General features: G+C 41.9%; 1 protein-coding gene across 1 annotated transcript; it reads right to left on the reverse strand.

Annotated features, from left to right (window-relative positions):
• Positions 1 to 12,346: 12,346 nt before the first annotated feature.
• Positions 12,347 to 54,910, reverse strand: GSR (glutathione-disulfide reductase). The gene is made up of 13 exons (XM_040242899.1): positions 54,539 to 54,910; positions 41,227 to 41,253; positions 38,948 to 39,036; positions 37,354 to 37,423; positions 34,348 to 34,495; positions 31,064 to 31,118; positions 25,348 to 25,447; positions 23,473 to 23,559; positions 21,465 to 21,623; positions 18,705 to 18,816; positions 16,512 to 16,643; positions 15,567 to 15,700; positions 12,347 to 13,294 (listed from the first exon to the last, which is right to left on the reverse strand). Exons 1-13 carry the CDS (start codon positions 54,833 to 54,835, stop codon positions 13,145 to 13,147), a joined length of 1,560 nt encoding a protein of 519 aa, XP_040098833.1. The 5' UTR covers positions 54,836 to 54,910; the 3' UTR covers positions 12,347 to 13,144.
• Between the last annotated feature and the right edge of the window lie 3,240 nt (positions 54,911 to 58,150).

Below are 58,150 nucleotides of genomic sequence, written 5' to 3' on the forward strand. Positions count from 1 at the left end.
TAGACTGTGTAAAGGCAAACATTTGGAGAAACTAATGCAAAAGGAGGGCTCATTAGTAAAGTCTGTCTCCTACCTCCCTCTGCTGCCATCTCTGCGATGTCAAGGATCCAAAGTTGTCTCCAATGATTAACTTTCAGCCTTCCTGGTAGAGAGAGGAAGGGGCAACCTTCACAAATTTATATCCCTCTTCTAAGCAAATAGAGGGAGGGCAGATAGTTTTTCTTCTCTTTTCCTTTTGTTTTGTTTGCTTTGGGCCATGCAGTGTAGCATGTGGGATAATAGTTCCCTGGCCAGGGGTCAAACCTGTACCCTTTGCACTGGGAGTGTGGAGTCTTAATCACTGGACCACCAGGGAAGTCCCCAGAGAGCTTTTCTTTATCTGCTGCCACTGCTGCTGTGTGCGCTCAGTCGTGTCTGTCTATGTGACCCCATGGACTGTTGCCCGCCAGGCTCCTCTGACCATGGGGATTCTCCAGGCAAGAATACTGGAGTGGGTTGCCATACCCTCCTCCAGGGATCTTCCCAACTCAGGGATCGAACCTGGGTCTCCTGCACTGCGGGTGGATTCTTTACCACTAGCTCCACCTGGGAAGCACCGTCCACCACTTACTAGTAGTCATATGGCCTTGAGGCAATATTTAATCTTTGTAAACCTGTGCTTCCTCACCTATGATGAAAAGGATCTTCTCAGGCAGCGTAGGCTGCTATAACAAATTACCATAGACTGGGTGGCTTAAACAATAAACATTTATATCTCACACTTCCGGAGGCCAGAAAACCCAAGATCAAGGAGTCAACAGAACCAGTGTTTGGTGAGAGCCTGCTTCCTGCATTGTAGATGGCTGCCTTCTTGCTGTGTCCTCACGTGGCAGAGAACAAGGTGACTGAAAGAAAGGAATCAAGCTCTCTCCCCTCTCTTCTTATAAGCACCAATCATATCATGAAGGCTCCACCTACCTAATTACCTCCCAAAGACACTACCCCCTAATACCATCCCACTGGGGGTTTCAAAGTATGAATTGAGGGGGGCACAAACACGCAGCCCATAAGAATTTAGTTCAGTCAGTTCAGTGGCTCAGTCATGTCCAACTTTTTGCGACGCTATGGACTGCAGCACCCCAGGCTTCCCTAGTCCATCACCAATTCCCGGAGCTTGATCAAACTCATGTCCATCGAGTCAGTGATGCCATCCAGCCATCTCATCCTCTGTTGTCCCCTTCTCCTCCTGCCTTTGATATTTCCCAGCATCAGGGTCTTTTCAAATGAGTCAGTTCTTTGCATCAGGTGGCCAAAGTATTGGAGTTTCAGATTCAATATCAGTCCTTCCAATGAATATTCAGGACTGATTTCCTTTAGGATGGACTGGTTGGATCTCCTTGCAGTCCAAGGGACTCTCAAGAGTCTTCTCCAACACCACAGTTCAAAAGCATCAATTCTTCAGCATTCAGCCTTCTTTATAGTCCAACTCTCACATCCATACATGACCACTGGAAAAACCATAGCTTTTGACTAGATGGACCTTTGTTGGCAAAGTAATGTCTCTGCTTTTTAATATGCTGTCTAGGTTGGTCATAGCTTTTCTTCCAAGGAGGAAGCATGTTTTCATGGCTGCAGTCACCATCTGCAGTGATTTTGGAGCCCCAAAAAATAAAGTTTGTCACCGTTTCCATTATTTCCCCATCTATTTGCCATGAAGTGATGGGACCAGATGCCATGATCTTAGTTTTCTGAATGTTGAGTTTTAAGCCAGTTTTTCACTATCCTCTTTCACTTTCATCAGGAGGCTCTTTAGTTCTTCTTCACTTTCTGCCTTAAGAATGGTGTCATCTACATATCTGAGATTATTGATATTCTTCCCAGCAATCTTGATTCCAGCTTGTGCTTCATCCAGCCTGACATTTTGCAGGGTGTACTCTGCATATAAGTTAAATAAGCAGGATGACAATATACAGCCTTGATGTACTCCTTTCCCTATTTGGAACCAATCTATTGTTCTATGTCCAGTTCTGTTGCCTCTTGACCTGCATTCAGATTTTTCAGGAGGCAGGTAAAGTGGTCTGGTATTCCCATCTCTTTCAGAATTTTCCAGAGTTTGTTGTGATCTACACAGTCAAAGTCTTTGGAGTAGTCAATAAAGCAGAAGTAGATGTTTTTCTGGAACTCTCTTGCTTTTTCCATGATCCAACAGATGTTGGCAATTTAATCTCTGGTTCCTCTGCCTTTTCTAACTCCAGCTTGAACATCTGGAAGTTCACAGTTCACGTACTGTTGAAGCCTGACTTGGAGAATTTTTACCATTACTTTGCTAGCGTGTGAGATGAGTGCGATTGTGTGGTAGTTTGAGCATTCTTTGGCATTGCCTTTCCTTGGTATTGGAATGAAAACTGACCTTCCAGTCCTGTGGCCACTGCTGAGTTTTCCAAATTTGCTGGCATACTCAGTGCAGCACTTTCACAGCATCATCTTTCAGGATTCGAAACAGCTCAACTGGAATTCCATCACCTCCACTAGCTTTGTTCATAGTGATGCTTCCTAAGGCCCATTTGACTTCACATTCTAGGATGTCTGGCTCCAGGTGAGTGATCACTTCATCACTTATTTCTCACTCATGCTCCATGTCTATTGTGGATGGGTCATAGCTTTACTCCATGTCATCCTCACTCCAGGATCATCAAACATCGTGGCTATCAAATAAGGATTAAACAAGACCATAAAGGTAAGCCATTCATCAGAGTATGTGGATTACAGCAAGCAATCAGCAAAATATAGCTATTATTAATAGTATCCAAGTCTCCAGTGACTCTATTCAAAGGTCACCAATGATTTCCCAATTGCCAAATCCAGTGGCTTCTATGGTAGTTGTGTAATTGTTCATAATTACTCACCTCTTCTTGAAGGAAGACTACACCGCCCTGTTAAACATAGGAGTGGCATGTGACTTGCTTAGACTAATGAAATGTGACACACGTAATAACTAAGAAGAAGCTTTAAGAGCTAGCTTGTGATTCACTGTCTTGTTTTTTTTCACTTGCCATATTCCAGGTTGGGGCACTGTGTCTACTGGATCCTGGAGTGAGGATGACATGGAGTAGAGCTATGACCCATCCACAATAGACACGGAGCATGAGTGAGAAATAAATGTTATGGTTGAAAGCCACTGGGTTCATCCCTAGCCTGCTAGAGGAGTACACTGAAACCTTAGCTCTTGCGCCCATAGAGCTAAGTACCAACCTACATCCTACTGACGTCCTCAGAGACTCTTCCCGAGGGGTCAACTGGTCTCCCCATGCAATAGCTGTAATTAGTCTCTATACTTTCAGCAGTGGCTTCCCTGCTGGCTCAGTTGGTAAAGTGTCTGCCTGCAGTGCAGGAGACCTGGGTTTGATCGCTGGGTCAGGACAATCCCCTGGAGAAGGAAATGGCAACCCACTCTAGTATTCTTGCCTGGAGAATTCCATGGACAGAGGAGCCTGGTGGGCTACAGTCCATGGGATCACAAAGCGTCAGACACACATGACTGAGTGACTAACTTTCACTACTTTCAACACCATCCTTTTCTCAACTAGGGTCTGTATATGAAAGTCAGCTGTCCCAGTAACCCTTTGCCTGGCAGCAACTTCATTGTAAGTCATCAAAAAAACTTTCGCTTGGGATTTCCCTGGCAGACCAATGGTTAAGACTCCGCCCTTCCAATGAAGGGGATGTGGGATGGATCCCTGTTTGGAAACTAAGATCCCGCATGGCACATCCAAAAGATGAATAAAACAAAAAACCTTTCACTAAAAGAGTGAAGTCAAGGATGACTACAAATCTTTATTTTGCATAACTGAGTGAGTGGTGACCCATGTACTGAGATGGGAAAGGAGCGATTCTGGAGCAGGAAATGAGTTCGTTTGACCACATGAAGCTGACAGTGCCTGTTAGAACCCTAGGTGGAGCTGCTGGGTAGGCAGTTGGCCCCAGGAGTCAGCTTAGAGATGGCATTCAAGGCCACAGAACTGAGGACTTCCCTGGCGGCTCAGTGGTTAGGACCCTGCATTCCAATCCATGGCAGGGAATTACGATCCGGCAAATCATGTGGCATGGCCAAAAAAAGATTGAAAGCCATGAAACTGGCTCAGTTCATCTGGGGAGTAAATGAAAATAGAAAAGAAAGACAAGAAATGAGTTCAGAGTCCCTCGAAGAAAGACCAGAAAGGATGCTGAGAAGGGACTAATGAAGCAGAAAGAGAACCAAGGAAGAGTGGGTTTCCCAGAAGCTAAGTGAAGGAATGTTTCAAGAAGAAAAGGTTGACCACGTAGTCATCAGTGACCTTCACAAGGGCAGTTATCTTAGTGTGGTGAGGATGAATGCCTGAGTATTGACACAACATCCAGACAACTCTTTTAAGGGTTTTGCTAGAAATAGATTTAAGTGATGAAGCAGCAGCGAGAGGGATATAAGGTTAAGAAAGGATTTGGAATCAATGGGAGCTGATTATAGAACTGTGTATGTTGATGGTTCTCATCCAATGAGGAAAGAGAAATTCATGATGCAGAGAGAGAAGGGAGCAAAATCCTCAAATCTCTCTATCCGGACGCCTCCTTGGACCCTGGCTCCGGGTCGTGCTTGTCTATGGTTTGCTCCACAGCTCCTGGAGCTTTCCTATCACAGCTCTCACCACACTTGTGCATTCGCCAGGTTTCCCTCCTGATAGCTAACAATCTGGGGAATGGATAAAGCTACTCTTAGGAGAAAAAAACCCAGGTTTGCCAGAGGACAACAAAGAGGATGAACATTTTAAGAATAACCTTTTAGGGAATTTCCTGGCGGTCCAGCGGTTAGGACTCCGCTTTCGCTGATGAGGGTACAGGTTCAACCCCGGATCAGGGAACTAAGATCTAGCAAGCAGTGCAGCATGCTCAAATAAATTAATTAAATTTAAAAACAAATCAGCAACACTTTAAAGATTGGGTATAACTTAAGTGTCCCACCAGAGAAGGAAATGGCAACCTGCTCCAGTATTCTTGCCTGGGAAATCCCATGGACAAAGGAGCCTGGCGGGCTACAGCCCATGGGGAAATAAATTAATTAAATTTAAAAGCAAAGAATAGTCAAGGGCAATCCAGTTTATTATGCACTAGTTAATATGCTAACTTCTTTACCTGCATTAACTCATTTAATCCTCACAAGAACCCAGTGAAGTAAATACTTTAACTATCCCTATTTTACATATGAAAAAAGGAAGGCAGCAAGATAGTAAGTAACTTGTCCAAGGTCACCCAGCAAATAAACAGAATTCCATAGGCTCAGAGCCAGGTATACCTGGCTCCAGACCCTATAAACCATCAACAATACCACCCCATGGGGGCCCAACCTCAGCCTTCTCTCCCTTTCCCAGTCAGTAATGAAGCCTCCAGCATATGCCACAAAGTTGCTCTAGACACTCAGATTCCATTCTGCTCATCAGGCTTTGCGGCTTTATTTTACTGCAAGTGTTTGACTTGGAGGAGTCGGTCTACCCTCCATCTCCATGCTAAGTATAATTTCTTGAAAGTTCCCTTCTCTAATGTAGTGTTGGCCTAGCAAATTTCTCGTTTCTATATTCACCTCGTTCTTACTTTCCATTCTGATCCTGTTTGACATTTGAAGACCAGGAACCCATCACAACAAAGACGTGAAAATAGATCCATTCTCTTAGAGTCCTAGTAATGCAAAGCATAACCACAATGAGATGTCATTTTTGTTAGTCAAATTGCAAACAAAAACCAACAACACCTATGCTGATGAGTTTGTATCTGAGTTTTCAAAGGAAAGGAAGAAGATACTATTGGGGGGGGGGGGGAAGTATGCCAAGAAAGGGGATAAAGGGTATCCTTAAATTTCTAGAGAGTTAAGCTTTTGAAAATCAAAAATTTTGATTTTCAGAAATCTTTCTGTTCTCTGCCCTGACATATTCCTCCATGAAGACAATAAGTAAAGAGACAACTCAAACAGGAGGGAAAGAAGGAGGAAATTTTTAAGTTGGGCAAAAACAAATAAAGCCGGCTACAATTTAAGAGATATCTAGGCATACCAATAATCTTTAAAGCAGACTGAGCTTTCAAAGTATTTATGAACTATTACAAATTCTATAACCAAATATTCCATTTTTTCAAATTATTAAAACCCTGGGTTATTGATATTGGGTTCATCTGAATAAAAATTCCAACAGAAAGTCTTTATGAAATATTTTATGAATTTTACAGATGTTTTATATATAATATAGGTTACTTTATTCAGTAGCAATCCAATATACTCCAGAGGTTTTATATAAGTAGAATTTTGAGACTTAAATATTTTTAAAACACTAAGGAAAAAGGAACTAACTTTTATTGAGTATTACCTAAATGTCTGATAACTGCTAATACTTTGCATATGCTATCACATATGAAACTTGCTATAGAAAACAATCCTGCTATTTAGTTTCTTTAATGTAAAAGGTATTTCCTACAATTTGGTAAATGCAGTTTTATAAATTAAATTTTTACAAGAAAAAGTTCATTTTTTGCTTATAATATAAGCAAACTCAGAACTATGGAAATGTATTCTATGGTTTAGAATATTTTGACTGCAAGTAACAAAAGATCTATCTAAATATAGCTGAAATAATATGTAATTTCTAATCTCACATAACAAATGCAGAAACAGATATTTCGGGGTCTCATTAATTCAACACCACCACAGTGTAATTATGAACCATCTTCACATCCTCTAACTGTGGCAAAATTTTGCCCTCATGGCCACAAGATGGCTGTAGCAGTTCCAGATATTATTTTCTTCCCTCATAATTAAAAAAAAAATTTAATGAGGTAAAATATAAAGTAAATCTACCATTTTAACACATTTTAGGTCCATAATTCAGTGGGATTAAGTACATTTACTATGTTATGAAGCCATCACCACTCCCCATTTTCAGAACTTGTTCTCATCATCCCAAGCAGCACCTGTTAAATGTGAACTCCCCACACCTTCCTCCCCCCAGTCTGGCAATTTTTATCCTACTTTCTGTCTCTATGAATTTGCCTATTCTGGGCACCTTGTATAAGTAGACGCATACAATACCTGTCCTTCTTTGTCTGGCTTATTTCATGCAGAATAACGTGTTAAAGGCTCATCTACATCACAGAGTGTGTCAGAACTTCATTCTTGTTTTTATAATTCAAGGATAGTTGATGTACAAAATTACATAAGTTAGAGGTGTACAGTATAGTGATACACAATTCTAAAGGCTATACTCCATTTATACTTATTCTGAAATGCTGGTATATTCCCTGGGTTGTACAGTATATCATCATAGCTTATTTTCCACATAACTGCATGTATATCTTAATTCCCTACTCCTATCTTGCCCCTTCCCCTTTCCTCTCATTTGTAACCGCTAGTTTGTTCTCTCATCTATGAGTCTTTCTTTTTTGTTATATTCACTAGTTTGTTATATTTTTTAGATTCCACATACAAATGATATCACACAGTATTTATCTTTCTCTGAATTATCTCACTTAGCATATTAACCTCCAAGTTCATCCATATTGTTCCTATTTCACTCTTCTTTATGGATGGGTATTATTCCACTGTATGTATGTAAAACAGGAAGACATGGCAACCCACTCCAGTATTCTTGCCTGGACAATCCCATGGCCAGAGGAGCCTGGTGGGCTACAGTCCACGGGGTTGCAAAGAGTCAGACACAACAGAGCGACTAAGCACAGCACAGCACATGTATATATACACACATATATATCAAATCTTTATTCATCCCTTGATGGATACTTGCTTTCATATGTGTTGGAAATTGTAAATAATTTCCAAGCGCTGTGAACACTGGGGTGCATGTATCTTTGAGTTCGTGTTTTTGTTCTTTTCAGATACACATCCGGGAGTGGAACTGCTAGATGATATGGTAGTTCTATTTTCAGTTTTTATAGAAGCCTCCATATATTTATTTCCACATTAGCTGCACCAATTTACATTTCCATCAAGAGTATAATAGGATTCCCTTTTCTGCACATCTTCATCAGCATTTGTTATTTCTGTTCTTTTTGACAATACCTATTCTGACAGGTGTGAGGTGCTATCTCACTGTGGGTTTTTGATTTGCATGTCTTCTTCACTCTAGTATTTATTCCTCCCCACATTCAAGCATGGGGTTTTCCTGGTGGCTCAGACAGTAAAGAATCTACCTGCCATGCGGGAGACCTGGGTTCAATCCCTGGGTCAGGAAGATCCCCTGAAGGAGGAATGGCAACCCACTCCAGTATTCTTTCCTGGAAAATCCCATGGACAGAGGAGCCTGGCAGGCTACAGTCCATGGTGTCGCAGAGTAGAACACAACTGAAGCAACTTAGCACGCATGCAAAACTTGTTCAAAGATGGGATGCTCCTTGGCTGAAGAACCCTGACACTCCCGTGAATGTTCCTCTGCCTTCAGGTTCAGTGGCCCAAGACTTGTCTCCCTCTTCCTCGAGCACCTTCCCCATGACTTTATTCCTATCCTGTCTTTTTCCTCCAAGATTTTAGCCCTTTACCCATCCTTTAAATGTGGGCGTAATTGATGCTCTGGCCTCTTCTCTCTTCACGCTCCCGAAGGGTCATGGATAGACTTGTGGCTTTAACTATGATCTCCAGGTGTGTAATTCACAAATCTCTCCCAAGTCCTGACTTTTCTTCTCAACTCCAGCTTATCTCCAGGACCCTACTGGGACCACAAACTCAACATGCCTAAATCCTGGAGCATCTGCTCCCTGTCAGCCAGTTCCTCTGCTTGTTCTTTGTATTTTATTAATGGTCTTTCTATGAATTGTATCATCCTTCTCCCAGTCCCTCCTGCTGGAAACGCCAGGCCTAGTTTTGACTCCTCCCTTCCCCTCAAGCCCTAAATTCAATCAGCTCACAAATTCTGCAGGTTCATTTTAATTCAATTTTTCTTGCGTGTGTTCCTTTCCACTCCCACTGTCGCCACCCTAGTCTGGGCCCTTTATGGACTCACACAAAGACAGTATCGGCCTCATTGCTGATCTCCATCTTACTCTCTACTTTTTTGCTATTTCCACCTTCATCTTCTAACCCCCCCTTTGGTGACATTTCCTCCTCTGACGATCTGCAATGATTCCTTTTTACTCATCTTCTCATCCATTTATCAAGGTTCTCTTTGCACAGCACAACCTTATTTTCTACTGTCATCTTCCACTGCTCCCAGTCACTCAACAGTACTGGACGCTGCAGTGAACAAGAGGAACACACAGCACAAAAATGTGTAGGGTGTGCTCCCTGACTTTGAAAGGAGCAAAGGATGTGGAAAAATATTTAATGGCAGTGCAGCAAGTGCACCTAGATAGACAAGCTCTCTTGAAATTCAAGATGGTTTTAGGAAAATAAGACAAGGTCAGTGTAACTTTCAGACAACCATGGACTAATTTAAGCAAAAGGAATGGTATCCTATGTAGGGTAGCTCCCAGAATCTTGGGAGGACTGGTGATCCATATTCAGAAGTTAGGCAGCCAGAGTCACAGTGGCCAAAACCATGACTCTGAACTGGGCCAGCGAGGTCAGCACTAATGTCATGGTGCTCTAATCACGATAGCTAGAAAGCAACAAGACAGGCACTGGGGCTGCAGCCAGGCTGCCCCTTGATTTTACTGCCAGGACTACTATCACCTACCACTAGGATGGAGCCTCCTATGCCTGTTCCTTTGCATCAGTGATTTCGTGAATGGTCAGGAATGGGTGCGTCTGATTGGCCAAGTCTGTCACGTGCCTCTTCCTTAGCTGCAAGGGTGACAGGAAGCCTTGCACCCAGCATTTCTAGGTTCTGTGTGGGGAGTTGGGCTTCGTCTCCAAGGTTTGTAACGTTTGGATTCCTTAAATATATGGAGTTTAGAGGTTGAACATGCAAAATGGACAAATGTTTCCTTACACAACTTAAGGGGAATTGTTTGCATAAAAACTGTATGTAAAATCTAGATTTAACAGCAGTGCTACCTACCATCTAGCATGTTTTGAAAGTTCTCCTAAGACATTAAATAGCACTTAAAGTACACTATTTAAAACCTAGAAATGACTGTATACAATCATTTTTACCTTTAAAATGTTGACTTTGATCTTTATTGATGAGTCAACATGCTAAATTATTATATCAATGGTAATGGCAAAAAAAAGAGTATTTCTCAGAGTAGAGCACAATGGAAATCATTTTCTGTATCTACCTGTTTCCCTGGAGGTCAGATTCACGCAAAAATTCATGAAAAGTTTGAAGGCCTGAAAATCCTGCCTATTTTTCACAAAAAAAGTTAAGGATTAAAACGTTATGGTTAGGGTTACAGGGCTCTTTTTAAATATAGATCTTAGTCTCAAAAATCGCACAATCACATACCTTTGTCCTTGTGCAGCCAAATTTGCTGTATAATATACCAGGAATATTACAAAACTGAAATAGAGAATACACAAAATGATCGACACCAAGTAGAAAGTGACATATACGAGGTGAACACATGGTGTAGACCGCCTAATGTGACAAGGAATTATGGGAATACATACGCATAAGACTGTGAAAGAAGTCTTCACAAAGGTGGTGTTAGTCAAGCATTGTAAAATGAGTAGATTGCCATTAGTGTCTGATTACAGATGGCCACAAATTTACCACTCTTCCCAATGACAGTTGAAGTCCAATTCACTCCCTCTTAAATCCTCTGTGACTTGCTTAACTGACAACACATAGTATTAGTGACATTCTAGAACTTCCAAGGTTAGGTCATAGGGCTTGCAGTGCCTGTCTGGGGATCCTGAAACAATCTCTGGGAGCCCTGAGCTTCCATCTAAGTCTATCAACTCGGAGACGGCCATGCTAGAGAGGCCACACGTGGGCAGTTTGGTTGACAGCCCCGGCTAAACCCAGTCTTTTAGTCATCCCTGTCCAAGTGTCTGACACACGGAAGATTGTTTTAGACTCACTAAGCCAGCCTATCTGCCATATGAACACCACCAGTTGATTTTTATCAACATCAACAGAAGAGTCATCCTTGCAAGCTCCGTCCTGCTCCAATTCCTGACCCGCAAAATTGTGAAGTATAATAAAATGATTGCTAGGTTAAGCCCTTGTTTTCAAGCAGTTCGTTATGTATCAATATATTACCAGATCATCAGGTTTAACAAGTGGGAAAGAACATTCAGCTAACACATACTCTTCAGCTCCAGTCAAGTTGAACTTTATCATCCCCCGTGTATACATGGCCATCTCTGCCCCACTGTACCTCCCACATCCTCTGACCTCCTCCACAATCCCCAATTCCAAATCCTACATACCTCTTTCTTAAGTTTTCCCAGAAAACTGGTAGTTTCTGCTTCCTCTGAACTTGTATCCTTCCACCTCTCCAAAGCCTCACTAGGATGGCACTGTCCCTTTTTCCCACAAAAGTACAAATTTGTGTCTACGGTCCCAATTAATTAAGAGTGCCCCTCCTATTCCCCAAAGTGTCCCATTTTAGTCAATAAATTATATGGTCACTCTATGCTTAACATGCTGCTATGAATCCCAGTTATTTGTGTAGAATTCTTTCTCTTATGCTAGATTATATGGTTACTTGAAGAAACCAAATACTATAAGCTTTCCTTCCTACTGAGCACCTACACCCCGTTGCCTCATGTATCTGAGCCTTCAGTAGCAACTTGGGTGATCAGCTTGTAGGCTGGACTGAGCTGAGGACTAATGAGAAAGAAGACTAACACTTGGAAAAGGTTATTTCCAGGTTGGTTTACTCTGGAACCAGAAAAAAGGCAGTGTGGAGGGCTCCTGAGCGAGACGGAAACCCACCAGGTCAGCAGAGCCCAGGACTGCAAGCCACGACCTTTTGGCTGGTGGAGGAGAACAGGCAGTGATTATGTCAGTTCACGTCCAAGTTTTTAGACCCTGTTTTCTCGACATGACAGATATATAACCTGGTTACTAGTGACAGTTTTCTTTTGTTGAGACTGGACCTACTTAACCGTCAGTGCAGCGGCAACCTGGCCACGGCTAACCAGAAAGACATTCAGTAAAAGCGTAATGACAGAAGTCAGTAGCACTAAATCGCTACTGAAAGCCAGGGGAAAATGTAACCAGCTTACCTAACCTAGCTGGTAAAGGCGAACGGAAATAAAATGCTGAAAACTTATGATTTCCCAACCATTATATTCACTAAACCTTTCTATTATGCCTCTGGTCTTACAAAAGCAAAATCTCTTTTCTCCCCTATGCGGTCTTAAGCCTACTTAACAGAGCTCACTTTGGCCATCTGACCCTTCAACCTGAAATATTCTTAGAAAATGAACTGTCACCCATTAACTCATAACAAATTTTATAAGAAGAAAAAGACTGTGATTTTATTTTCAGATTTTTGGAAATAGTTTTCAAAAAAATAAAATGACAAGAACACATACAAAAATTGCAACCATTCATTGAACTATGAGCTCTTAGCAGAGGAAAGGCCTTTTGAAGTATTTGAGTCCCTCTCCTTCTGAAAGCCAGTCACTTCTCAAATATCCCTCACGCAACCAGCCTCCTCAAATCTTCCCCAAATTTGATAAACTTCATCTCTTAAAAGTTAACAGGAATCATCTTAAATCATTTAGAACAAAAGAAAGAATAAAATACAGGAGGTATGCCTCTTAAGTTATATGTTTTTAAAGAAAATTCACATCCTTGAAACAGCTTTGCAATATGCAGAGCACAGTACTGGCTTCATAAAAAACAAAATGACTCTGTACTTGCATTCTTTAAATGTGAAGAGCAGCTGTCATCTTCCTCTATAAAAATTAGCAAGCGATATTCATTCAGGTACATTCGTTTAACTGTACTTCATATAGTTTTATACTTGGGATGAGGCTAAAACAACACAAAAACCAGCCAGCCCAGAGCTACTAATAAAACAAATAGTAATTACTGAGAGATGTGACCAAATGAAAAATCAATCCTGAATAACAAAACAAATTTCTGATTACAGAATTAAGCTGACTGAAAATTTCCACACTTGGAAGATTCTGATTATGATAAAGAAATACATAAAGTGGGAATAGTAAGTAAACGTGATGATTTGGTTCCTTCCTGAAGGTCTACTGGTCCAGCTGCCAGCCATACAAGTCTCTAGGTTCTCAACGAAGTGTGACCAGTTCTTCTGAAGAGGTAGGATGAATAGCAACCGTGTTGTCAAAGTCAGATTTTGTTGCTCCCATTTTCACTGCAACTGCAAAGCCCTGCAGCATTTCATCACATCCAATTCCCTGCATATGAATTCCAACCACCTGCAAAAGAAAAGAAAAAAAATTTTTGCCTCCACAATTGCATGAGCCAATTCCTCGTGATAAATTTCCTTCTAGGCATGTGCACACATGCACACACACATTTGTACACTAATGATTTATTAGTCATGAGAGATACCTGGTATTTAAAAACCTCTAAAAAAACTTACATGTCTAATCCTGATATAGCATAAAACAGCCTTTATAGCCCTGCATAATTCTGCCCCAACATCCCTCCACTGCCCACCTCACTCAGCTCTGCCAAAGGCTCTCCGCTTTCCAGCCTCACCAGCTTTCCTCCCAGCCTGAGGATTCACCACACTCTCTCCTGATGGAACACAGGCTGTTCCCTCTGTTCTGGACACTCTTTCCTCCCCTCTCAAGTGTTAAAGTCCCTTCATTCTTCAGATGGCTACACCTGCCTTTCCGACCAAGTTAAACCATCCATCACGTGAGCACTCAGTCTCAGTATTACTCCATCATGGTCCTGTCACAACTGTAAAGTTGTATTACTTGGGGAATGGACAATTACAGTCTGCCTTTCCCAGCAGACATTAATCTCTAGATGGAGGGGACCCTGTCCACTTTTGCTTTCCACTCTATCCATCTGGCCTAGCACAGAGATAGCTCTTAAAGGCACTCAACCCACACGTGCTGGCTGACTGCACAGATGACCATCGAGAGGCATTTGTTTCAAATCACACTTTCCAATGAGGTTTCTAAATATATTTAAAAACTAGTTAGTGTTCATCTAAATATATTCAAAAACTAGTTAATGTTCATCTCCAGCAAATATTTTTAGGGTATGTAGTCTGCTGAAAGACAAAGTTAGAGAATATAAAGTTTCACCACAAAAATATTGTGCTTGAAAACAAATCAGGAATATACTTAATATAACTGAACAGTACACTTAAAGATGGTTAAGGTGCAAATTTTATGTTATATATATAAATATAAATATATATATATATATATTTTTTAACAGTTGAAATCCCAAGTCATACACTGCATATATTCAACATGGCTTAATTTTTAGATACCGTGATCTAAACTGAGTTCACAAACAGCTTCTGGTGATGGCATTAGTCTTATGCTATTTCTGTTCATATCCCAGTTCTTAGCCTTTAGTTGACTGTCAGGTAATGTTTACCAAATGAATGAATGATAAACGGTATAAAGAAATAACGGATATGAAGAGGTAAGTAACAACCTCACTCACTGTTTCAGTAACTGGACATCTCAGGCTACTGAGAACATTCAGGGCAAGAAACAGCAACTTTTATCTTGCTGCCAAACTACTTACTTCTCTTCATACTGATTCTCTGTGTCTGTTAACTTTCAGTGACACTGATTTTTTTATAAGCCAGGGCCTGTCTCACGGCTTTTAGTGTAAAGCCCACTGATTCAGATTAGTGTCCTCTTTAATAAGAAAAGTTGGAAACTACATCTGAACCTTCAAGTATCATTTCTCACAGAGCCATGTTCCCAAGGCATACTGTTAAGTTCCACCTTAATATTTAATTCCATTTATAGAAAAGTCCAATAAGCTGACCTAATATCAAAACAAAACCCATTTTTAAAATTATTTTTTTTAAAAAAGGAAACTGGTCAACTTCAAACCAAAATCACAATGAAATACCACTTCACATCCATTAGGATGGCTACAATTTAAAAAAACACAATAACAAGTGTTGGTGAAGATGAAGAAGACCTGCAACCCTCGTATGTTGCTAAAGGGAACATAAAATGGTGCAGTCATGTTGGAAAACAGTTTGGCAGTTCCTCAAAATGTTAAATCACAAAAGATTTTATCTCAGAACATTTTACTAAATAAACTTCTTTCTCACTGGTTATGTTAAATCTAAACTTCTTACATTAAATTCTTACACTTACCAATATTTCTGAGTTGCCTATCTGTTCTGGCCTATTGGTCAATGACATCCTTTTCCCCTTATGCTTTTTTTTGGGAGGCCCAAACCATGTCACTTGTGGGATCTTAGTTCTGCAACTGGGAACTGACTGCAGGCTTCAACAGTGAAAGCACCAAGTCCTAACTATTGGACTGCTCTCCACCTTACATTTTCAGTGCAGTGGAACCTTCTTTCTATGTGAAATATTATCAATAACTCCAATACAGAGAGACAGATAAAAGAGCGACTGTGCTGGCTGAACCAGAAAAAGCTTTACTAGGTCTCTTCCCTTCCCACCTCATGAAAACACCTCCACCCCTGCCAATCTTGAAGACACTCTTCAGCTTACTGGACTTGGCCCATACCTTTTCCTCTTTGTTGGCACAAACCATTTTCATCACACATTTTGTTTTCCTTTTGGTAACTGCATGATACATTGGGGTAAAGGTGGTAGAATAAGTCTTCACATTTTCTTTTCCATATTTATAAATGGCTTCATCTGTAAGGCGGGGGGGGAAAGCACGTATCAGAAACTGAAACAATTCCACTGAGCAGTCAGAGAGATGGCCAGAAATACATAACCTGAATCTAGCCATGAAGGAAAATTACTCGAAACGACAAGGAAGGACTCTCTACAACATAAATGTCAGTATCATGAAAGACAAAAGACAAGCTAAGGAATTCTGCCTCTTGACTAAAGGAGGCCAAAGAGGTATCAAAACTAAATATACTGTATTATCCTAGAATAAATCCAAGACTTGGGGGAAAATGTTAAATATAAAATTATCTGAGGTAATTGGCAAAATTTGAATAAGGTTTAAAGTTTAGATAATATTGCATGTATTTAAATATTCCCATTTGAAACTGCTTCTGTAAGGCAATGGCCTTGTTCTTAGGAAATAGGTACTGAAGTATGTGTATGCAAACAGCAAGAAAACGATAAAGCAAAAATGTGATCGGCAGACAGGAGTCCTCTGGTGTTTCTGCAACTCTAAATTTGAAATTAGTTCAAACTAAAAAGCTTTAAAAAGTCAGACAGATAAAATAGGAGTGGGGAAAAGGAATCACACTTTCAAACTAGTAACAGGGAAGAAACTGGAGACGTGATAAGAAGCTAACTACTGGGCTGGCCCAAAAGGTGTTTCTGTAACATCTTATGGAAAACCTCAAATGAACTTTTTAGTCACCCCCAATAAAAAGAATTATAATTTGCGGGGCTGAGATAGATTTAGTCAGCTGATAGACACCTAGCTAAAGTTAGCAGAGGAGGGGAAGAAACCAATAAATGACCTTCATTTTTAACTACCTACCTTCTGTGAGTCCCACTGTCCCAATAGGGGGGTGGCTGAAGACCACTGTGGGGATGTTGTCATAGTCTAATTTGGAATCTTCTTTGCACTCAAAAAGTCTATGGGCAAGTTTTCGGCCAGCAGCAATCGCAACTACAAAGATATTTAAAAAATCAGTGTCTAGCTTATTGTTCATTTTAACAAAGCAGAATTGTTCTACTAATCATTTATTCATCTGGCTTAACACACAAGTTTTAAGTTTTTCATCAATGCTCATTACAATATCCATTTCAATATAATAAAGACCTATCAATGCCTTAGTTAACAATCCAAAACAATTTGCTTATACGAATTCTACACATTCCATTATGATCCCCCCACATCCAAGAAACATATTTGCAAGTTTGCAAACATCTGGCAGTTACCTATTTTTTTAATTATACTTTTTATTTCATATTGGAATATAGCTTCTTAAGGGCTTCCCTGGTGGCTCAGATGGTAAAGAATCCGCCTACAATGCAGGGGACCTGAGTTCGATCCCTGGGTTGGAAAGATCCCCTGGAGAAGGGAATGCCTTCAGTATTCTTGCCTGGAGAATTTCATGGACAGGATTCTGGCAGGGGTTGCAAACAGCCAGACACAGCTGGGCAACTAAGCACACACGATAGCTGATTAACAATGTTGTGATAAGTTTCAGGTGGACAGCAAAGGGATTGAGCCAGACATATACATGGATCTATTCTTTTCCAGTGGCAATTACCTCTTAATGAGAATATTAGCTTTTTGATACAATATTTACAGAGCAAACTATCTCAAGCATCTATTTCAAGCATCTTCAGTTCTACTTTAAAATCAGCTACTTTACAGGAATATTTTAAGTTTCTTTTAAAAATTATTTTTATTTATTAATTTGTTAAAAAGTTTACCTTCCTTAGCCTGTTTTTATTCCTAACAGTCTTTTAGAACAAATGCCTGAGTTCAATATAAGCACTGGTTTTTAATTTTATTGACTTCAAATTGACAAAACGTTTTTTTTCCAAAGTAAGGCATCATAGGATATCGAAGAAATTTTCTTCACTTCGACAAAACTTTTGGCTGTCCAATTATGTTATGAAGTCTTTGAAACTTTGCTTGTTTTGCTTTGGTTGAGAGAGCTTCCTAAAGGAGGTGAAAGGCTTTGGGTGTGTGACCAAGGAAGTTTCCATTGTGAGTAAGAACTGGGCGATTATGGAAAGGCCAGGGAGGCCCCAGAGGGGACAGAATGAAGCTGATGGAGGGATGCTGCCAACAGAAGTGGGTAGAGAGCCTGAAACAACATCAGTTAACTCAGGCACTAGGCTGAGGCATGGGATTCAGGGGATGGCGATCAATCTTAGTTTCATCAAGACTAAATAGAGCAGGAAATTGGGAGATTGGGATTAATATATACATGCCACTATATATAAAACAGAAGGCAGAGAAGGGGACGACAGAGGATGAGATGGTTAGATGGCATCATCAACTTGATGAACATGAATTTGAGCAAGCTCCAGGAGCTGGTGATGGACAGGGAAGCCTGGCGTGCTACAGTTGGGGTCACAAAGAGTCGGACATGACTGAGCAACTGAACTGAACTGAATAAGAACTACTGTAAAGCACAGGGAACTGTTCTCAGTCCTCTGTAATGACCTATATGGAAAAAGAATCTGAAAAAGAGTGTATATATGTATAACTGATTCACTTTGCTGTACACCTGAAACTAACACAAAACTGTAAATCAATTATACCCCAATAAAACTTTTTTAAAAGACTAAATAGTATGTAAGAAATATATAAAATTAAAATATATCTTTTCTTATAAAAATATAAGAAAGCCACTCTAAATCACTAGTTCCCAAAGCTACTTCCTTCCACGGTCATGAATACAACTTGGATTCTAATTTCTAGCACTGTTCAGGGGGTGACTGTATTATCTGTACAAAAGTTTCAGTCTTCACTAAGCATTTTAAAAATCTTTGAAAGAAAATTGAATACTACTAAAAGCATTCTCCAAGTAAAAATGGAAATTATTCAGAAAATGTCAGGTACCCAACCAACACCCATTTCAAAACATTTTTATCATAAAGACACTCATCTTTTTAACTTTGCTTGAGCTGATTTGACTGTAGAAAGCTCAACAGTTTATTTATATAACACACAGAGCCTCCCTTATCTCCCCAAAAGAAGAAACATTACCTGGAGTAAGAAGAGCTTTTCCACACACATCCCCAACTGCATAGACACCTTTTACGTTGGTATTCTGGAATTCATCTACTATGATGTGACCTTTGTCATCAGTTTGAATCCCCTAAAATTGTAAAGAACATCAGGTAAGTATTTGGCCCATCTACAAAACCCAGCAACTCACATCTCTGGATCCGCCTCACTTCAGGCACCTCTTCAGCCTGAATCTCTAAGAAGCCACAAGACTCAACCACAGGATGAAAAACATCCTTGCAAGTTGGCAAGTTTGGTGTCTTTTGTTGGACTTAAAAGGTAAATATTTTATCCAGTTTTGAGGAGTTTTAACAGGATTTGACTTTGCATTGTACAATTCAGTGGGCCAGTCAAGCCTTAGAAGGAATCACTCAGCTGTCAGACATGGAAACTGGCATCCTTGTGGAGTCCATCTAAGACGGTGATTTTCCATTTTTCCCTTGGAAGCACTGCTCTTGAAGCATGCTAACTCATACTTCAGACGGGCATAGCCTGAAGCAGTCATCAAAAGCAGATTTCGTTGAAGTTTACAGTTTTATCTTTAAAAACCCAAGCAAAATTTGTATTCTACTCTAAAACATATTACTGTTGCCTTTAACCAAGTTTTTCTGCCTATATGTTGAGTTGAATTTTTGCTCCAAAAAGATGTATGATGCTTATCTTGTGGTTTTGCAGATCCCAGGTGTATATACCCCCAAATGAGAAGTAGAGAGGCAGCAGGCATAGGGAGAAGGTAGTGTAGTGGTGAAAAGTACAGCCTTTGCAGCATGGAGATCTGGGTTCAAGTCCCAGCTCTGTCACTTACTACTGATAGTGATGAGACCTCCCATTTATCGACAAATACTTGCACTTTTAAATGAGGCATTAATGTAGTCACTGTGAATACAGAGGTAAATAATACAGACATCTCTATTCCCTGCAGAGTTTACAAGCCTGGTGGACAATTTCTTATCTCTGCCCCTGGGCTCCTCACCCTTACCCCTAAAACAGTTGTTGGCAAGAATAGAGTAGGCTAGTACAGCACAGTGAACTCTTCTCAATACACTGTAATGACCTATATAAGAAAAGAATCTAAAATAAAGAGTGGATTTATGTATATGTAAAACTGATTCACTTTGTTGTACAGCAGAAACTAATACAAAATTGTAAATCAACTCTATGCCAATAAATTTTTTTTTAAAGATTAAAGTAGGCTAGTACCATGTTGCCAAGACTTATGCAGAGTAATCATTCAATGTGCAGTCTGAAAATATATCAACACTGAACTGAGGGAAAATTTTTGCCTCATTTTTTAAAAATTCAACAAATATAGCTGAAAACTAGACTAGCAATGCTTAGGTCTATACAATGGTATAACAACTCTCAAAAGGTGAAAAGCTGGATGAATAGCTTCATTAATATAAAAATAGATTACTAATTTTACTTTCACTGAATAATAAGATTAAAATCAAGTAAAACATGTCCCTGGATATTTTATTCTTTTTAGTTATGAAAAATGCCTTTTAGTGAAATGAAAAAGGGATGGAACTTAAAACAGATACTAATATTAGAATATAAACCAAACTGTCACACACTACTCAAGAGGCTCTATCAAATATACAGTGAAAAGTCACTCAGTCGTGTCTGACTTTTTGCCACCCCATATAAACCTTCACCAAATATATAAAATATTCTATTATTACTAGAAGAATATGGCATATCAGAACAATTTTCATTATCCTCACCATCAGCAGTAGCTGGTTAACGTTTGCTGAGTTCATACTATAAGCCAGCATCTAGGCAAGCTACTTCGCATGCACTTTCTCATCTACTTTCTGTCTAACCCAATGTGACAAGTACTATTTTTATTTCCATATTTCCATGAAACAGTTGAAACTTAAAAGAGTAGCTAGGTGACTTGCCTAAGGCCATGAAACTGGCATAAGGTTCAAAATTGGGTCAAACACTGGGACCCACACCCCAGGCTACTGAACCAGACTATCCTTTAAAATTTTAAAGGACAAGTAAGAAAGATGGCACTGGTAGGTCAGCTTCATTGTGTCTGGTGCCACAATGTCCCAGACAAGTCACACACCTATCCGTCACGGTAAGAGCTGCAGAGGGTAAGGAATAATTATCGGGCTTTAAAGAGACAGGTATCAGAGTACGAAGGAAATCTGTAACGAGGAGGCTAGTCAGGAAATAGTAAGACAATGACCTGATCGAGAGTGAGGGCACCAGAAATGGAAAAAAAAAAAAAAAAACTTTTAAAAAGGCAGAAGCAATAGGATTTGATGACAAATTAGACAAATGAAAAGAATCGAACAGAACCCACTCAAGTTTTGGGGGGTCTGGGACTGGATCAGGGGAAACCACAGGACTACAACTGATTCAAGAATGTTTTAGGCAAGGAGGGTGGTCAAAAACAAACTTCCGGTTACAATATAAGTAAGTATTAGGGATGCAATGTCTATAGTCACAAGATGACTATAGACAACACTGCTGTGAAGAGTGTATGTAAATCCCGAGTTCTCAACATACAGAGAAAAGTTTTTCCTTTTTTCTTTCCTACTTTCTTTTTATTGTACCTGTATGAGAAGATGGATGTCAGCTGACCCTTCTGTGGTAATGATTTCACAATATACATAAATCAAACCATCATGCTGTATTCTCTAAACTTACACAGTAATATATATCAACCATTTTTAAACAAAATTGGGGTGAGGGGAAGAATATCATAGGCAGACTAGGTCAACTTACCAGTTTGTTTAAATTCAGGCCCCAGGAGTTTGGGTCCCGCCCAATGGCCCAGAGCAGGCAGTCAACATCTGCAATAGTGGTAAAGGTGGGTTCCCTACCAGGAATCGAAGTAACGATGCGGAGTTCCAGGCCTGAAGACGTTTTTTTAACTTCCCTGACCTATTGGCAAATACAAGTCATTAACTAGGGGTGTGGGGAATGGGAAGGAAAGCAAATAAACAGGAAACCAGAATTCATTTAAAAACTCTCCACTGAATCCTGCAAATGATTCAGGATTCAGTGGGTGCGCTCAGTCACGTCCGACTCTTTGAGACCCCATGGACTGTAGCTTGCCAGGCTCCTGTCTGTGGAATTTTCCAGGCAAGAATACTGGAGTGGGTTGCCATTTCCTTCTCTAGGGGATCTTCCTGACCCAGGGATCGAACCCTCATCTTCTGCTTGGCAGGCAGACTCTTTACGACTGAGTCACTTGGAAGCCCACATATGAGTCCTGCTGCTGCTGCTAAGTCGCTTCAGACGTGTCCGACTCTGTGTGACCCCACAGACGGCAGCCCACTGGGCTGTGCCGTCCCCGGGATTCTCCAGGCAAGAACACTGGAGTGGGTTGCCATTTCCTTCTCCAATCATGAGTCCTACATGCTGATAAATTTACTTCTGCCCAAAGGCCACCCACACTAGAACTCTCTGGAGCCCAGACAGTATCCTCAGTGACCCCAAATCAGCCAGTGGCCAGAAATGTCAACTCATGCCAAGACCCTAACACTTCAGCCTAAAAACAAAGTATTTTAAAGTGTACTTCAAAGCTGCAGTAAAATTTTATATCACAAATCTAAGCACAGTGATTTGCAACTGGAGTTGGGGGAGGAGATGGGCTGTAGCAGCTTCATTAAAGAATTTTCTAAACTGCACATGCTGGGAGGGATTGGGGGCAGGAGGAGAAGGGGACAACAGAGGATGAGATGGCTGGATGGCAACACCAACTCGATGGACCTGAGTTTGAGTGAACTCAGGGAGATGGTGATGGAAAGGGAGGCCTGGCGTGCTGCAATTCATGGGGTCGCAAAGAGTCGGACACGACTGAGCAACTCAACTGAACTGAACTGCACAATCCTTGCTTCTCCCAGGACACTCTTAGGATCAGGGAGGAGGGTAAGATTAGGTCAGGTGGGTGAAGGACATACAAAGTTTAGTGAGAGTCCCAAGGGGATTCTGATGTTGACTTTCACCACCAGTCTAGACTTCAGCATTTACAAAGCAACTTCACATTTATTATTTTACTTATGATATGGCCTATGCTGAAAGGACAAAGGTTTTGAGGGGGAAATCATTTTTACAAGGCTCATACTCATGGAAAAAAATCTAACAAGTAGGTGATTCCCTGAGAATAAAAAAAAAAAACTATATATATATATATATATATATATATAGAGAGAGAGAGTCACTTTGTCATTGTTTTCATCTACAAGACTCAATGAAATGCTTTCAAAAGAGATTCCATAATAATATTTCCTGAAAAAAGTATAAAGCTGAAAAATAAGGATGTTCAATGAAGACTGTGATTTTTTAAAAACATTTATTATTTATTTATCACATATTTATCTAGCTGTTCTGGGTCTTACTTCTGCAGGCGGGATCTTTGATCTTTATTGTGGCATGTGGGACTGAGCTCCCTGACCAGGGATCAAACCCAGGCCCTCTCTGCTGGGAGTGCAGTCTTAGCCCCTGGACAATCAGGGAGATGAGAACTCCCTGATGAGGAGGAGTTGGAAAAATTATAGTTTTAGTTCCAACTAAACTAAATTCAACTACCAGATTCCTAATCTTTTATACCTTAGACTTCATTAAAACATCAATGTGAAATACAGCTTCTTAGGATAAAGAAGACTTGGAAGTACTCTAGAAAGGAATAAACCAACTGGGGTACATGTAATTTGTGTTGATAGAACTAGTGGGGCACAGGACAGATGGACGACCAAGGGTGGTAAGCTCGCCCAGGGCTCAGTCGTACCTGGGAGTACTTCAGCACCTCAATGCCAGCGTTCTCCAGCTCTTCGGTACAGTTGGAACTGATTATTGAATCAAAAGTTCTAAGCACCTGTATACAGAGGCAGCCGAGGGATGAGTGGCAGGAAAGAATAAAACCTGATTAAAGACACGCTACAAACCTGGGAGAAAATTTCAGCATCAGTCCCCCTTTCTTCTTCATCCGTGGCCACACTGTGAGTTTTTTTTAACCATTTAAAAAAACTAAAACATAGTTAATTTACAACGTTGTACTAGTTTCAGGTGTACAGGAGAGTGAGTCAGTTACACGTACACATTCTTCTTAAATATTTATCTGGCTCTTCTGCATCTTTCGTTGTGCCGTGTGAACTGAGCTGCAGCATGTGGGATCCAGCTCACTGACCAGGGACTGAACCCGGGCCCCCCACCCCGGGAGCCCATAGTCTCAGCCACTGGACCACCAGGGAAAAGTCCCACTGGCGAAAAACACATAACGTTAAATTTACCCATTTCACCATTTCTAAGGACACAGTTTGATGGTGTTATGTATATTCGCATTGTTGTGCAACCAGAATCTTCCCCCTTGCAAAACTGAGACTCTGGGAGTGGGGGAGGGATAAATTAGGAGGCTGGGATTAACATATGCACACTAGTTTATGCAAAACAGATAACCCACAAAGACCTACTGTGTAACACAGGGAACCACACACAGTATCATGTAATAACCTATAAGGGAAGAAAATTTGAAGAATATATATATGTATGTATAACTGAATCAATGGTGAACACTTGAAACTAACATGATACTGGAAATCAACTAGATTTCAATTAAAAAAACTGAGACTCTGTATCCACTAAACAACTCCCTGTTTCCTTCCCCCAGGGACTGGAATAATAATCCAATACTATCTGACCATATGAAATTGATTTTCGGAATAAGAAATTACCCTGGTAGTCTGCTCAATTTAACTAATATTTATGTTTAAGCCTGTGGCAATGCCACTTTATTTTCTGTTTCTCTGAGCAGAGGTACTCTAAATACTACATATAAGTGGAATCATAATATTTATCTTTTTGAGTGGTGTATTTCATTTACCATAATGTCCTCAAGCTTCATCATGTTGCAGCAGGTGTCAGAATGTCCTTCCTTTTAAAAGCTGAATAATATTCCATTTTGTGTGGATATACCATACCTTTGTTGATCCATTCACGTGTTATCAGACACTTGGGTTGCTTCTACCTCTTAGCTATTGTGAATAATGCTGCGACGAACATAGGTAAGCAGGTATCTTTGATGTTTCCTTTTAATGTAAAGAACGTACTAAATTTTGACTGAATGTTAATAATCCAATACTATCTGACTATATGAAACTGATTTTCAGAATAAGAAATTAACCTGGCAGTCTGCTCAATGTAACTAATATTTATGTTTAAGCCTGTATGCCTTATTAGGGCATCGGATACTACCCACTACTTCATGACAGAAACACCAGCCAGGGTGCCCACTGTTCTCAACTAGCAGCTGGGGGAGGAACATTGGTCCTAATCCTGCCTACTATGCAGCTCCATGAAGAACAGAATACACACTCCACACCTTGTATTTATTGACAGCATGAGAGGAAATGCTCCCTGTATTTCTTATTTTTTTGGCTGCGCTGGGATTCACTGTTGCACATGGGCCTTCTCTAGTTGTGGCAAGTGGGGGCTACTCTCTAGTTGTGAAGCACAGGCTTAGTTGACTCAAGGCATGTGGAATCTTCCCAGACCAGGGATCAAAACCCAGTCCCCTGTACTGGCAGGCAAATTCTTAACCACTGAACTACCAGGGAAGTCCTCCCTGTAAAGTTTTTAAAAGATCAACATCAAGAACAGATTTTACCTTATCATGGCGTATCATTATTGATGTCTTAGAACCCAGGGCAGACAGGATGCCAGCTATTTCCACAGCGATGTAACCAGCACCAACAATGACACTGCGGCTACAAGAGCAGAGGGTCAAGATCGGTAAATAAGCTCATTTTAGAATAAATGTAGATTTACAGAAGAGCTAAGTATATCCCTGCCCAGGTTTTCCTAACGTTAACATCTTATATTCATAGCAGCACTATTCAGAATAGGCAAGACGTGGAAACAGCCTAAATGTTCATCGACAGCCGAATGGATAAAGAAAATGTGGTGCATGTAGACAATGGAATACTACTCAGCCATAAAAAGAAAGAAGCGATGCCATTTGTAGCAGCATGGATGCAAATGGAGGTTATCATACTAAGTGAAGTAAGTCAGAAAGAGAAAAACAAATGCCATATGACATCACTTACATGTGAAATCTAAGATACGACACAAGCGAACTTATCGACAAAGCAGAAACAGACTCATAGAGGACAGAGTTGTGGCTATGGGGGGAGGTTGAAGAAGGGAGGGACTGGGAGCGTGAGGTTAGTAGATGTAGCGTGGATGGACATGGTCCCACTGTATAGCACATGGACCTATATTCAATGTCCTGGGGGAAGTCATAAAGAAAATCAATACCAAAAACAATGTACATATTGTGTAACGGGTCACTTTGCTGTAGAAATTAACACAACATTGTAAATCAACTATACTTTAATTAAAAAAAATAAAGTTAACATCTTACAAACCATGGTTTCCACAGGACTGGAAAAGGTCACTTTTCATTCCAATGCCAAAGAATGTTCTAACTACTGCATAACTGTACTCATCTTACATGCTAGTAAGGTAATTCTCAAAATCTTTCAAGCTAGGCTTCAACAGTAGGTGAACTGAGAATTTCCAAATGTAAAAGCTGGATTTAGAAAAGGCAGAGGAATCACAGATGAAATTGCCAACATATGCAAGATGACAGAAAAAGCAAGGGAATTCCAGAAAAACATCTACTTCTGCTTCATTGACTACACTAAAGCCTTTGACTGTGTGAATCACAACAAACTGTGGAAAATTCTTAAAGAGATGGGACCACCTTTCCTGCCTCCTGGGAAGCCTGTATGCAGGTCAAGAAGCAACAGTTAGAACTGGACATGGAACAACAGACTGGTTAAAAATTAGGAAAGGAGTACGTCAAAGCTGTACATTGTCACCTTGCTTATTTAACTTATATGCAGAGTACATCATGCGAAATGCCAGGCTGGATGAAGCACAAGCTGGAATCAAGATTGCTGGGGGAAATATCAATAACCTCAGATATACAGATGACACCACCCTTATGGTGGAAAGCAAAGAGGAACTAAAGAGCCTCTTGATGAAGGTGAAAGAGGAGAGTGAAAAAGCTGGCTTAAAACTCAACAATCAAAAAAACAAAGATCATGGCATCTGGTCCCATCACATAATGGCAAATAGATGGGGAAACAATGGAAACAATGACAGACTTTCTTTTCTTGGGCTCCAAAATCACTGCAGATGGTGACTGCTGCCATGAAATTAAAAGATGCTTGTACCTTGAAAGAAAAACTATAAGAAACCTAGACAGGATATTAAAAGTAGAGAGATCACTTCGCTGACAAAGGTCCATCTAGTCAAAGCTATGGTTTTTTCCCAGTAGTCATGTACAGATGTGAAAGTTGAACCATAAAGAGTGGTCCAATAAGAACTGATTCTTTTGAACTGTGGTGTTGGAGAATACTCTTGAGAGTACCTTGGACTGCAAGATCAAGCCAGTCAATCCTAAAGGAAATCAGTCCTGAATATTCATTGGAAGGACTGATGCTGCAGCTCCAGTACTTTGGCCCACCTGATGCTAAGAGCCAACTCAGTGGAAGAAACCCTGATGCTGGCAAAGACTGAGGGCAAGAGAAGGGGGCAATAGAGGATGAAATGTTTGGATGGGATCACTGACTCAACAGACAGAAGTTTGAGCAAACGTAGGGAGACAGTGAAGGACAGGGCCTGCAGTGCTGCAGTCCATGGAGTTGCAAAGAGTCGGACACGACTGAGTGACTGAACAATAACACACCGTGGTACAACTGTCAAAACTGACTCTGGTACATTACTGTTGACCAAACTCCAGACTTTATTCAGATTTCATCTGTCTTTCCATTCATCTCCTTTTTCTGTCCAGTTCAGGATAACATAGTCATCTTAAGCAGAAAATATCCTTCTGTAGAAGGGAAATATATTTTTAGGTGTTTAAAAAATTCCTTAGCTTCATTTCTTCGGAGAGGAAATAAAAAGCCTTTGAAGCTAGAGATGATTCCTTATGCAATGATCTTCATATCTAAAACTAAAATTGGCATAGTTCTAACCACTATTATTCCCCTCTAGCTCAGTATTTCTCCTTGATCACTGTTAAATCCTATCAGTCTTTCCAAGATGATGAAAGGCCAATTTAAGCAAGCCATTTTAACTTGTAGGATAGATCTGCAATGAAACTAGATGTCCTGAATAAATTCTGGTCTAAGAAAGCAACTTAAACACTAGATAAATGTTTGGATGAAGGTCTGAGTCCACAACGGGGAAGCTAACCCCAGGTCCTAACTTCCCCACTGTAGCCTACAGAAAAAGTGCCCCCTCGGCCCCTTTTGGGATTGCCGTTCTCTCAAGCTTTGAACACAGTCATATTACCAGTACAATGCTTGGGTAAGAAGTAAGCAATCAGGGGAGAAGAAAGGAAACTTTCTTTAGCATCTTCTACAGGTAAGGTGGGCTTCCTTTGTAGCTCAGTTGGTAAAGAATCTGCCTACAATGCAAGAGACCTGGGTTCGATTGCTGGGTTGGGAAGATCCTCTGGAGAAGGAAATGGCAACCCACTGCAGTATTCTTGCCTGGAGAATCACATGGACTGTAGCCTGCCAGGCTCCTCTGTCCACGGGGTCATAAGAGCCGGACACGACTTAGCAACCAAACCACCACCACCACCACCACCACCACAGGTAGGGTACCTGTGCTGTGAATCCCAGTCTTTAGAGGGCTTCAGTCTGGATGGAGAATCTGGAATGAACCCAAATGGCTGCAGGGAGGCTGGAACATGGATCCTGTGGAACACTGTGGAGCAGGGAGTTCTCCTCGCAATGGTATGATCAGAGGTAAGAACTCTCTCATACAACCCAGCGTACAAAAAGAGAACTGTCTAATTCGGAAACTAGGAAATAGCTCTTCTTCCCTCTCTACTGTCCCTTTTTCTTTTATATGTTGACTCATTCCTTTCTTTAGGTCTTTGCTCCTGAGTCCCTCCTTTTCCCTTTCCATCTTCTCTCTCTTGCCCAAACATTTCTTATTTAAGTCCTACTTTTGTTAAGCGTTGCACTGGACGCCATGGGTAGCAATCCCTGAACTTGAGGAATTCCTGAGGGGAAACGTGCCCAGGGGTCCGCTAAAGCACAGAAAACAACACGCAGTTCCTGCATGGGAGAGGTCACAGGAAACACTCCTGATTCGGAGATGTATTCTCAGCAGAAAGGATATATAAGAAATAGGTGAGAAATAGGTGAACAATCTTCAAGGAGCTCAGTGTTCCCCTCTCAGCTTCCACAGGCCCATCTTGTCTACTTCTTACCACTAAAGTAACCACTGGAAACAATCTTTTCATTTGCTTTGGTTTAGAACAAAAAAAGGAATTTATTGATTCATGTAACCAAGAAGTTCTGGCTTCAGGTAGGGCTGCATCTAGGTGCTCAGACGCTGTGGTCCCTTAAAGATGCTCAGCTTTGCACTTCATGCTGGCTTCATTCCCAGGCTTCACACTGTGATACAGACTGCCAGGGGAATGAAGACACAGTGGCACGGTCTTAAGAAGCTGAAGCTAAGGCTGGGGAGTGGACATCCAGGTTTGTGGAGTCTTGATTTAAAACACCAGTTTTCAGTAGATGAAAACTCACTAAGTTAGGTAAAAATTGTGAACCAAGAACAACCTCCACATTCTCTTTCTTACCCTAAATGCCTACAGGTCTTGGAGAGTCTCCAGGAGAGGAGAGGGGTGGCCACGGCCATGGCTCACCTGGGGATACAGACACTTTGGCTGCCACCCATGGGAGGCCTCCACCACGTGGAAACTGTCTTAAATTTTGCTGGGTCCCCAGAGTTTTTCTCTTGCCCTCATTACGGCCCTCAGAATTCCCTGCCCCACAGTATTCCACAGGGTCTGTGCTCAAGCCTCCCCTCAGCCATAAGCCCAATGAGGGCAAAGCTGGATCATACAGCCCAGAGCACGTGTTAACCTCACCTATAGAATTTGTTCCTTCTTTGATTACTCGCTTACTTACCAACCTAACAATGATAAAGGAGTCTTAAAAAAAGACAAAAATCATATACCAATTGTTATTTTCCTGTGTTTCCAGAGTCTTATTTATAACACGCATATATTCACTTCTGAAACTTGCATTGCTACCTACAGAAGTTTCATAAATGGTTTAAAAATATGCAACAGATATCTAGAATGAAGCTTCTCTGAGTCTAGACTGAATTATATCATTTAAACACAATGAGTCACAACCACATTTCTGCGTGTATTCTTACGTCTCACATCCGTCATCCCTAAAACTAAAAAGATCATGAAGAAAGGCTGCTCTCTTAACACGCTGCCATGTCCTAGCAAATCTAAACCTGCTTGCTCTTCTCAAAGTCAGAAGATGACCTGGTCTGAATATTGTAATGGGACATTTTCACAGCAGCCATGAAAATGCCAGGACGCCCTCTTGTCCCTTGTGAACAGTCTGTGGCTCCAGGTGAATCAAGGTAAAGAAGCGAGCAGGGATTATGAGTCACCCACCAGGAAGGCCTCTACGTAAAAGCTTGGGATTAAGACCTCACAGTGGACTGGCAGCGCCCACCGAGGGAGCAGCAGAGTTGAGCAACAATAACAATGACTCCAGGAGTGAGTAAGCGCTACTCACAGGAGATAAAGACCAGTCTCTGGGCTAACAGGGCCCCTCCTCCTGTTCCCTGGTGCCCTCACAGTTAGCATGAGTGAGGGGAGTACCCCTCTCATCTAGGAAGCCTGCAACTGGCCATTTCTTCCATAGGAACTTCCCTGGTGGCCCAGTAGTTGGAATTCCATGCTTCCACTGCAGGGGCTGTGGGTTTGATCCCTGGTTGGGGAACTAGGATCCCAACAGCCAAAAGAAAAAAAAGAGAGAGAAACCATCTTCCTTGTTATATTTTCTCTCTGTGTGTATCTAAACCAGTGGCAGAGGTTTACAAAGGTTATTTGGATAAACCATATAAATGACACCTTCAGGAAACCTATTTTTGTGAGACTGACGGAGGCTTCATTTATCCAGAGGCCTCAGCACTAGCCGCTCTGAAAACCTGAAATGAGTCACTTTAGACACATCATCAATGTATGCTCTGTCACGCTGAAGAGAGAAGATAGTTTTAGGATTTCAGTGCTTATTCTCAACCCCCCGCCCTGCAATTGAGTCTGGTCCTAAACATCTTATCATGGCCTCGGACCGAAAGCATGAAAAGATTTGAGTCGTTTATTGAAGGGCGTTCATGAATGAGAGACCCAAGGTCATAAAAAGAAAAGAGCTGGGAGAAGAGAATCCAGGAAACACCTACACATAACATCTGGGAAGAGGAAATAGAAGAAACGTTAGGAGGCTGAGGAAGAATGAACACGGAGGTCAGGGAGGAAAGCGGCTTACCGAGGCAACTCTTCCAGCTGAAAAAACCCATCACTGGTTATTCCTAGGCTGGCACCTATGTAGGGAAAGGCAATATAGGTCACACCAATGGCACTTTCTCTTGTAAAACAATCATATTCTATGCACAAACCAAACACCTTCTCAGCTCATCACTGTTCTGATGAGTTCTGTTAGAGTCTCCACTCAGGAAGCTGCCAATCAAATCTTCCCAAAGTCAACATTTTAATTTCCTCTGCCGTGATGACTAAATAACTATTAAGTTTCTTTGAGAAATTAAGATCTCAGGTCCACCCCCAAATGGCTCACTATCTTGGTTCTCTTCTCCCTCCCTTTTTTCCTAAAAGGTTTTAACCAACTCTCCCTTCATTGAGGGGAGACTTCCAAATGCATAGTTTCAGTTTTGACCTTCTCCCCGGGCTCCAGTTCCATATTTCTAACTTTCCTGCTATAAGATTCTACTCTGCTTCAAACTTGCTATTTTCCAAGTTGAACCTTAGTTTTATAATATCTCCCGAACTATATCCCTTTCTCATTTACCACTTCAGTTAAAAAGACCATCTTCCATCAATAACCCAAAGTCTTGAGCTTCCCTGGTGGCTCAGTGGTAGAGAATCCGCCTGCCAATGCAGGAGACAATGGGTTTGATCCCTGAGCCGGGAAGATTCCCACACGCCCCAGAGCAGCTAAGCCCGGGCACCACAACTATTGATTGAGCCTGTGCTCGAGAGCCCAGGAGCCAAAAGTACTGAGCCCATGTGCCCTAGAGCCCGTGCTCTCCAACAAGAAAAGTCACCGCAATGAGAAGCCCTTGTACCACAAGTACAGAGTAGCCCCCACTCTCCCCAACTAGAAAAAGTGCACACAGCAACGAAGACCCAACACAGCCAAAAATAAATATAATTATTTAGAAAACAAATAATCCAAAGTCTTGAGTTCTCAATTGTGATTCCTTCTTTTAAAACCATCTCATCTGTTATTAAAAATACTACATTTTGCCAAATTTAATGCACAATGATTAAGGACACAGCTTGATTTCAGAAGTATTGAACATTTTCTAAAAATGTGTCTTGGAATCAATGAAATACAGTAGCTGGCTTTTCCTTCTGTGTTTCCTGTCTGCTCTCTTCTCCTAGTGCCTGGCATAGCGCAGTGGCTCAGTAACTGTCTGCAGAGCTGAACTGAGTTCTTCCACCACATTTTAGACAATAACACTGTAGTTCAGAACCAATTACCACCTCCTGCACATTCTACTGTAACAACTTTCTAACTGGCCTTCCTCCTCTGTAAATCACTGTCAGATTAGATTTCTAAAATTACCACTTGGATCTTGTCACTACCCTATTTATAAGCTATTAATAATCGGTTTTCATGAAGGACAGAGACTCCTTAATTTCACTTTAAGTCCTCACAATTTGGCCCTAAGCTTCTTCCAGTTTCAGTTCAACGTATTTTGGGGGGCTTTTTTGCTGTACCATGTGGCATGTGGGATCTGAGTTCCCTGACCAGGGATCAAACCCGAGCCCCCTGCCTTGGGAGGGCAGAGTCTTAACCACTGGATCACCAGGGAAGTCCCAGTCCAGTGTATTTGCTTCCAGATTTCACCGCTAGATAACTGGTTGAATTGACTGAATGTCCCTTAAAGACCTATTTATCACGCACTGGTTCTTCTGGCCTTTTTCTTCTTCGGCACGTAATACTCAAATCTGTAAGAGCTTCTCCTGGCAAGTCTTTTTGGTCCATGCTAGCTCATAGTAACGCACCCCCCCTTTCAGCGACCCAACGCTCACTGTCTGGCAATCACCTTGGAATATTTACATTTCTCTGCATTTATTTTTATTACATGTTTTTAATAAATGTATGTTTTAAAAAACTCAAAAAGCACCACAGGTCATTGTGTAAAAAGCAGGTCGCTTTCCCACCCAGGGCTCTGGTCCTCTCCTGGGGGGAGTGGGCACTGCAGGGTTCTGTGCGCCCTTCCAGAGACCCCGGTGCATCTGCACCGTCTCCCTGCCTTTCTAAAAAGACACAAACTGTAGCATATTATACACATTGTTCCGCACATTGCTTTCTTTCTCTAAACGATCCACTTTGAAAGCTGTTCCCTATCAGGATGTTTATATCCCATCTCATCAACTAAATTTTAAGTTATTTGCCAACAGTATCTTTAACTTTTTTTTTTTTTTTACACTAGTTGTTCTTTAGCTTTTGGGCCACATATCCCTTTTAAAAACTTAACGAAATTTTACAGATTCCCTCTCCAAAGAGAAAGAAATACCTACATGCATAGAAACTCAAAATTTTCCATATCAGTTCAGGTTGGTTGTGGGTCTTCAGAAGCCAATCCATGGAGAGACTTCCCTGGTGGTCTAGTGGTTAAGACTGTGCACCCAATGCAGGGGACCTGGGTTCAATCCCTAGCCAGGGAACTAAGATCCCATGTGCTACATGGCATGGCCAAAAAAACCCAGAAGAAACCAATCCATGGAGAATATAAAAGTTGTATAAACCACGATCATCATCTATTAAATAAAAGAGCTTATAACTACTTGGGGAAAAAGATACAGACAGTGTTTCCTATGACAGAACAAGGCAGCACCTTATGATTCATCTCTGTGTGTACAAAGTAAAGGCAGATGACTGTTGGAAATTCATTACTGCTTTGGTTTCTAATTCTTTACATGAGAGAAAAATACACCTATAAGAAGACTTAATTAGCTGATGAAGTTACAGCTATACAAGATTTCTCTCCTTTAAACAAAACAGTAAATATCTCACAACAAACAGGCTGGACACAGACTCCTCTGTGCCGAGAGGGGAAGGACGGGGCACTTGCTGATTTTTCCTCCTGTGTTACCTGTAGCCTGGAGCTGGATGCACCCTATCTTTCATGGCCCCATCACTGAAAAGTCAAAGTGTTAGTCGCTCAGTCGTGTCCGACTCTCTGCGACCCCATGTACTGAGCCTCTGTCCATGGAACTCTTCAGACAAGAAAACGAGTGGGCAAGCCATTCCCTTCTCCAGTGGATCTTCCCAACACAGGGATGGAACCCAAGTCTCCTCATTGCAGGTAGATTCTTTACCATCTGAGCCACCAGGGAAGCCCAGCCCTGTCACTTAGGCACCACGTAAGCCAGTTACATTCAGGTTCTGCAGAGACCTCCTCTCAGGTGTCCAAAACAAAGAACTGGCAAGCGGCATATGCCCTGGTGTGGCGGGGATGGTGGGAAACAACGGTAAGGGCTGTCTGACTGTTATTTGTTAGCAGATGCCTTTGGACGACTCACCGGGGATCTGGCTCTCCTGAGGAACCGAGGGCACACCACCTGTGGCGATCAGGATGTGAGGAGCGGTGTATTTTTTCCCATTGACCTCCACTGTGGGCTGGGGATCGCACGTGAATGCTGCATGGCCATGGATGATGTCTATGTGGGACTGGAGAAGAGAGCACAGTAACATTAGCCTGTTCGTAGGACTGAAAAACAAGGGAGTGGGGAGGGAAGTATTGGGAGTTTGGGGTTAGCAGATGCAAACTATTATATTTTGGATGGATAAACAACAAGGTCCTACTGTATAGCACAGGGAGCTATAGTCAATATCCTGTGATAAACTCCAATGGAAAACAATATGAAAAATATATATATGTATAACTGAGTTACTCTGCATTATAGCAGAAATTAACAGAATACTGTAAATCAACTATACTTAAATAAATTTTTTTTTAAAAAGACATAGATTAAATGAAGATTAAAAAAATAAAACAAGGGAATTCCCCAGCGATCCAGTAGTTAGGACTCGGTGTTTTCACAGCCAGAGACAGGGTTTGATCCCTGGTTGGGGAACTGAGATTCCTCAAGCTGCACTGCACAGCCAAAAAAAAAAAAAAGAACCTCCCCCGGGCCCCCCCCCCCAAAAAGCAAAACAAAACTTGCAGCAACTTATTTTTTCCAGTCTCTATGCAGGATTTTGATTTATGGCTTGCTGATGTCAAGACAACTCTCTGACATCCGAGTTTCTGCAGAACTTCTAACTGTTGATTGATAGTTAGGTTGGGGGTTGCCATTGATGCTGAAGTATACAGTAAGTAGAAATAAAGATGGAATCTTGGGTGAAAACCCAGAAACTAAAAAAATATATATGCAAGTCATCCCATGAGGAAGAAGATTACATGTTTGTTCCCAAAAGGTGAAGGAGAAAGCCTTCCTCACTTGGAATGAAAACACACTGAAGAACGATGTGTCTGGAGGAAACAAGCTTGAGAAAAACAAGAAGAATAAAGGTGCAGGGAGCTGAGGCACAAGGAAATACTCTGGCCAAGCGGGGAGAAATGCTGTCCTTCTCTTTTCTCAAACAAAAAGGGGAAGAACATCACAATTGCCTGACTGTGAAATTTTACACAGAAGGTGTTGAGAACTCAGATTTGATTTGCTCTCACTGGCAGCCTCCATGCCTGGGACTGAGTCTGAACTGCCAGCAAGTTTCTGCCAGCCGTGATACATGCACAGGCAAAAATGTGGGCAACCCACAAGGACACTGGAATCCTGTAAGCACAGTCACAGAACAGGATGTTTTAAGTTTGAGCACGCCTGGTTCTAAATTGAGCTATTTCCTCCTTTCTAATCAGCCCTCCAGCCCTGTTCTGCAGATGTCCTGGTTAATCAAGGTAAAACAAGATTGATGCCAAAAGCCACGAGGCTCCCCAAACACCTTCCTTCATGAGGTAATGATTTCCCATGCGGTGTTAGACAAAAAAAGGGAGTGAGTCAAGTGTCAATAAATATAGGTAATCATTTAGGAAAGAAACTGGTGAAATTTTAATTTTCATTCCCTAGGATATTTAACAGAAAGTTTCCTATTCTGAATTTCTGGATGACCCATGGTTCCTTTCCCATATGAGGTCATGGAAATTCTGCTACACACCAAGATTTGTGAGTATTAAAAAATGTTATTTCCTGAGTAATTTTCCATTCTCTTTTGCAAAAGTATTTTAAACAGGTTCCATTTAAAAAAAAAAATTTTTTTTTAAACTTGGGTGTCTTAGTATAGCAAATGGCATCTCACATTCATGTCTATCAGCCTTAAAATCCTGTGAACTCAGTGCACAGGGATCTGAAGACCAAATATGTTCCCTTTGAACTGGGCTTAAGGTCAGAAAATATCACCTTCTCAAAAAGAAACCTAATGAAAAGAATTAATGTAAAAATATAAACATGCTGCTAAGGAGATTACAGTGGCCCAAATATAACCCCAAGTATACTGATCTAACATAACCTAAGCGATGCTCAAGTCTTAGAAGCTGCAGAGTGAGACCACAAAGACCACCGAAGGATGGAAGAGTCATGCCGTCAAGAGAGTTGGGAATTCCCTGGTGGTTCAGTGGTTACAGGACTCTGAGCTTTCACTGCCTGAGGCTGTGGGTTCAGTCCCTGGTCGGGGCACTAGGATCCCGCAGGTTGTGTGGCCCAAAATAAATTAATTTAGAATAAATAAATAAAAAGGAGGAAGGAGAGTTGGATGGTTCGTGGTGCAGTTTGTCGATGTCTCTGGCACAGTGCAGTGGAATAGGGGTGACATGAAAGCACAAAGTGGGGGCTTCCCTGGTGGCTCAGGCGGTAACACAAGGCGGGAAAGGCCTCAGGATAGCAAAGAATAGCACAGTGTGCCGAAAGCAAACACACCGCTGCCTGATTCTCTTTCACTTTTAGACTCTTCATAGATACATTTATTAATATATACATAGATAAGTATAAACACATGTATTTCCTTTCTTCATTGGCCGAGAGGGCCTAAAATCAATAACACTGCAGCAGCAATGAGCACATCTGGAGCCCAGTTTATGTCTGCCTAATTTTGCTGACCAAACTACGTTCAGAAAAGTGTCCTTCTGAATCACAGCATGTCCTAAGTAGATCCAGCCACAAAGGACGAGGGTGTTCTGAGCAGGTGAGCAGTGGCAGCATTCCAGCCAGATAATGGTCCTGAATTTAATCCACAAACTGGCTCACTGTTACATAAATCAGGCTCTTAGGTGCTTGGTTTCCAGAACTGAGTGGAGGGTCAGACAGGTGCAGGCAGGTATTCGGTGAGACCTGGCACATACCACCATCTCTCCACAGAAATAGAAACAAGATTGATCTACCGAGTCCAACTTATGCTCTGACAGATCAACATCAAAACCATTAATCACAAAGAAAGAAAAGAGATAAATGTAAAGGCTGTGTTTCAGGCTGGCCGGATTCAGTTCTCCAGCAGAGAACAGCTTCTTCTCAAAGTTCAAAGCCCGACACACTCACCTTGGTTAGATTATTTTGATAGATGGTGTTCAGGCGGCTCACATAGGCATCCCGCTTTTCCTTTATAATCCTGCAATGAACCAGAGTCAGTACTAAGGATCCACAGTCTCCTTGCTCAATGGTAACTAGGGCCTCTGACCATGAACACCCCAGAGCAGAGAATCAGACTGTCCACGAGAGCCCTGGGGGTGAGTGTCTCTAAAGGCAGGCACCCCTTCCCCTGTGTCTGTCTGCTTTCCGTATGCATGCAGAGAAACCTTAATCTACTCCAGGGAAAACGTTCAGTTAACACAAACTGTTCATAAACTCCTTTCTGCACAAAAAGCAAGGAGCACTGCTTTGGCACAAAGCCTAGTATGTCATCGCCACTCATTATTTGCTCAATAAATGAATAAATAAGCTAACTTTTTAAATGTATGGCTTCAGAGACGTTTATATGAGGGGATTCCCTGGCAGTCCAGAGGTTAGGACTCCCCATTTCCACTGCAGAGGCCACGTGTCAATCCCTTGGAGAACTAAGATCCTGCATGCTGCAAGATGCAGCCAAAAGGAGACCAAAAACAAAAGTTTATAGCAGTTCCTTTAAAAGTTAAACATAGGGGATTAAGAGCTTCAAATTATTATGCATAAAATAAGCTACAAAGATATATTGGACAGGACAGGGAATACAGCCAATGATTTATAATAACTACAAAAGTAGTATAACCTTTAAAAGGTGTGAATCACTATGATCTACATCTGTAACTTATATTATATGCCAACTATACCTCAATAAAAATAAATAAAAGGTATAAAAACTTCCAAAAAAGTTAAAATATAAACTGTCACAAGACTTGGCAATTTTACTTTTAAGTGTAGACCCAAAAGAACTGAAAACAGGACTTGCAGACCAATGTTCCTAACATCATTATTCATAACAGACAAAAGATGGTAAAAACCCAGGAGTTCATTGACGAATGGATAAATACAACACGGTATGTAAACATTAGGGACTGTCACTCAGCCTTACAAGGAATGAAATTCTGACACATGCCACAGCATGGATGAACTCTAAAAATGTTAGGCTAAGTAAAATAAGCCAGGCATAAAAGGGCAGATATTGGGTAAGGTACCTAGAATAGGCAAATTCATAGAGACAGAAGATAAAGTAGAGATACCAGGGGTTTGCGTGTAGGAGGGAAGACTGTTTCACAGGTACACTGTTTCTGCTTGGGAGGCTGGAAAAGTTCTGGAAATGGATGTTGATGATGGCTGCACAACACTACAAATATACCTAATGCTGCTGAATCAACAACTTTAAAATAGCTAACATGGACCTTGTATGTTGTATATGTATTTTAAAACCATTCTATTAAGGTATGATTGAGATACAAAAAGCTGTACGTATTTAATGTATACAACTCGATGAGTTTAGCGACAAGTATACCTATGAAATTACCACCACAGTCAATGCCATAAACATATCCATCACCTCCAGATGTTTGTTATATACTGTTTACCATAACAATACGCCCCCAAAAGCTTATGGTTCACTTCATTATGAAAGAAAAAATTTGCACTTATAAAACAGAACCATCTCAGCATTTATACTTACCGCCAATTGAATTTACTTTCACAACTCTGAAAGCCATAATCACCATGGTCATGCATGAATTCAGAGTGGACAGCAGTGTTCCACATTACCTATATAAGAAAAAAAAAAGTGGTGCATGAGTCTTGAGAGAAAAGAGAAATTTCTTCCTATAGAAAGGTAACTATATAACAATAGATAAAAATACTGATCTGTAAGTCACAAATAAAAACATAAGAAAAATAAATAACAAATAAAACTAAACGTTTTTAAAGAGAAGTTCAGAAATATGACCAGATAAGATTTTTCTAGTGAGGTTTCTGAAATGTTGGGGGAAATTACTTCTGCTCTTGAATTCATTCCCTAGTTTATAAGCTCTATAAAAGCAGAATAGTATATGCCTCACAGTTCTAGTCACTACTGCTTACATTTGTTTTAAGTTTCAGATTTCTTTAACCTTTTGCATCTACAACTTTAAAGTGATTTGGAAGGAAACTGTGAGATAAAACTGAGCACTGGAAACTTTAAAAGAATGCACTCTTACTATGTAAGAGTATGTATCCGGTAACTACAAACATGTCTTTGTAAGGATATATGTAATCAGACACCTGGAACTCACAAGATTTGACTGGGATGTAGCCTATAATCTGTAAAAGCTTTTAATACCAACTGATTGTCATGATAACTGAATTAAAACTGGCATCCAGAAGTCTAGATGGCAAACGGCCATTTTATTGGTCAGAAATACCCGACACTCCACTTTTAACAAGACTTTGATTTCTTCTTTATGTTTTTCTCCCTGTGTGCCTCAAAAAGAATAAACTGATGACTCTGCTGGACTCTTTTAACTGAGGTGCAGTTCTATCAACCGCTTACCACCATGGCATCCAAATACTCTCCTCAGAAACATCATTCAAGCAACTCGAGAAATTCAATTTTAGAATGGCCAGGAGATACCCCAAGTCACATGACGCATGGTTTTAACATGGATAATTTACAGGGCAATAGATTTCTGCTGAAAAACAAAAACTATCAACATCAAGATAAAAACAAAAAACAAAAAAAAACACCCCCAACAATCTTGACACCCCTTTTCAGGAGAAAAACCATTCTAGTCTCTCTGGGAAAAAAAATCAGAGCTGCACTGGAGCAGGTGAAAGACCAGATGGATTGAGGCAAACACCCAACTCTGTGCAAAGTCACTGAGGGTTCCAGGTATTAACTGAAGCCACGTGCGTGAGGCACACCCATCCATTTGCTACCCTCATGTACTAGGTCTTGCTCATTTCGGCACTTGGGCTTAGAGTTGGACATAATCGTTTTTATTTCCTGGCTGGACCTCCCGATTGAGAAAAGGTTATCCTGTGCAGACAGATAATGCTTCTCTTTGACAGCATGACTATACATATTTGGTTGGCCTTTGTTCCTTCTAGACCATCAGAAGTTGGAGACGACACTGTGTTCTACTCCCGGTTATCTCCCCGCTGTGTCCCCAAAGGAACTTTGTCCCTGTGAGAACCTAACCACAAGGTGAACGGCCAGGATGAATTTCCTTTGTATGTATGACGCAGTTAGTATCCAGGAGCTAATATTTCTGTGGTTATCTCTGCAGCAGCCCCTCCCTCCCTTTTTCTGGGCTGAATATGCCACTCACTTGCCCAGTCTCCTCTGTAGGGGTAGCTTGCCCTGGCCAGGAGAATCTAAACCCATCTGCGGGGAAAGTGCTGGGTGAGGACATCCTGCCTGGAGCTCCACCAGCCATCCTGTGGCTTTGAGGGGGTGGGGCATGATACTACTGATCATACACCGAGAATACCAGAGCGGAAAGATGGAGAGAAGCCAGGGGTCTTTCAGATATCTATCCCCAGGCATCTTTTCTCCCTCTTCAGGCTTCTTAATAAATGTTATTTGTGCATGCTCAGTCGCTCAGTTGTGTTCAACTCTTTGTGACCCCCTGGACTGTAGGCCACCAGGCTCCTCTGTCCATGTGGATTCTAGGCACGAATACTGGAGTGGGTTGTCATGACCTTCTCCAGGGGATCTTCCTGACCCAGGGATCGAACCCTAATCTCTGTGGAGGTGGATGGCAGGTGGATTCTTCACAACTGAGTCACCAGGGAAGCCCAAATGATTTAAAAACACAAATAAAAACTATCCTGTGATTTAAGCCACCATTAGTAGGTTTCTCAGCTCTTTTTTGCGGCAAGGATTTTAACTGGTACATCTGAAAATAACCTTATTCTCATCACGATTCACCAAATATGCCCAAGGGGAATGAAAGGAAGGAGAAATAAAAGTTCTACCTTTTTGGGTACACATCCGACATTCACCTAGAAAAAAAATAAGAGGGACATATTTTAGGAATATTCCATTCAAAACCATCAAAGAAACCTGCAAAAGATGAAACCCAAGCATCTACCCTGGAGACTTACTCCCTTTTTTCTATTATAGAGTTGAAAAATTATGAACAATAGTTCCTTGTGTGAGAAGGCAGAGAATTTTACTTCTCAGTATTTTGTCAAGAAAAGCAGTGGGTTGCACGGGGGAACAATTCCATTCCTGAGGCAGGGCAGGGGGGAAGGAGGCACTCCAGGGATGATACAGATCAGGAGGTAGCCAAGGTCAGAGCTTGCACAAGTCAAGAGGGACAAAGCAGAAGAGAAAGAGCAATGCAGTGGCAAAGAGGACCCACCAGCTGAATAAAGGCAACTGAATCGTTTGAGCAGCTGTCCTGGAGGATTTCTGAGAAATTTACTATGGCTTATGCTGGGTAAAACACCCAGAATGTTTCCTCTGAGAAAATCTATAGCAGAAAATTACATTATTTTTCAAGATCAAAGTATGATGATGAATCAAGCCGTGAAGTTTATCTATTATCTCTCTCTATGCTTATATACACGAAGATAATACACCATATATACACTTATATTCATGTATATGTATAGACCTTTATGTCTGTATGTTAGAAACAGACCACAAACTTGACTCTTAGTCTTCTAGCAGCCAATACAAAGGAGAACACAGATAGTAAGATTTCAGTAAAAACCAGCCAGATGTTTAAAAGTATACTATTCATCATAAAAATATATATAACTATTCAAACTCCTTAGAGAGAAATTCCTCCCAACAGTCCTTGTAAATTGTGATGTATGTTTACACACACATTTTTGTGTACATTTATTTCCTTTTGATCACACCCTAAAATTTATAACTTGAAAAAAACTGTGGCTAAGAGTAAGACTAATTAGTACTTAGGCAGCAATATTGTACTATAATTATGTAACATGATAAATATTCTTACATTAGGCAATCATATTACAATCGATAAATACATCAAAGTGACAGGCTATACACCTTAAACTTACACGATGTTACACATCAAACTTATTCAACTACAAATATGTATTTTTTTAAAGAGAAAGCCACTAAAACTGCACATACTGTTTGGCACACACCATTAGAGTTTAGCAATTCTAAATTTAGGACTGTATTACACTTAAATGGCCACATATTATGTCCCAGCATCCAAAGATACATAGATAAGGATGTACATTCACTGTCACAGGGATTAACAGGAAACAAGGTAACAATCCTTCACTAAGGAAGCGTTATTATAGGGAAATTATTGTACACTGAGCCTATGGAACACTTTGCAGTCCTTTAAAAGGCCACCGTGATTTCTATTTACTGTTACAGAAGGGTTTCTTAGAATATTAAGCGACAAAAAGAAAGCTGCAGAACAACTTGTTCTGTATATTCCAATTTACATTTATATATATTTGAAAATGTGCACATACAATTAAACACTTTGAGCACATACTCGATGTTATTAACAGTAGTCATCTCTGGGGAGGGAGAAAATGTTTATATTTTACTCCGTATGCTTTCTATAATGTCATTCCTTACTTGTGTAATTCATTTAGACAAAGAAATAAACCAAAATGATTTTATCTGGGTAGTGGAATTTAGATGGTTGATTCTCTGATCGCTCTTATCTATTTTCAGTATTTTCTACTATACAATTATTTTTTTTTACATGGAAACATTTGTTACATTGGAATAATTTATATCAGGTGCTCATAAGCTCTGCTGAGCATGACCATAGAGAACTAGGTGGGCTCTCTGGATGCCTAAACATTACAGGTCTGGGGCCAAGTGTATGACTTTTGAGTAGTTTATTTTTTAGAAGTTTAACCATTCATTCATGCAGAAGCACTGATTAAGTTATCAGAAATGATGCAAAAGAGAGCACTAAATGGATGCAGACTCTGCTCTCCTGGAGCCACAGTCCCGACCAGAAGGAGGTGCTTGGCCTGTCCAGGAAGCCGACTCCAAAGGCAGCAGCCGAATCACCCACATTCCCTAAAATCGCAAACTCTTGGGCCCGGAGTCAGAGGAGGAAGCTGGTAGAAAATTATGAGCTTTAGGAGCCAGAAAATCTGTCTAGCACACTTTGGGACCTGGGGCTAGGGCTGAATGGAAACCCATGACCTTGACGTACTCCTCCTATTTTGGCAGCTCCTAGTGACAGGCCTCCAGGGGTTTCCACTGGTTTCCAAAACCTCAAACACTTCAGCGCAACCCCACTATCAAATGCCTCTTTGACGTGGAAGGAGAAAATGATTCATTCCCTACAAAGCTGAGGAAGCTGGGGTGGAGAGCTCTACGTAGCCCTAGTCAACCCTCCTTCCCACTCTAGCTGAGGTTGAGCACAGATGTAGAGTCAGACAGACAGGAGCTTGAATCCTCTACTTGCTGGCTGTTAGGGGTAAGTTTCTAAACCCTTCTGAGCTCGGTTTCCTATCCCATAGAACGGGACTTATATTACTTATGGGATACTAGTATCCCATAATACTTATATTGTAGAGGTTTTGCAATGATCAGAGATGATGTATGTAAAGCACCTGTTTCCTAATTCATGATAGTTCTGATGATGCCACTGACCCCTCTGAATTATTTCTGCAGTCTGCCAGCTCTTCTGGTGTAGAAAAGCCATATGGAAAACTGTGTCTTAGTCGCTCAGTTGTGCCTGACTATGCGACCCCACAGACTATAGCCCACCAGGCTCCTCTGCCCATGGGATTCTCTAGGCAAGAATACTGGAGTGGGTTGCCACTTCCTCCTCCAGGGGATCTTCCCGATCCAGGGATCGAATCCATGTCTCTTGCATTGGCTGGCAGATTCCTTACCACTAAGCCACCTAGGAAGCCTGAGAGTCCAGTGATACCTGTGGCAAAATTCATGAGCTTCACCATTTAACCAAGGTCTGGCCTTCTAACCTACAATTCTGCCCAGACAAGTAAAAACATCACAGTAACTTGGCTAATTTGCAATCTCACGGGTCAAGAATGTCACTGGTGCTTAAGTAACAGTAAGCTTCCTTCCTCTGGTTTCCCCCTTACCGTTTCCCATCACGGGTTGCCTATGGTTTCGTCCATCCATTTTCCTTCTTCACAGCCTAAAATCCAGTTCAGGACTGAGACAAGAGCACTTAGCAAATGACAAATCATCATCCACTAAGCAAAACACTATCGGTTCATCAACAGCTTCTTTCAGCACAACCTTTCAGTCATTTTGCACAAGACACTGTTCTAGGGGCTCAGTGTTGATGATCAGAAGCGATAGAGACCTCTGTCTTTGGCGAGTGTCACCAGCTTTACATCCACAGCTAATAAGCCCCTGGATACCACTTACGTCCCTTCACAATTCTGACCACTCCTGATGTGTGTTTTATTTCTCCACAATTTAGCTCCATTCTGACAGCATCCATTGGAGACAGGATCAGATCTCAGCGGTGAAGGGGTCAGTCCTACAAGACTGCCCTATCCCCCATGTCAGTCACCAAACACAAGTCCAGATTTATCAGCTGGGCTTCTGACCAACCTGCTATAGATCCAAAGTTTCAATGACTCCACCTCCCACCACCCTTTCTTGGTTTTGATTAATTTGCTAGGGTGGCTCACAGGACCTAGAAAAACGTGTGATGGAACATTTTACTCATGAGATTACCGGTTTATTATAAAAAGCTATAACATAACTCAGGAGCAGACCAATGGAAGAGATGTGCAGGGTAAGCTATGTAGGAAGGGGTGTGGAGCCCTCATGCCCTCTCTGGGCACACTCCACTCTCCTCGAATCTCCAAGTGTTCACCAACCCAGAAGCTCTCTGAACTGTCCTTTTGGTCTTCTCTGAAGGCTTCCATTACACAGTCAGGGTTGACTAAATCATTGGCCACTCGTGTTATTTGACCTCCAAACCCTTGTCCTTGCCTTCCCAAGGTCAGAGGGTTAGGCTGGTTCCTTTGCCAACCAGCACCTATGCTTATGTTCTTTCCATCAGACACCTCATTTACTTAAACCCAGGTGAGGCTGAATGTCTAGGCACCTTTATCACTCATCATATAGTAAATTCCAAAGGTTTTAGGAGTTCTGTGCCAGAAATGGGAATAAAGATCAAATATGTATTTCTTATTATAAATCCAATTATCACACCCTGGCACATATTAAATATTTAATATCCATGCCTTTTACCTTCAAATTTCAGATGAAAGTTAGTCTGGGAAGGCATCTAGCTTGAAAGAAGAATGAAGGTATTCTATGTAAAACAGAATCTAAAGCAAGAAAATGAACTTATAAAAGAGGTATTCCAATGTCAGAACTAAAATTGTTTGAGCTCAATTCTTATTTTAGCGGATCCTTAGATTAACATGCAATCTCCCAGTCCCAGGGATCAAACACAAATGAACTGCTACTCTGGGGCAACCAGGGGAAACCAGATTCAGCTATGTGAGACAAGCTCCTCTAGGGTGTCACTTTTCTCTACCACCTGATACCCACTGAGTGATATCTGGCCCCACAGCTCTTGCGCACCCCCAAAAGAAAAAGGATCTAGGATCCCATATCCTATTTAATATCTCATGTTGCAACACTCAGTGAATAAACGGTTATTAATTGTGACTGTGTGTAATCTGCCTAGAAATGCGGAAGGTCACTCCTATTTCCATAAAATTCTTTAATTCCACTCGACCAGAAAAATTTTGTTGCTACTTGTGCAAAATACCTTTTACACGCAAGCAGGAACTTTGAAGGATTAAGAAGCAGCCTTTCTTTTACTGGCCTTGCAACTTTAGTGGGTTCTGAGGTGGATGGCAAAGCAACATTACTAAGACTGTTGCAAAAGATTATACAATCAACAAGGTAAATCAAAAGACTTCAATAATAGGATTTGCCTGCTTCAACAAACCCCACCCTTTCTGATTACTCCTTTCTTTGGCACTTATAAACATAGGTGTGCCTCATTTTATGAAACTTGCAACTCATGAAACAATCAGGATTATTTTCTGGTTTTGAGGGATCTTTGTCAATACTGAAGGAACTAATGGCAAGGTTCCCTAAACTGAGCTCTCCTTTTAGTAAATGTTCATTTAAAAATGCATGTGCAACATTGAGAAAATGTCAGTTGCTCAGCTGTGTCCAACTCTTTGCAACCCCGTGGACTATATAACCTGCCAGGCTCCTCTGTCCATGGGATTCTCCAGGCAAGAATACTGGAATGGGTTGCCATTTCCATCTCTAGGGGCTCTTCCTGACCCAAGGATCGAACCTTGGTCTCCTACACTGCAGGCAGATTCTTTACAATCTGAGCCACCAGGGAAGCCAACCTTGGAACATCGTAGTGAAATAAGACAGTCACAGAAAGGTAGCTATTGCATGATTCCACTTACATGAGGAATCTAAGACAGTCAAATTCAAAGAATCAAACAGTGGAATGGTGGCTGCCAGGGCTGGGGGTGGGAGAGGGCAATGTGGATTTACCAATTAATGGGCTCCAAATCTCGATAAGCAGGATGTTTTAAAGATCTGTCATACAACACTGTACCTACAATCAGCAATACTGTTGTTGTTCAGTTGCTCAGTTGTGTCTGACTCTGCGACCCCATGGACTGCAGCACGCCAGGCCTCCCAAACTCCTGGAGCTTGCTGAAATTTATGTCTGTTGAGTCGGTGATGCAGTACTGAACACTTACAATTTTGTTAAGAGGGTGGATTTCATGTTAAGTATTCTTACCATTAAAAAATATGCATGTTCAGCCTACTGGGGCTACAGATACTATAATATCAAAGTACATGCGACTACCTCCAAGTTAGTGTATGATTCACCTGTTATACCACATAACTGTTTGCAGCCTGAAGTGAAGAAGTGTTAAGTTGCTTAGTCATGTTCAACTCTCTGCGACCTCATGAACTGTAGACCAGCAGGCTTCTCTATCCATGGGATTCTCCAGGCAAGAATACTGGAGTGGGTTGCCATTTCCTTCTCCAGGGGTTCTTCCCAACCAGGGGCAGATTCTTTACCATCTGAGCCACCAGGGAGGCCCTGTAAACACCCTAGATGAATACAGACAACAATTCACCACATGGCTGTTTCTCAGGCCTCTTTTAAAGCCTCCACTCCTCCTGCTGGCCTCTCCAACTGGTGTGTACAGCACAGCTCACTGTGACATTAATGATCGAGAAGACTTTTGCTAGGTGCAAACTTTCCATTATAAAGTAAGTAAGTCACGGGGATGTAACTACATACAGCATGGTGACTACAGTTAATAACACTATTTGAGAGCTGCTAAGAGGGCAGAGCTTAAAAGTTTACAAGAGGGGACTTCCCTGGCAGTCCAGTGGTTAAGGCTCCACACTCCCAATGCAGGGGGCCCAGGTTCTATCCCTGGTTGGGAAACTAAGATCCCACAAGCCACAACTAAGAGTTTGTATACCACAACTAGGACCTAGCTCAGTCAAATAAATTAATTAAAATAAATTTTAAACAGTGGAAAAAAAAAAGTTCACAGGAAAAACTTCTAACTATGTATTGTGACAGATGTTAACTACATTTATGGTGGTGATCATTTCACAATATATACAAATATCAAATTATCTGAAAGTAATATAATATATATTTTTAAAAAAAAAGACTTTTTGTCCAGGGATCAACCCTTACTCCCTCTCACTGGTTAAGAACCTCACACTGATACACTAAAACTGGGTTAGTCTTTATCGCTGCATCAGTACAGTCAGCAAGAACACTGGAATATGCGCTCCTGCAGGCCCTGGGGCAAGGGAATAGTAAGTCAGAAAGAAGGGCCCTGAACCACAGCAACCAAGCTCCCAGAAGGCTCTAGTTCACCTTGGCTTTGGGCAACCTCTGCATTTTCCCGTCTGCGCTTGATCATGAAACAAGCATGATACAGGCAGGCCTCAGAGATATTTCAGGTTTGGCTCCAGACCACAGAAATAAAGTGAGTACCCCGAGTCACATAAATTCTTTTGGTTTCCTAGTTCATACAACAGTTATGTTTACACTACACTGTAGTCAATTAAGTGTGTAACAGCATTGAGAAAAAAGGCACAAAACTAAGAAACACTTTATTGCTAAAAAATGCTAACTGTCATCTGAGTCCTCACCAAGTCATGTAGTTAAAATCAAGGATCATTGATGGCAGACCACCATAACAGATACAATAACGAAGAAAAAGTCTGAAATACCACGGGAGTTAAAATGACACAGAGACATGAAGTGAGCAAATGCTGCTGCAAAAATGGCACTAAGAGATGTGGGCAATGCAGCGTAGCCACAAGCCTGCAGTTTGTAAAAAGGAAAAACAAACACAGAATCTGCAAAGTGCTACAAAATGAGTTACGTCCCTATTTACCTTTTTGGAGACTCCACAGAATGAACTCAAAAATTATCTCATGTATTCTCCAGCCCTCAGAAATGAATGACTTGCAGTAGCCAATAGAAGATTACTTACTTCTAATTGAATACTAAAAAGATGATTTCTTTCAGCTTCCCATTTTTAATGTCTAACCTGATCCAGAAAAATAAAGACTAATTTAAGCGTGGGATCATGTTATTAGAGCTACACAAGCCTTTTTCCCTAGTTCATCCACTAGACATTTAGTAGCAGTACTAGCCTTCACTTATTTCCACATTGAACTTGAGGGCAACAGAATGTGCTACTCCAAAACAGTGGGCCACCCTATTGCCCATGCCACTCCTCTAGCATTATTTTGAGGTGAAGACAATTTAGAAACAGCAGACAGGAGGGTCTGATCTCCCCACCTTTCTGCTGAAAAGCAAAGCTAACATTTCCCTTAGTGAAGGTGTTTCCCACCCTATCCTATACTAGCTGGAGAAAAACCCTTATCACTGGAGATGGAAAGGTAGCAACGAGAAGAATCTGCGCACGCACACACACACACACACACACACACACCTTATTAAAGTAACCCTTATCTTCCATTAGTTTCCCCCCATATATTTACCTTCCCACAATTTATTGCCTCTAAATGTCCAAATCCCCTTTCCTTTGGTTACTTTTCCACAATTTGTCACCCTCTGTTAATTTGTATTAAGTTTCCAGGTCTATGAGTTCCTTTTTTCCCTACGAGTTCCTTTTTACCCAATTCTTTTCTGTGACTCTCATGTGTGCATGTGAAATAAACCTTTTGTCCCATTAATCTGCCCATTGTCAAGTTTAGTTTGCAGGCCCCAGCTACTGAACTTAAAGGGTGGAGGAAACGTTTTTCCTTCCCTACAGTACACAGTATGAGACACAGTGTTCTCAAACCTGAGCTTCGTAACAGTTTAAGGTGATAAACTCCATCAAAGAACTCTCAGTATACCAACATAGGTCACTCATCCTGAAAATACCTGTCTCCTCGGAAGGGGCCGTCCTTCTTTTGTCCCTTCTGTCTTATCACAGAAGGGACAAAAAGCATCCAGGAAAAGGAAAACTGTATATGTGGCAAGCAGTCACACCACATATACACCCATGGAAGGCATTTACTCTGGAAGCATGAAACTATGAAAGCAGGAAATGACTCTTGGACCAAACCCATTATCATCTGACCCTGACAACTGTGCAGGGTTCACCAGATTCACTCTTGTGCTTCCATGGGGTCAAATTCAGTCTTCGCACAGTTCCTGCTTTCCACGAAGCCTGCAGCATTGTGTCTGGCTCAAGTACACCAGAATCAGAATTGGGCTCTTCATAAAAATACACGTGCTGGGGCTTCACTCCAGACCTGCTAAATCAGGAGCTCTAAACTGGACACCCACCTGGCAGATTCCAAAGCAAGCGTTTTTGTTTTGCTTTGTTTTTTAATTTGGCTGCACCAGGTCTTAGTTGCAGGATCTTCGTTGTGGCATGCGGGGCTCTTTAGTTTTGGAAGGTGGGATCTAGTTCCCTGACCTTGGATCGAACCCAGGATCCCCACACTGGGAGAGTAGAGTCTTAGCCACAAAATGATGACTGGTTCCTAAGAAGCAGAAGTAGTTTCCTTCTGTGTAGCTGAGAAGAATGATTAAAAATGTTCATCAAGTCATAAATCACTCCACACAATGACACCAAAACCACAGCTTCTGATGGCTGCACTGCTAATTCCATAGATTATTTTATGCTTGGTTTGTTTTCAACCACGTTTCAGCTGACAATTTGTCCCTTGGTAAAAATGAGGGTCCTAGGCTAGAACAATGCTTCTAAATTCCTATAAGGTTCTATGTGAGTCTGATCCTTTATGAAATGAAAGCAACAAGGCCCATGCCCCGTTTAAATAAAGCTGCCGCTGCTGCTGCTAAGTCGCTTCAGTCGTGTCTGACTCTATGCGACCCCATAGACGGCAGCCCACCAGGCTCCCCCGTCCCTGGGATTCTCCATGCAAGAACACTGGAGTGGGTTGCCATTTCCTTCTCCAATGCATAAAAGTGAAAAGTGAAAGTGAAGTCGCTCAGTCATGTCCGACTCTTCACGACCCCATGGACTGTAGCCCACCAGGCTCCTCCATCCATGGGATTTTCCAGGCAAGAGTACTGGAGTGGGGTGCCATTGCCTTCTCCTACATAAAGCTAAAAGTATTTAATTTAAAGGACTGTCAGGGCTTCCCTGGCAGTCTAATGGTTAGGGCTCCGCATTTCCACTGCAGGGGGCATGGGACTGATCCCTGGGCAGGAAACTAAGATCTCATAAGCCGCACAGCATGGCCAAATAAATAAAGAAAGAACTGTCCTTTATTTAAAATTATAAGCTTCCTACTTTTAATTAAAAAAAAATTCTTGATAAAAATGATAGTAATATAATTTTTTCAAATGGTCATTAAAAAAAATTGAGTCAGCAAGCTTATGTTGGTGCTTCCTATTTAAAAAAAAAAATTATGGTAAGACTGAATTAGTGGGACTCCAAAATCATTTCCAACTTCATCAATCCATGAGTCTAAGCTTTCATGAAGGAAGGTTAAAAACAAAAATGTGTACTTTTTTATTTGTTAAAAACCACATGGAAAATTTAGAAATTACATATAATGATCACAATGTAAGCTCCATGAGGATGGGGATTTTTATCTGCTTTGTCTGTTGCTATGACCACAGCATCTAAAAATGCACTTATATACCTGGTATACTAATAAATGAGCAAATAATTAAAAACAAAACGTAATCGCACTTCCTGTAAATCACCACCACCACTAGAAGGCCCTAACTTGAAACTTCTGTGCGAATTCACCCACAGCAAAAAATTTAAAAATCCACCAAGCTTGAGATCTATATACTTTTTAAAGTTTACGCTCTTAAGAATTATTTAGGTATTCATTATTTCTGGCTGGTCTGGGTCTCTGTTGCTGCGCACGCAGACTTCCCGCTGTGGCGGCTGCTCCTGTTACAGAGCACAGGCTCCAGGCGCCACCGCTCCTGTAGTCGTAGCGCGCGGCGCAGCAGCCCTGGTGCGCCGGCTAAGTTGCTTGCTCCATGGCATGTGGCATTTCTGGACCAAGAATCGAACCCATGTCCCCCGCATTGGCAGAAGGATTCTCATCCACTGTGCCACCAGGGAAGTCCCTAGATTTATACATTTAAGAAAAAAACTGGTTGGAGAGTCAAAAGTAAAGAAACAGCTATGTCAATTTACCAAAGGACATCTCTCAACAGTATTAATACCTTGACCATAAATCCACTTTTACAGTGTCCTTTTCCTGCTCAAAATCCTTCCATAGTTAACTGTGCTTCCAGAAACACTATATTTTTACTACCCCTGCCCCATCAGCTTCTATCTCTCATTGGAGACACCTCTGCTCCAGTCAAATTTGATTATACAACACACCCTGCCTCTGTGCCTCTGCCCCTGACCTACCCTGTCAAAAAATGATATACATCCAGTTCAAGTTCACAAAGATATTATCTCTATCCCCAAACTATCCAATGTGCTCAAGCAGATGTGATCATTTCTCAGCTACTCTAAGGGAACCTTACTCTGGTGCCATTCGCACTCTGGGGTTGACTGTCTACAATACATTTTGCTCCCCTATCATACAGTAAATTTCTAGAGGGAAGATACCTTTGTCTACAAATCTTGGTATCCACCCTTTTCTCTCATCCACCTCCAGTCCAAATACTTCGCACTTAAGAGAAGTGAAGGGAAGACAGGAACAAATGAAATGTGCTTCCATCTTCCCTACACCTGTCTGGAAATCACTGCATGTAAGGAGTTTGTTATGGCACCTGCAGATAACCCAGATAGCAAGAATCCTGGGACAAATCTAAACTCACGTTTTATCAATTAGTTATTATCTTCTCTGATAGCCAAGGCATACTCCACCCTTCCTGGCATTTCAAAACCAAATCCAGTTTGATACAAGCCCAAATGGCGCATCATAAAAATATGAATTAGGGGATTTTCCCCAAGAGATCAGTGTTTACTGAAAACTAAACTGTAGTAGCAGAAAGACATAAGGAATGTGAAAGTGAAGTCACTCAGTCCTACCCCAACTCTTTGCGACCCCATGGACTATAACCTATCCGACCCCATGGACTATAACCTATCAGGTTCCTCCGTCCATGGGATTTTCCAGGCAAGAGTGCTGGAGTGGGGTGCCATTGCCTTCTCTGAAGATAAGCAAAGCCAGGTTCTTTATAACCAAGCGGTGAGTGGCTAATTCCTAAGCTGTCCTTTGCTAGCTCTCCGAAGTAGTTGATCTTTTTTTTTTTAAATTGGAAGTAGCTGATCTCTTAATTCATCTAGTTACATTTCTAACAGGAATCTAAAAGTGGGGGCATCCCCTTCTTGAGTAATACCAATTAATCAAGGCAATGATAAAGGATGCCCAGGCTGATTAGGACACTCATGAGGAAAGAAAACAAAAGCAGAGCGGGACCAGGATGGGCAGCTATCAAGTGATGTCACCGGCTGTCCCGGGGGCCTCTTACTGGCACCCCTCCATCTGCTTTCTGCAGTCAGACTTCTCCGAGGCTCTGTCTGGACTAAGGTGTCAAGGTACAAGTTGATCATTAAACCGGGATTTTTCCTTCCGTCGTTCCCACTTCCGTTTTGAACTTCAAAAATGAGCACTGGACACTGGAGACAGTGTCCTGTCTCCTTTAACCTTTCACAGCTGTTAATTTTGAGTTTCATTCACATACAGTTACTGAGCAGGGACTTTGTTAAAGTGATGAGGCTAAAAACATACAAACTCGCTTCTGCCTTTAAGGAGTTCCCAATGTAGTGTCATTTAAGCATCTCTCTCCAAAGGAACTTCAAGAACCCATTCCCAGGTCAAGGGACTCTTAGATACAACTTTTTGGGTTTTTTTGGCACGCGGGATCTTAATTCCCCGACCCAGGGATCGAGCTCACGACGCCTGCAACGGAATCGCGGAGTGTTACCACTGCACTGCCGGCAAAGTCCCTGGGATACAATATTTTAATACCAATAGCAAGTACCTCACCCAAGTCCTGCGAGAGAAAAGCCATCAATAACTTGGAAATTAAACTTATTTTTTAAATGAATCCTTTCTGAATCGCTGCATTTACAACCCTCTTTGGCGGAGAGGTAGTTTTAAACCGCCCTCCCTCAACGAAAGATCTGTAAAATCATTTAATAGTAAATCCTACATCCACACAAACTGGAGTCGGTGATTCTCAACCTTGGCTGCAATTCAGAATCGCCAAAGCCGAAGTTGCACCCGGGTTAAGCAGAATTTTTTTCAACTCCTCAGGTGACTTGAATGTGTAGCCAAGAGAGAGAACCGCTGCTGTAACTCATTCTGCCCTTGAAACTGAAGGGAGAGACCCAGGATCCCCAGTGAACTGCACACGCTCCATCTTTCCTCCCCTCGCCCCAGAGAGACACGGGCGAGCGGCAATTATTCTCCACGCAGTTTTCTGTTTCAAGGGTCTGGTGCTAAGATCCAGCGTGGAATACAATAATACCCTTCCACCCAGAGGAGTGAGGATGTAGGAAAGTTCTGTTACATTTAATCACCTCGGGCCACCGTTAGGATGACACCTGCGCCAAAAAGGATGCAAGCTTAGCTTCGGGGGTCGCGGATAAGTCCTTTTATACTTCCTTCCTCTACACTCGCTGGGATCCTGACTCGGACCGGCGAGGCGAAGCGGAAAGCGCTGCGCTGGGGGCGGGGAGGGGGTCCATCATGGGGCGGAGGTGGGGGTGGATCGCACTAGGGAAGAACGGAGGCTGTTCCTGCAGAGAGCAGCGGACACAAAGGTGGGCTTCGGGACGCTGCTCGGCAGGGACCCAGGCACGAGGAGAAGTTCCAGGAACCAGGGATACTCACGCATGTGCCGCCCAGCTTGTGTCTCTCCACCACGGCCGCCCGAGCGCCCAGCTCCGCCGCCCGGCGCGCGCTGGCCAGCCCGCCCGAGCCGCCGCCGATCACCAGGTAGTCGTACGAGATCTCGGCGCCGGCGCTGAGCGGCGGGCACGGCTGCTGCGGCTCCTGCTTGCACGCCATGGCGCGGGAGAAGGCGCGGGCTGGCCCGGCCGGAGCTGGCGCGGAGGTGGGGAAGGCGCGCGCCGCCCGCAGCCAGCCGTGTCCCGCGCTCGCGATTAGAGTCCGGGCCAGCAGGGCCATGCGCGCGGAAGTGCGCGCCTTGGGGGTGCGGCCCGGGGCGGGCCCAGGAAAGGGCGGCGGGGGCGTGTGGGCTCCGGGGCCGGCGCAGCCTCACCGTGACTAAGCACTCAGCTGCCGCTGCGTGCTCCGCTGGGAGCAGGGCGGGGTGGGGGTGGAGCCCTCGGGCTCGGCTGCGCTGGGGCGGACCGGCGCCGAGGGGCGGCGTCGACCCCTCTGCGTCCCCTCGTGCCCGCGAGCCAGCTCTCCCTGCTCCAAAGGGGGATGTCTTTCCCGATTTCGCCGCCTACGTGTTCTCCCCAGCACCTGGGTCCCCGCACCCGAGTGGCATCAGCCGGATGTAGGTTTCTGAAGTCGGATGGGTGGAGGAAGGATGAATGCCCCTTTTTGTTCCCCCAGCCTTTTCTGAGCGAGCCCCTTGGGAGTTGCCAGCGGCGCCCAACTTCTCAAGGAAAGGAGACTTGCCCACAATCATTTTGAGGGTGGTGTTTTTCAAGGTTTAATCCGCAGGCCACCTGATCCCTGAACCCTAACCCAGATTACTAAATCGGAAGCTTTGGGGCAGGACCCGAGCAATCATTTTAAAACCTCCACCCAGCCCCCATCACCACCACCAGATGATACTTTAAGCACGGTTTGGGAGGCTTTGGAACAAATGTTTTTGTGTTCAAAAGTTGAAGCATAAAGATAGCGTAGAGGTGGACACACAAAAGCATCTCCTCCCAGGCTGTACAGACTGGGGTGTCATTTTAGAATATCTGGAGGCTCTCAGCTCCACACCACTTTGTGTGGCCAGCGCCCGCCACTCACGAGGCCCAGAGCGTCGTAGGCAGAGGAGTAAAGGTCCGGTCTGAGAGAAGCTTAGGCCCCGCATGTGCCAGGGGAAGGAGAATTAACCGCACTCCAGTTAGACTAGCATCCAATTCTTTAAGTTTTTGTTTGGATTATTTTTGTTTTCTTTTCCTGATTAAAAAGGAATAGAGAAAAAAATGGGAAAGTTCCTCCTTTCACTAGACTGCCATGTAGTAAATGTAGATGAAACTGTTGAGTTAAAAAAAAAAAAATCATTTTACAGCTATCATAGTGATCGCTGTGTCATTAAACATTAAACCACTGGATGAAAGTTTGAGGAGGAAAAAGTTATTTACACAGTCAGAATACGTCCCCAAAGATTACTTACTGATCACAAGGGGGAAACTGGTGGCTTTACAGTACTCCACACACCACCCTATTCCAGTGGTCAAAGGCGAATATAGTGGGACAGCTCTCACTGTGTGCCTGGCGATGCAATGCAGTAAGAAGAATACAACTTCACTTATGTAGTATTCCTGCTAAAAATCCATAACCTGAATCTATTCATGAAAGCCACCTGAACATATTGAGAAAAAGCCACAGGGTGGGAAATTATACAAGTAACTGACTTGTACTCTTTAAAAGCTATCAGTGTCTTAAAAACAAAGCAAGCTCGGGAACTATTCCAGGTTAAAGAAGATTGAAGAACTAAGAGAATGAAGGGCCAGGTTTGATCCTAGATGGGATTCTGGATGGGGAAATTTTCCTATAAAGGATGATTGGTGAAATTTGAATATGGCCTGTATAATATACAATAATACTACATCGATGTTAAGTTTCCTGAGTTTGAGAATTGTACTGTGGCTAAATAAGAGAATATCCTTGTTCTTAAGAAATATTCGCAAGTACTTAGGAGTAAAGAGTCAGAGTCAGAGAAACTTGGTTTCATATCCAACTCAACTCCCCCTCCCCCAACAAAGGTGCTATCATAGTCACTTAATTCCTCTGAGAGTCATTTTCTTCATGTGTGAAGTAGGAAGACTGACAGAAAGAAGACAGGCATGTCAAACAAAAAATAACTTAGAGTGGAGGAAGTGAGCTAGCAGAGGAAGTAGTAAGCAGAGCAGTGCTGATTGGCTGAACCATAGGCAGCTTGAAAGGGGCGCTCTGAGATGGGTGGAGGAGTCCTGGAAAGCCTTGCTATTAAGCAGGCTAAGGTGTTTAGACATTATTCCACAGGCAGTAGCCTCTGGAGATTTCTCAGAGGTGTCTTTCCCTGGAAATAAATGAAATGGATTGGAAATGGTGAAACTGGCAGTGTAGGAGGTAAAGCTAATAGGTGGCAGTATTGAGAACAGACAGGAAGGAACAGATTGGACAAACTCAGAGAGTGAAATTGACAGATTGGGGAGAGGGCGCAAGAGTCAAAGATGACAAGTCTGGAACCAGGAAATATGGGAGGACAATGATGCCATAAAGCAAATATAAAGATGATGAAAGGAGGTCAAGGTCTACATCTCTGCTGGTTTTAATAGAGAAAACTTTCCATCCCCTAAGTACATAATCCCATGCAATATGTTGAACAAAGATTCATAATGTATTATTTGAATCTAAAATATTTTATGGTCAGGATTTCCCTGGTGGTCCAATGGCTGAGACTCCATACTCTCAGTGCAGGGGACCCAGGTTCAATCCCTAGTCCAGGAATTAGATCCCACATGCTGCAACTAAGACTGAAGATACTACATGCAGCTAAGGACCCAGTGCAGGTAAATAAATAAATAAATAAATAAAAATATTTTAAAATATATATTATGTTCATGTAAATGTTTTTCTTTTTAAACTTCTGACTTAGGTGGGAAGGAACAGGTAGCCATATCCCCAGCACTTGAAGACTTCAGACTGTACCTAAACTTTCTCTTCTTCAAGCAAAGAAATGTCAGTTAAAGAAAAAATTTAGTAAATGTAGCTAATAAGAGGTAGTTTCAGGATGCTGAGAATGAAAATCAACTAAGCTATTCAAGGGGGGCAGTCTTATGACATCATTATAATCTACCATAATTTGTAAGGAACAGCAGACGAAAGCATCTATTTCATGTTTTAATAATTTCATCATTTTCTTTTGACCACTAGACAATTTTAGGTGATTTCCACAAAGACTCTGTGAAATATTTGTCAAAATAATAAAGTGCAAGTGAAAGTTAGTCACTCAGTTGTGTCTGGATCTTTGTGACCCCATGGACTGTAGCACACCAGGCTCCTCTGTCCATGGGATTCTCCAGGCAAGAATATTAGAGTGGGTTGCCATTTCGCCAGTGATTAATATGGATTGAACCAAACACTGTCCTGAAGAGCTTTCTTAGGGATTTCTCTGGTGATCCAATGGCTAAGATTCCGCACTCCCAATGCAGGGGGCCTGGGTTTGATCCCTGGTCAGAGAACTAGATCCTGCATGCCACAACTAAAGATCCCACAAGCTGCAATGAAGATTGAAGATCCCACATGCCACAAATCAGGCCTGGTACA

This window comes from Oryx dammah, unplaced genomic scaffold (genome assembly GCF_014754425.2).
Source record: "Oryx dammah isolate SB20612 unplaced genomic scaffold, SCBI_Odam_1.1 HiC_scaffold_7, whole genome shotgun sequence".
Taxonomy (NCBI): Eukaryota; Metazoa; Chordata; class Mammalia; order Artiodactyla; family Bovidae; genus Oryx; species Oryx dammah.

Bases quoted from the DNA above. Each gene is read 5' to 3' on its own strand.
- GSR (XM_040242899.1), bottom strand. From the start codon at position 54,835: ATGGCCCTGCTGGCCCGGACTCTAATCGCGAGCGCGGGACACGGCTGG. The intron at 41,254-54,538 runs GTGAGTATCCCT...TTTTTTTTCTAG, and splicing joins ACAAGCTGGGCGGCACATGC to GTGAATGTCGGATGTGTACC. The intron at 15,701-16,511 runs GTAGGTAGTTAA...CCCGCCTTACAG, and splicing joins GACAGTGGGACTCACAGAAG to ATGAAGCCATTTATAAATAT.